Source organism: Euleptes europaea, chromosome 7 (assembly GCF_029931775.1).
Source record: "Euleptes europaea isolate rEulEur1 chromosome 7, rEulEur1.hap1, whole genome shotgun sequence".
Taxonomy (NCBI): domain Eukaryota; kingdom Metazoa; phylum Chordata; class Lepidosauria; order Squamata; family Sphaerodactylidae; genus Euleptes; species Euleptes europaea.
Window position 1 is genome coordinate 80647030 of NC_079318.1, and position 63373 is coordinate 80710402.

The 63373-nt window shown below is 47.6% G+C and overlaps 4 protein-coding genes across 4 annotated transcripts in view; 3 read left to right on the forward strand and 1 right to left on the reverse strand.

Moving 5' to 3' along the window:
* Positions 1–7669, forward strand: part of CTSW (cathepsin W) — a 12293-nt gene extending 4624 nt beyond the window's left edge. The window contains exons 5-11 of the mRNA XM_056853777.1: positions 167–263; positions 1264–1344; positions 5141–5260; positions 5606–5670; positions 5841–5931; positions 7159–7235; positions 7559–7669. Of these exons, the coding sequence (XP_056709755.1) occupies positions 167–263; positions 1264–1344; positions 5141–5260; positions 5606–5670; positions 5841–5931; positions 7159–7235; positions 7559–7669 (642 nt within the window). The remainder of the gene's footprint in view (positions 1–166; positions 264–1263; positions 1345–5140; positions 5261–5605; positions 5671–5840; positions 5932–7158; positions 7236–7558) is intronic.
* A 1755-nt stretch (positions 7670–9424) lies between these two features.
* On the reverse strand, positions 9425–32762 carry BBS1 (Bardet-Biedl syndrome 1). The gene is made up of 17 exons (XM_056853432.1): positions 32722–32762; positions 31065–31141; positions 28815–28873; positions 27392–27664; positions 25767–25813; positions 22780–22818; positions 22555–22627; positions 20771–20902; positions 20204–20310; positions 17329–17449; positions 15598–15756; positions 14632–14701; positions 13589–13747; positions 12240–12373; positions 10314–10448; positions 9827–9913; positions 9425–9547 (listed from the first exon to the last, which is right to left on the reverse strand). The coding sequence occupies exons 1-17, from the start codon at positions 32760–32762 to the stop codon at positions 9461–9463; spliced, it is 1800 nt and encodes a 599-aa protein (XP_056709410.1). The 3' UTR covers positions 9425–9460.
* A 3341-nt stretch (positions 32763–36103) lies between these two features.
* Positions 36104–39628, forward strand: ZNRD2 (zinc ribbon domain containing 2). Its single transcript, XM_056853715.1, has 4 exons — positions 36104–36163; positions 36335–36486; positions 38344–38428; positions 39244–39628. Exons 1-4 carry the CDS (start codon positions 36109–36111, stop codon positions 39618–39620), a joined length of 669 nt encoding a protein of 222 aa, XP_056709693.1. The 5' UTR covers positions 36104–36108; the 3' UTR covers positions 39621–39628.
* Positions 39629–44442: 4814 nt separating this feature from the next.
* On the forward strand, positions 44443–49797 carry FAM89B (family with sequence similarity 89 member B). Its single transcript, XM_056853717.1, has 2 exons — positions 44443–44703; positions 49432–49797. The coding sequence occupies exons 1-2, from the start codon at positions 44446–44448 to the stop codon at positions 49714–49716; spliced, it is 543 nt and encodes a 180-aa protein (XP_056709695.1). The 5' UTR covers positions 44443–44445; the 3' UTR covers positions 49717–49797.
* The last annotated feature ends 13576 nt before the right edge of the window (positions 49798–63373 follow it).

The window sequence follows — 63373 nt, forward strand, 5'->3', positions numbered from 1 at the left end:
TTTGATGGACCAAGGGTCTGATTCTGTATAAGGCAGCTTCATGTGTTCAGTATGTAAGATGTGCTTCTATGAATGAATTACCAGTCTTTTCGTTCCCATTCATCAAAGAAGAAAACAATGTTTTGCAACCTCCTTGTGCTTTAATCTTTTTTTCCTCCCTTCCCAGAAGAATTGCGGGTCATGCTGGGCTTTTGCTGCTGTATCCAACATTGAGGCCTTGTGGAACATTCATTTCCATTCGCCGCGAAACCTCTCTGTACAAGGTATGTCGGGTATCAGAAGAAAGGGCTGAGCACTGGAGCTGCCATATGATTGGCTCTAAAATCTGTTTCCAACTGCCAGGGTGCCAGCCTTCATCATAGGAAGGATGAGTGTCCCTAAACGTATGCAAAACCTCTACACTCAGCCATTTGCCATGAGCCTCTGTCATGAAAGCTATGAGTAAACAGAGTTACTCTCCTTTCCACAGATCAGATGGATTTGAGTCCTCGCCAACACCTCTGACTTACAGAATTATCCTGTGATTTTGTGCATCGTTAATCATTGTAACTCATTGCCACAGTATGCAGCAAAAGCAAACTGAATTAGCTAGACAAATTCCAGGAAGGAGGGATGCGAGGGAAGTGTTTTCAGGGCATTAATTTATTTCTACAAGGGATTTTTCCTGCTAGAGAAGGGTGACCTCATTGCCCTCTGCTGCATTTACACACATATACAAAGAATATAGAACAGTATCTATTTCTCTGCTTGGCTCTACGGTTCTATAAAAAGAAAGATTTGCAAATTAGCCTACCTCCTATTTGTTTGAGTGGGATTAGTTATACGTCATTCCTGGTGACAGATAACTGCTGAGGGTTTTAGAGTGGAAATGATTGTATTTGACAAGTTCATTCTTGAAATGGTTACCCTAACTTTTTCCCCCAACAATGAGACTCATAAAAAAAACCCTTCAAAGTGGATTGAATGTTACAAGTTTGAAAACTGAAAATTTCATACACTGAAAATCCACCTGGATTTCAAACGTGTTAAAATGTCGATTCTGCATTAAGCCTGTTTTGTCAATGATCAGTTTCAATGTAGGGTTGTTTCTGCTAACCATTTTTAAAAAGACTCATATTTTTGGGCTAGCCTGGATCAACTTGGCTCAAACTGGGTGGGGTGGGGGGAAGAGAAAGGGACTAAGGTTGATCACTCTTACCCTCATATTTCCCTGGCTAAATGTGAGACCTTTTTAACCTTGCTGATGTTGCTTTCTCTTTCCAGAGGTTGTCGATTGCACGAGATGTGGACATGGCTGTGAGGGGGGTTATGTGTGGGACGCCTTCCAGGTGGTCCTCAATCACAGTATGTTCCCTTGTATTTTGTTTTATTAGATTTGTATCCTGCCTGTTCCTGACTGCTGTCAGGCTCAGGACAACTACCAACAAGGATAAACAATCAATATAAAAATTAGGGTTGCCAACCTCCAGGTGGTAGCTGGAGATCAGTTCCCCTGGAGAAAATGGATGCTTTGGAGGGGTGAAACTCTATGCCAGGGATGGGGAACCTCAAGCCCTGGGGCCAAATGCGGCCCCCGAGGACACTTTTTGTGGCCCTCGGGAGCTCCGGGGCCCTGCTGAGGAGGCGGGGCGCAGGGCGGCCCTCCCCAAGGGTGTTCCAGGGGAGACAGCTTACAGCGGCACTGTGGCGCCCTTTGGACCTCCTCTCGCCGACTGTGAGCTGTTGAGCAGCGAGAGGGAGGGGGGAAAGAGACTGGCGGCTCCCGGCAGCAGAGCATGCATGCGGGAGCTGATTGGGCTTTGGGGGGGCTTTTGTGGACTCTGGGGGGGAGGGCATGGAGACTGGGGCCCAGTCGCACGGGGCTCCCTGCGCCACCATGGGGGGGCGAGGGAGGCGGGGAGGCTGGGGCCCGGTCACGCGGAGCCAGCATACGCAGTGTGTGTGTGGGGGGGGGGGGGCGAGAAGGCTTTTTTCTCTTTTCTTCCTCTTTTTCTGTCACTCTTTCTCCTTTCTCTCCCTCTCTTTCTCCATCTTTTTCTGTCTCTTTCTTTGTCTCCCTCTGTCCTTTTCTTTCTTTCTCCCTCTCTCTCCATTTCTTTCTCCCTTTCTCTCTCTTTCTCCCTCCCTCCCTTTTCTTCTTTCTCTGTTTTCCTTCCTCCCTTGCTGATCGACTGTGGGCTGCGCCCCTCTGGCACCTCGTTTGCTCGGGTCCACCGCTGGCTGCCCTCCCGCCTGGGAGGAGGGGAACGGGGCACCCTTCAGGCCTTCCCTGTGTGGCCTCCCCTGGCGTTGCCAACCTCCAGGTGGTGGCTGGAGACCTGGCAACCCTAGCCTCTCCCCCCACCCGGAGATCTACACCTGGTATGTCCCCTGAATGATGTCATAAATGTGCAAATGGCCCTTGGCAGGAAAAAGGTTCCCCACCCCTGCTGTATGGCATTGTATCCCACTGAGGTCTCTGTACTCCCCAGGCTCCACTCCAAATCCCCAGGAGTTTCCCCAACCTGAAGCTGGCAGTAGGGTTGCCAACCTCTAGGTGGCGTACTGATATATGGTAGTGAAATCCCTAAGGAAATTACCGTATTTTTCGCTCCATAAGACGCACTTTTTCCCCCTCTCCAATCTCTGCCCTCCTCAGGCTCCACCCCCAAAATCTCCAGGTATTTCTCAGCCTGGAGCTTGCAACCCTAATAAAATATAATATAAAATTTTAAAACATCATAAACCTATACACTCTGAAATCCAGTAGGTGCCATATCAATAAAGAACTAAATAAATATGGTGCAGTGATGGGAGTAGCTGACCCCTGACACTCTCTCACCCCTACACTGCCTTGGCAACCACATGGCCATTCTGATCTGGAGAAAGTTTTTCCTCAGCCCAAATCTCACGGGTTTATGGAAAAGTAGGGTTGCCAACTTCCAGGTACTAGCTGAAGATCTCCTGCTGTTACAACTGATATCCAGCCGAGTTGTTTTCTGTTGCCCCAGAAAGTCGGACCAGAACCAATGGGTTGAAATTAAATCAAAAGAGTTTCCATATAGACATTAGGAAGAATTTTCTAACAGTTAGAGCGGTTCCTCAGTGGAACAGGCTTCCTTGGGAGGTCGTGAGCTCTCCTTCCCTGGAGGTTTTTAAGCAGAGGCTAGATGGCCATCTGTCAGCAATGCTGATACTATTACCTTAGGCAGATCATGAGAGGGAGGGCATCTTGGCCATCTTCTGGACATGGAGGTCACTGGGGGTGTGTGGGGGAGGTAATTGTAATGTCCTGCATTGTGCAGAGGGTTGGACGAGATGACCCTGGTGGTCCTTTCCAACTCTGTGATTCTTTGATTCTATGATAGAGATCAGTTTACCTGGAGAAAATTGCTACTTTGGCAATTGGACTCTATGGCATTGAAGAAGAAGAAGAGTTAGTTTTTATATGCCGATTTTCTCTACCACTTAAGGGAGACTCAAACCTGCTTACAATGGACTAGATAACCCTGGTGGTGATGTGCCTGCGTTATTGTATTAATTCCCAATGACAAATAGGAGGTTGAAAGTTTAAAGCAGTTGTTTATTAGGCCTAAACTGCCCAGAGCGCAGGACAATTTACACACCTGAACAAAGGATTGCAAAAACCTTTATCACTTCTGGTCAGGGGCGTTACTATTGTGTAGATTCAATGCACGTTGGGTGTCTACTCCAATATCTCATTAGAATAGCCTATAGATATCGCCCGAGGCTGTCTCTAAGCAAGCACTTGGTCTTGTGATCCACATTCCTAACAGTGAAGGTAAGACACTGTTTTTCTCTACTGGGGAAAGCTCATACCAGGCAAGTATGTAATCTGTTGGCTTTCTATAGTTGTGGATGCCAACGTTCCCAAAGCTTCCATGTGTGTGCAAAATATATATGTGTTTGATGCTATGCTCTATACCTGAGCGTAGCACCTCATAAACCTACATGTAAAAGAATATATGTTTTTCCCATAAATGAAGTTTATAGGCATTTCAGTGGTCCCTTCCAACTCTGATTCTATTATTCCCTTTCCCTCCCCTCCCCACAACAAACACCCTGTGAGGTGGGTAAGGCTGAGAGAGTGTGACTTGCCCAAGGTCACCCAGCCGGCTTCATGTGGAGGAGTGGGGAAACAAATCCAGTTCACCAGATCAGACTCCACCACTCCAAACCACCACTCTTAACCACTACACCACGTTGACTCTTCCTTCCCCAAGGGAAGTCCCTCCCCTCCCCAAACCCTACCCTCTTCAGGCTCCGCCTCAAAAACCTCCTGCCAGTGGTGAAGAGGGACCTGGCAACCCTATGAAAAAGGGACCCTTTGCACTGGTAGGCTTCCAGCCCCTTCTGGAATCTGGTCACCCACTCGTTAGGCCTCTTCATCCACTGGTGGTGTCCTGCTTCATGATTAGGGAGGCCTCGGGGCAGACAGCACATCACAAGCCTATTAAGCAGGGAAGAGGAGAAGGCCAGGGCGAGCTGATCCCAAGACTTTGTACTGCCTGCCAATTAGATTGTCCAGTACACTTCTAGGCTAGGGTTGCCAACCTCCAGGTACTAGCTGGAGATCTCCCACTATTACAACTGATCTCCAGCCGATAGAGATCAGTTCCCCTGGAGAAAATGGCCACTTTGGCAATTGGAACTCTATGGCATTGAAGTCCCTCCCCTCTCCAAACCCCACCCTCCTCAGGCTCCACCCCCAAAATGTCCAGGTATTTCCCAACCTGGAGTTGGCAACCCTATTCTAGGCCCCACCTGTGGATGCACTTTGACTAAGGTCTCCAAGCCCAGCCCTTGAGAACAAGAGACTTGTGGTTCAAATACCAGAGGCCCCTTGTTAGGGAAACCTCCCAGCCCTAGCTGTAACAATATATCAGGCAATAATATATTAGCAACAGTATATCTCAAGTGAACAAGATTTGTTTTTGTGTAAACTGAATTTTGTTATCCTCTATGGGTGTGTTATTAGTGTTGCACTTGGACCAAGAAGACCTGAATTCAAATGCTTGGTTGGTTGTCAAAGTTGCACAGTTGGGGGGCTTGAGTCTATCCTATTGTGGATACAAGCCCTGATAAATGGGATGAAGAAAGAACTCTTTCCCCACCTGCTAGCCCATGTTTTTTTCCCCAGGTGGACTGACAAAAGATGAACGCTACCCTTACGTGGACAAACAGCAGCGGTGCAGAAAGGACCGAGGAAAACCAGTTGCCTGGATCCAGGATTATGAATTCCTGCCCAGGGATGAGAAGTGTAAGGATTTCTGCATTGGAATATGTACACTTGCAGACAAACTCTGTAACCCAAAATGTAACTTCTGGCACTTTGAACTTTGTCTGTCTGCACTGTTCCCCCCTGGCTTCAAACAATGCATTGGCCACACAGAGACTAGTCGAGGTGACTTGGCAATGGGGGAAAGCCATTTGGCACATGTTCAGAGGTATTAATTATCATAATTTCACATGTGCCAAGACTGGGACTTGACATGGGGGCAGAGATCACATTCTGGGGCAGGAACAAGGCTCAGAATTAAGGTCTGGCCTCCCCTCTCTGTATCCCAGCGCTAACCTGGACATCTTTTTCCTTGTTGTTCCCCAGATGTAGCCCATGTTGTTGCTTCCAGAGGTCCAGTAACAGCTGTCCTCAATGCCAGATCACTTCAGGTAGGTAGGTATGTGATGGAGGACAGAAACCTGCCACTTCATCTCCTCTTCCACACTCTCCTTGGCCTATGCCCCCTCCGGGACAGAAAACTGCCCCTCCCTCCAGAACTCCTCCTATTCCTTCCTAATAAGTACCCACTGTAGTTTGTGTTCTCCCTCTTTTCCACCAGCACTACCAAAAAGGCATTATACGGAGACCTTCTCAGGCTTGCAGCCCCAAACAAGTGAACCATGCTGTGCTCATTGTGGGCTATGGTGAAGGTGAGGCTTTCATTGATGGATCTGGGGCAAGGCAGGGCAAATGCCATCCATCAGCAGTGGACACAGGGGCCTAAGGCCCAGGGCAGTGCTTTTAGCACTGAGTGAGGAGTGGGAAAGAAGGACGGGAGCCTCTCCAGGCTTAGGGCTGACCACCGGGTTGGGAAATAACTGGATGTTTTTCTAGTGGAGCCTGAGGAGGGGAGGGTTTGGGGAGGGGAGAGACTTCAATGCCAGAGTCCAATTGCCAAAGCGGCCATTTTCTCCAGGTAAACTGACATCTGTCGGCTGGAGATGAGTTGTAATAGCTGGAGATCTCCAGCTAGTACCTGAAGTTTGGCAACCCTAGGCTGACCTAATCAACTAGGAGGTGTGTTTTAGATGGACGAGACAAAACAGTGGAAGATAATAGATCTTAAGAACTATTGGACATGATAGCTAAGTAGAGCCTTCGTGTTCACTGGCACTTGCAGTTGCGGAGGGACAAAATTGGGGAGGCTGATGCCTAGATACTCTGTACTTATGGAAGCAGCTATCTGACCAGTGTAGAAAATGGAATATTGGACTAGATGACCTTACAGCTTCTGTTTTTATTTCAAGTATCTTTGCTTTGAAGAACCACCCCTTTCCCCCACTGACAAAGTGGCTTACAATCATAAGAAAAAAAATCTTTAAAATACATACATAAGGAACTTAAATATTCTCCCCTCAGAGTAAACAAATGGTAGAAAACAGGAAGGAAAATACAGCTAATCAATAGAAATTGAATTGACTTTGGTTTAAACTAATCTTAACAGCTTGGTTAAAGAAAACAATCTAAATGAACTTCTGAAAGTCTGACAAGCAGGGCAAATCATGCAAGGGAGTGATTTCTACAGTCTGGGCTACTATGAACTGGTGGGACTACTTCTCCGTGTATGACAGCTCTGCTTCTCTGAGTATTGTCTGCTAGGTTAGGGTTAGTAGACCACTGCTAAATTGACAGCTTTTCTTCAGTGACTGCTCCTGCTCTATGGAATAGCTTTTCCCGAAGTTTCCACTGTGCTGAGATTTCAGTGATGTATGCCTGGATTAGGTTAAATTAATAGATCAGTCCAAGACAGGAAGCAGATTAACCTCTAATGCTGATAACTGTCAGTGGGAGCTTTCTGGAGATGTGGTACGACTTAGAAGGACCTCTGGTGTGAGCTAGCAAAGCAAACTAACTTTGTTGTCTACACTTCTGTGCAGTTAAATCAAGGCGTGGATCCTGGTCTGGACCATACTGGATCATTCAGAACTCGTGGGGAGAGTCCTGGGGAGAAAAGGTGTGCTGACCTCCAACTACTTATTCATCAGGAGAGCACAAGGAGAAAGAGTTGGGAGCTGGGAGAGCTCTCTGCCAGGAGGATGGGCCCATTCCCTCGAGTTCTGAGGGACTGATGAAGATATTGGGGAACCACTCCCTCCTTCCAAATGTGACACGGGGGGTGGGGAGGAGGACAGAAAGAGGAGTAATGTGCAGGCTGAAAAATGTGGGCTGGTGGCACAGCAGAGGATTTGCAAGCCAAGGGGATTTGGCCTGATACTCAGTTTCAAACCAGACACCCCCTTAGCACGTTTTAATCCACGGTTTTCTCTTCCCACCTAGGGGTATTTTCGGCTGCACCGGGGAACCAACACTTGCGGCATTGCCAAGTACCCAGTGACTGCAATTATCGAGAATGCTGGGATGAGATCGCCTGCCTCCTGCCCTCCTTAATGGCAGAACTGTGTAAGAAAAGGGGGGGGGTGAAGGAACGTCTCTGGTTCTGCAGGCTACAGATATAGCTTCTCTACCAGCAGGCATGTTACTGAGAAGTCACGCCCCACACTCTCATTTCCTAACCACAATGTCCACAACAGCACCACAAATCTGATTGTTTTTAATAAAATTAGTATTGAGATGTTAATAGACTCTGCATTTTTTGCTGCAACAATCACAGCCGTTCTTTGCAAAGCCAATCCAAGAATTATCCCAGCATGTTCAGCGCAGCATGTTTTAACTTCAGGAGAATCAGCGTTGCCAGATATAGAAAGAACAATTTGTCCCCACCCCACCCCCAGGTATCAAGCCAGATACGTGCAAAACCAGCATGTCTTGACAGTAGAACCTTAGCACCACCTCATGAAGAGTGGTTAAAACTGTGGGTGGGGATAGGACTTGCTTATTCACACCTCTGTGTTCATCAAAAGGTGTCAAAAAGAACTGACTCGAAAAAGTAAAACGGCAGACTGCCCACCCATCAACAGGAAGGGGCCCTCGTATAGCTGCGCCCCCTCCCTCAACGGAACAGAACCAGAGCGGTTCAAAGCGGTGAAGGTGCTGATGCCACAATGCAGCATGCGACATCCGTACACAGAGGGAGGAGAGAGAAGATCTCAGCTGCAGGGCCAGCGTCAGCATACCTTGAGGTGGGGCAGCCGCAAAGGCCTATGTCTTCCAGTGGGGCCCACTGCCACCCCTCCCAGCCCACTCAGCTGCTTGTCATGAGGCCTCCCACCACCCACACTTCCAGCTACGTGCACTGCCCAGCACAGCATGAGTGCATTAGGAGCGATGGAAAATGAACACTTGCGGGTGGGGAGGGGGGGAAGGATGGATGGGTAGGCAGGCATTGGGGGAGCAGAACGCAGGCAGGTGGGCAGGGAGGGCACATCAGGCAGAGGAGGGAGGTGCAGCCACTCTCTGCCCAGGCCCCCCTGAAACCTGGAACTGACCCTGCTAAGCTGTGTCCCATGCGATCAGAAGGCAAGCTGACAGTGGGGCTTCTCCTGGCCTGGGACTCGGCCTTAACCTTCACTGGGTGTCAGGGCAGAGCATGCGATAATGCGGCAACAGCAAGGACGGCAACGGCAGTTTATCCTCCCCCTTCTCCGGGACTCACAGGTCACCTGCTTGTACACCTGGAATTAGAAGGAAGGGCTTCTGGGATAGAATTTTTTAAGGGGTGATCAAAGACCAGTTGGGAGTTGGTAGAGCGCGTTCTTTGCATGTCCAAGGCCCAGGCTTAAGTCTCGGCCTGTTCAGTTAAAAGGGTCTGTACCAGGCAAGCCTTCTGTTTGAGTGGCTGCCAGTCAGAGGAGACAAGACTAGGTTGGATGAGCCAACCAAGTGACTCAGTGTGGTGGCTTCGCAGGTTCCTGTTTACACACATTTCCTGTGGGCTGGTAACTCAGCCTCAAACACCTCCACGGACTGCCTGCGGATACAGAGAGCCAATTCAAGGAACAATATATGATTGACTGGGCGACTCAGAACGTTGGCCTCCTTGTCAAAGGGACCTCCAAGCCTGGGAAGGAAGTTGCATATTCAGAGATGGACCTCCCTGGTGGCATCTTCCTAGCAGGAAGGAATTTCATTCACCACAGCGAAGGATGGGTGCCTCCTTGTCCTGGGACCAGCAGTGCCTCTTAAAGGGCCCCATCCCAGAACAGATGGAGGTAAAGGTACATCCACTCCAGAAAGGAGCCTACAGGCTACTGTTCTCCCTTTCACCATCCCCCTGGCTGTTCACGCAGCTGCCAGTCCTTCACTGACGGGCATATTGATGTGCGCCATCAGCAACGGGGCGCTCTCTCCCTCCTGCAGCACAAACACCTGCAATGCAAAGGGAGACAGCATAGGTGAGGCGGCAATGCCTTTTTTTTAAAAAGCCAACCGGGATATTAGGGATACGGCCACCTGGAAGGCAGGATGCCAACACTGCAGCCAACTTGGAGTTGGGAGATGGTGGACATAGTCCCTGGTCTGGAAGCAAGGCTCTTCTTCTGGGATAAGGATTTGCTTCTAATAGGAGAATCTGAGCATTCCATCGAGGGTCGGGGGGGGAGGGAGGAAGTAAAAAGGCAGAAAAAAAATCAGAGAATGGGCACCAACCTTAATAATATCAGAGATCCCTTTGTCACTTAGGCACTCCACAAAGGTTTCCAGGGGGTAATTGAGCCCAGGGACCAACATAGGAGCCTGAAGAGAGGAAGAAAGTAAAGAGTTTCCAGTGCAGCAGGCAGAAGTGGATTGGTGGAATAAAAATATATCTGCAGAGTGTAGGGAAAAGGGTGGCAATACGGAGACCATGCCCAAAGAGAAAACCCTTCACAGCATTGGAAGGGGATAATCCCCCATGGGCACGAACCTCAAAAAAGCAGCAGTACAGTGTCACAGCGATTGCTGCAGAAAAGAGCAAGAGTCCAGTAGTACCTAAAAGACTAACAAAATTTCCGGCAGCGTATGAGCGGTGGCTATATTCAAAGTTGGTCGTTGATGCCTCAGACATATTTTAATAGAAGTATTATGAACTGCAGAATTGCATAAGGAAAACCACAGGGGCGGGGGGGGGAAGAGGAGAAAGTTGGGGCAGAGTTACCTTGAAGAAGGGACGTGCCATGGAGTAGAGGCCTTCGTCGTACAGGAAGCTGATGAGAAGGTTGATGGCCGGGTGGGTGGCCGAAGTCGTCTGGAGGTGAAGGGTCAGCTTGAAGGTGGGGCCAATGCCCTGGACCTGAACAGGAGGAGGAGTGCGTGAGGGGGGGGGGAATGCAGAGACTGAGCAACCGAGGGCCAAACTAGACATGACGGTGTCCTTGTGGTCAACTTCTTTGGAGGTTTTTAAGCAGAGGCTAGACGGCCATCTGACAGCAAGGTTGATTCTGTGAACTTAGACAGATCGTGAGAGGGAGGGCAGGAAGGGTTGTGTCAGTGTTTGGCTCTTGTGGCCCCTTCTTACATGCCCAGGGAAATGCCGATTGCCACTTTGGGGCCAAGAAGCAATTTTCCTCAAGGGCAGATTGGCCAGGGATCCTGGAGGGTTTTTTTTAGCCATCTTAGAATCATAGAATCATAGTATTGGAAGGGACCACCAGGGTCATCTAGCCCAACCCCCTGAACAATGCAGGAAATTCACAACTACCTCTCCCCCAGTGACCCCTACTCCATGCCCAGAAGATGGCCAAGATGCCCTCCCTCTCATCATCTGCCTAAGGTCATAGAATCAGCATTGCTGACAGATGGCCATCTAACCTCTGCTTAAAAACCTCCAGGGAAGGAGAGCTTGCCACCTCCTGAGGAAGCCTGTTCCACTGAGGAACCGCTCTAACTGTTAGAAAATTCTTCCTAATGTGTAGACAGATACTCTTTTGATTTAATTTCAACCCGTTGGTTCTGGTCCGACCTTTTGAGGAAACAGAAAACAACTCGGCACCACCCTCTATATGACAGCCCTTCAAGTACTTGAAGATGGTTACTATATCCCCTCTCAGTCTTCTCCTCTTCAGGCTAAACATACTTCTGGGCATGGAGTAGGGGTCACTCACTGGGGATGTGAGGGGGGAGGTAGTTGTGAATTTCCTCCATTGTGCAGGGGGTTGGACTAGATGACCCTGGTGCCCCTTCCCACTTTGTGATTCTATGAGGATGTCGCTGCCATTTAAAAATGCCACTAGGGCCCATCTTCACCATGTGTGTGTGTGTGGAGTAGCCATTTTGTCACTTGATAAAAGTGGGTGGTGGGTGGGGAGGAAACAAGAGCATCCATCAGGATCATACCCTTGCAACCTTTTAAAATGACTTTAAAATGGCAGTGGTATCCTCGTGACAGCTACAAGGATGCCACATCTAGTTTGGCCTTAAGACCACAGACAGAGTAGTGGGGGAAGGCATACTGGCAAAGCCTCAATGAACCTCATCAGGAGGAAGGGCTTCTGATGTTCTGATGCTCTGAACATCTGCTACAACCCCCAAAACTGAATCCACAGTTGGAATATGAAATCAGCCAGGGGAGTCAACCCCCTCACCCCCAAATAGCTCTGATACACATATATTGTAAAATCAGTCTCTCCTACTCTTTGCAGCAATGCCCTGATTTTCATTGGTTTGCCCCCAATTTTTTCCTTTGCAAGCATGCCTGATGACTTCTAGAGACCATGTCAGTTCCTACTGTATTAAACAGGGAAGCTACTCTCTTTTCTACAGAGCGGCACTGCTGAAAAGAATTGTGCCTTCCTCCCAACCGTTCCTAGTCCATAGAACAAATCTTCCAAGTTCATCAAGCCTCAAGGAACAGACAGGCCTCCTCCTACAACCTCCCTATACATCCGAAATTGTATTTAGGGGTGGTACTGAGAAGACTCAGAAACCCCTTTGCACCCACCCCCAGACACACCAACACCTAAGGTTCCACGGAGAGAATGACTCATTGCTCGTTTTTCAGGGCATCCACCCTTCACATGACAGTAAGTCTCCAACAACCCCTCATCCCACTGTGGGCCACGACCTTTGTGCACCTCCTCCTCACCACGGCATTCATCTTGAGTGGCTCCTGCAGCGTCTCCGTGATGGGGGTCAGGCTGGACTCCAGGGCCCGGGCATAGGTGCGTGCTGCCAGCAGGCGGATGCGGTTCAGCTCCATCTGAAACACCTGATACATGGCTGGGCAGGGAGGGAAAGAGGCTGGTAAGAAGCTCCTTTCCGCCCACTCAATTTTTTATTTACTTAGTTTATATCACACTCTTGTCCCCAATGGGGACCCAAAGTGGCTTACAACATTCTCCCCTCCTTCATTTTATCCCCACATTCTCCCTTCATTTTATCCCCACCATCCTGTGAGGTAGGTTAAGGCTGAGAGTCTGTGACTGGCCCAAGGTCACCCGGCATGCTTCCATAGCACAGTGGGGATCAGAACCTGTGTCTTCAAGATCTCTGTATGACACTCTAACCACTACACCACTCTCGCAGTCAAGGTCTCTGTGCGTGGCGGATCAGGTGTCAAGTGTTTTACACCGGCACTTTGAGAATGGACACGTGGGCCTGCCTTCAGCTGCTGACATCTTTCCAGATTTGTAAGTGACGCAGAGGTGGGTGATGGCAAACCACCTCCAAACTGTCTCTTGTTCTTGAAAACCCAACAAGGTTGCCATAAGTCAGCTGTGACTTGACAGCAAAAAAGAAACAGTTACCGTGGCGGTGGTGGCTTGCCGCTAAGAGTGCAGCCATCTGGGAAGGTGTCCACATCAAGCAACCCTCGCTAAGTTTGGGGAGGGGCTGTGGCTCAGTGGTAGAGCATCTGCTTGGCATGCAGAAGGTCCCAGGTTCAATCCCTGGCATCTCCCGTTAAAGGGACTAGGCAGGTAGGGGATGGGACAGACCTCAGCCTGACACCCTGGAGAGCCACTGCCGGTCTGAGAAGACAATGCTGACTTTGATGGACCTTGATGGTCTGATTCAGTATAAGGCAGCTTCATGTGTTCAAGTTCAGAGCGCTTTCAATCACATGTTTTCAGGAGGCCACGCTGGCCTGGCTGAGGTGCCAAAGCATTGCAGAGATACTTCAAGCAAATGGTTTCCTACAGAGTTTGTATTCTTCACATAGATCTGGTTCTCCCCTTTAGCAAGCTTCTCACCTCAGCGACCAAATGGACTATAAAAACGTGCTCTGGTTTGTTTGTTTTTTAAAGAACCGTTGAGATGTCCAGGATTCTGTGGCAGATGGACTTGGATGCGGGATCAAAGGAAAACGTGGGGGAGCCTTCCTTTGATGCAGAGAGAGAGGCCGCTGGGGCCCAGCTAGGAGGTTGTGCACCTAAGCCCTCAGGTGGGCCATCAAGGGTCCCAAGGCAGACAGAGCCACTGCCCCCAGCTACTCACCCACACTGCATTCCCGCTCCCTCAGTGTCTGGTCCACATACAGTTTTGTCTTCTTGGGCACATTCAGCTTGATGCTCTGGGCAACGGGGGGCCCTACAGGTGCATCGCCCCCATCAAACACGGCAGTCCGCTTTAAGATCTTGATGATCAAACCCCCACCTAGGAGACGGGGTTAAAGGCAGGGTAAGTAGTCCTGCAGGGTATGAAGTCCCCCTCTAATGCCACACCATTTTGCAGACGGTTTTTTAAAAAATTACCCCTGAAGTGTTTATTAGGCTGACTTTTCATCGACAAGCATCAGCTCCCAAGGAGGGTAATAACGAACCGCAAGAGCAGCAGCAATGCGGTGAATGCAAACAAGGAGAAAAGAGTTGGGAAGACGCTAGCTTAAAAATGCATGGGAAAATTAATTAAGCAGCAACCAATCCATAAAACAGCACCCAGTTGCCCAGTAAGGCAACCAACAAGGTCACAGACTAAAACAATATTGTATATGCAGCAGATGAACCCACTCTCAAAATCCTAATGGTCAAAGAAGAAAACTGTCCAAGGTCTTCCAGAATAAACCAGGGGTGCAGCAACTTCCAGAAAACCACGCATGAGCGAGGTATGGCAAGTTTTCTGGCACTGGTGAACTTTCTGATTCCATTCCTGTCTTTTCAAATGTACATCCACAAGGGCAAGAGGTTTTGCACCCTTTTTAAAAAATTAAGAAAGGAAAACGCGATAGCCTTCACTACCGATTTAAGCCACCCTACAAAAGGGAGAAACGTCTTCCTGTGAAGAAGGGATCTTGTGAAGAAGGGATCTTGACAACTTCTGCACTGGGGCCAAGAGGTCCTTGGATGCTGCAACCAGACTGCGGACTTCCTTGACTACCTGTGAATATACCTGTAGTATACCTGTGAATATGAGATGCTGGAGGCAAACAGAATGTAGGCCAATGTGGGGTTATGACATCATCAGCATCTGGCTGTCCACCGTTGGAGACAGAATGCTGGGCTAGATGGGCTGATCTAGCAAGTCATGCCTTCTGCTCTTACCTTTGGTTGTCATGACAAGGGTGTTATCCTCCCGGCCATAGCGCCCAAAGCAGATACCGATGACCACATCCTGGCAGCAGGAAACAGAAGAGAATTTTTTTGTGGGTGGAGGTAGAGGCCACATTTCCTCCTCTCCCCCAATTCCTAGCTCCTCTGCTGAAGTTCTCCTCTTTGCCCCACTTTTCTCTGACTCCTTGTTCTAATAAGCACGCTGCCTCCATTATACTTTCTTCTGCACTGCCCCCCCCCCACTATTCCCACTCTCTTCAGCATGGACAGGCTCATCTCTCACTAGGCCTACATTGTGTCCCCCCCCACCATTGCCCCTGTTCCCTGGGGCTCCTCTCCAAGAGCTGAGAATGATTGGGAGTGTGCAGTGGCTCTTAGGGATGGCGATCTCCCACTATTGCAACTGATCTCCATCCAATAGAGACCAGTTCACCTGGAGAAAATTGTCACTTTGGCCATTGTACTCTATGGCATTGAAACCCCTCCCCTCTCCAAACCCTGCCCTCCTAAGGCTCCGCCCCCAAAATCTCCAGGTATTTCCCAACCCGGAGCTGGCAACCCTAGTGGCTCTTGAACTGGCTGCTCACAGGGATGACAGGCAGGGGACACCACCAATCCCCTGGGAAATGAGGGGATTCAGGCTGATCAGCCCCACCATAGCTGGTCAGATGATACTCCACCCAGTTTCTGTGCCAATGCAGCTATAAGAGCAGCTCCATGCTAACTAAGGTCTATCCTCAGCTTAACAGGAGACACTTTCTCCTGCTCTAACTCCCTAAGCAGCATCCTTTCCACAGCAAGGAGTAAGATACTGGAGCCCAGGATCTGAGGAACACACACACAAGCTTTAGACTAGAACTCGCCACCAGCTCCACATAACTGGGAAAGAAGCCAGTTCCTCCCACCACCTCCCATTACAATCCAAACGTCTGCTCCACGTGATCCATCGCATCCCACCTGCGTCCGGATGATGCTCACGAGGCTCTTGTCCTGGTAAATGTGCACCTCCATGTTGGCCAAAGCCACCAGTGCAGCCTGGAAACCCCGGGTTTTCTGGTCCATCAGACTCACAGTCATCGGTGTGGCCGGCAGTGAGATCATCCAGAGTTTCTTTCCCTGTCATGAGAATATCCTGCTAAGAACATACAGGCATGGCTGCTTTGATCTGCTCCTTAGTCCCTTCTAGTTAAGGACCAACATTCCTTTCAACCCATATTGTTCTCTTTACAGCAGTTAGGAGCAGCAACAGCACCACCTGCAGGTGGAAGAAGAAATATCTGACCCAAAAGAAGGGAAGACCGAAATAATCCAGGAGAGAAAAACTCAAAACATAGTTCGCACAGCACCACTGCATCTCCCATTATAATTAAAAAAACAACTTGTATTTAATATGACATCATACAGATTGGATGTTTACACATTAATTGTAACGATATTAATGTGAAAATATTCACAGCACACCAGTTTCCAGGTAATATTTTCATATTCATCCTTACCTCAGTTTATCAATTAAAGAGACCGCCGTTAGGATATTCTACCTTTACAGCAATGTTTTTAATGAACAAATCAAGCTGAACAGCCTGTTTGAAAGACTGGAAAAAGAAAAGCACACTGTGCTTACCCATTATTGAACTAATGTTCGACTCCCTTGGAATTCTCCCGTAGAATTTTTTTCTTTAAATAGTACTGTGTGATTGTCTTCTTAAAGCACTACTGGAATTTTATGTTTTCTTGGAAGTAAAGATTTTACAGTGAAATTGTTAAGCTGATTCCTCCAGAAAGTTTTATATGAAGCAGGATGTACCTAGAAACCCATCATGTATGTATCTGGACATCTGGCAATACTGGGGTCAATGTATTCACCCCTTTGCATATGGCAATATTAAAAAGGTAAAGGTCCCCTGTGCAAGTACCGGGTCATTCCTGACCCATGGGGTGACGTCACATCCCGACGTTTCCTAGGCAAACTTTGTTTTATGGGGTGGTTTGCCAGTGCCTTCCCCAGTCATCCTCCCTTTACCCCCAGCAAGCTGGGTCCTCATTTTACCAACCTCGGAAGGATGGAAGGCTGAGTCAACCTTGAGCCGGCTACCTGAAACCAACTTCCGTTGGGATCAAACTCAGGTCGTGAGCAGAACTTGGACTGAAGTACTGCAGCTTACCACTCTATGCCACAGGGCTCCTAATGGCAATATTACATGCAAGTTATTTTATTACTAATGGGAGAAGTGATTGTATTGTGTGAGATGCAAGTTGGCCATGTTTCCTTCTGGAAAAAAGAAAGGGAGGGGCTGTGGCTCAGTGGTAGAGCATCTGCTTGGCATGCAGAAGGTCCCAGGTTCAATCCCTGGCATCTCCAGTTAAAAGGGACGAGGCAAGTAGGTGATGTGAAAGACCTCTGCCTGAGACCCTGGAGAGCCGCTGCCGGTCTGAGTAGACAGTCCTGACTTGAATGGAGCAAGGGTCTGATTCAGTATAAGGCAGCTTCATGTGTTCAAAGGCTTCCACAGTGGGTATTTTCAGCCCTGCCTGGTTACCTCTAATGCTCCTTGAAATGAGGCCGCCTTCTGCAGACTGGAGCTAGAGTCAAACCCAAGTGGATATACTCCTTGCAACTTGGGTGAGGCAAACTGACTTAAGCATTCCACCCCGACAATGCATCTCTTGCACACCCCAGCCCCCTCCAACCTTCTGTGTGTATCCTTGCAGCGTCTGGTCCGAACAGGCAGCCACAATGTTCTTTTGGACCCGTACCAACCCCACAGGCAGAGAGCTCAGTTCAATGCAGTACTTGGGCCTCTTGGAGTCTCTGCGCAGAAGACAAAGTAGGATGGGTCAGCTCTGGGACTTCTGCAAGAACCCTCATGGACATTCTGACACACACATACACCCCGTCCCACTAAAAAGCGATCCTGGGGGAGAGCTGGTCAAAGACATCTTGTTGCCTCAGCTGGAAAATCCAAAATGGCTTCCGATCCCAATGAACACAGTGCACAACCCACCGGGATGCACTCTTGATATGCTTCTTAAGAGACAGCAGGAGAGGTGCAGTGGTTAGACTGTCAGACTAGATATGAGAGACCAAGGGTTGAATCCCCTCTCGGCCATGAAAGCACACTCACACACTCTCAACCTAACCTATCTCTCTGGGTGGTTGTGATGATAAAATGGAGAAGAAGAGGATGTTGTAAGCTGCTTTGGGCTCAGTTGGGGGAAAAGCAGAGTATAAATAAATACATGCTTTGAAATGAACAGGATCCATACAACAGTGCTACTGCAAAGAAGACTGTTCTGGTAGACTATGGCCTGTGTGTTGACTTGGTCTGTCTTATGTTTAAAAGCAGCTGCTTAAAATGGTCACCTCCCATTGCCTTAGCAAGGCAGTCTGGGCTCCAATGGCAGGCTTAAAAAGGTCTTCGGGCATTTGCTGTTCTTTGAAGGCCGCTGGACACAGACTGCTTTCCCTACACAGAAAGCACTGCCATCTTTTTAAAAAGTGCACCATGGAGATAGTTTGTCGATGTGAACTGTGCACTTTTCTGTACTGTTGTGACACCCTCTGAGTTTCCTCAGCGAAAGAGTCTTGTAGGCCTTGCCTTGGGTTGTGTGCAGAATAACAGGAGGCAAACTGGTGGAAGAATAGATAGACCCAGCCTAACTGAATTATAGTTAACTGATAGCCGGCTTGCAAGAGGCATGATAAATCCAGGGAAATGCTTCCCAGGAACAACTGAAATCCAGAGAGAAACCAACTCAGTCATGCATTACCAGTTCTTAGGCCATTGTTTAGGCTATTTAAAGTCAACATAACTGCCTTTAGACGCCCAGCTCGGTTGTCTTGCCCCATTCCTTCCAAACGAAGAATCTTCAGCAACATTAGCCTTTAATAAATTAAGTAATAAACTACTTTGCCCTGTGCCTAACTCCTGGTGAGAACACCAAGATCTCCTCCACCTCTGCCCTGCCCCAGCCTTCCTTTCTTTCTTTGAAGGAATTCCTGGACCCCCAGGTACACCACCACATCCCCAACAGACTGGAAGGCTTACCTTTGACTTCCATCAACCACCACTCCCTCCTGAGAAAATGAAATATTTTCTCGACCTATTATCATCTTGCTCCTATATCTGAGCTACAATGATTCCCCTCTATTTGTATGTACTGAGCAACTGGTTCTCAGCTCTCTTGCTGCCTCAGCTCTGCTGCACGTGGCTGTTCCCACTTGGACCTCCCTTTTGATTACTCCTGAGAACTCTTGCTCAGTCCACCCACCCACCCCACCCCTGGCTCTGGCCAAGCCTCCACTCCTGCACAAACCAGGAAGTCTGTTGGATTATCAGATACTTGGAATCCAGATGTCACCCCAGACACTTTCCCCATGCAGAAACAGGCAGGTAGTATACAGTGCAACCCTAGGCAGAGTTACACCCTTCGAAATCGATTTAAGTAACTGAGTTTAGAAGGGCGTGAACTGTGTTCAGGGCTGCATTGATAACAATCTACTTTCCCTGATACGATCTCCTCCTCTTCCCCACCCCCTCACCAAACCCTTCTCTTGAGTGTACATGTTGCACAAAGCGTATGTGGGCACTGAGATATTCCACATTTATTGTGGGCTGTGCGGTACTGGATGCTATATGCATGCCTCACATTATGAAGGCACACGTGTATTTTGTTATCTTGCTCAATAAAACTACCCCAGTTTTTCTACTCTGCTCAGATCTTGGGTTTTTGTTTTTTAACTTCAAGAATGCTCTGGATCCTCATCACTTCGTCACAGATCCCTAAAACACAGTGTGGAGGTCTGCATTCAGATCTGAACCTCTAGTTGGGTGTTCAGATCTAAGTCTGCAGCGCCTGCCTAAGACAAGTAGAAGGGACACTGGAGGAAAGGTTTCTTTCTTACTCTTGGCTGTTTGTGTGAACTCCATGGCCCAGTTTGGGGGGGGGGGCTCATTCACAGAGAACATGCGTCTAATATGCATGAATACAGACCATACAATAACAGGGATCTTCATGCAGTTGGAAGTCACAGCTAAGTGAGGCCAAACAATGGTAGTGGAGAGGCACTTTGCACTGATAGGCACCCTTTTTATTGCTAACATTCCAGGGCCGTGCTTTGTCACCAGAAATTGGTGAGGGGCCGTGGCTCAGCGGTAGGGCATCTGCTTGATATGCAGAAGGTCCCAGGTTCAATCCCTGGCATCTCCAGTTAAAGGGATGAGGCAAGTAGGTGATGTGAAAGACCTCTGCCTGAGACCCTGGAGAGCCGCTGCCGGTCTGAGTAGACAATACTGACTTTGATGGACCAAGGGTCTGATTCAGTATAAGGCAGCTTCATGTGTGTTCTAGAACCAAGCAGAACTAAACTACAGAAGAAGGGCTGGACGAGGGAAGTTTGCTTCCAAAATGCCAGCTGGCGTCAGGAAGGGAAAAAACCCAACAGTGGCATGTATTGGGGGAAACTTGAACAAGATGCAGAACATACAAGCCACCATGTATTGTGGTGTGTTCCCACCCACGCACTAGCTTTCCTTTGGCTGAAGGGCACCCAACAGTCACCCACCTGCGGAAGATGTAAACGCATCCATTACGGCAAGCCACTGTCAGGCGGTATTCCACGTCAAACTGGCCCATGATATCCAAGAAAGCTGGCACGCTTGGCAGAGCCATCTGCCGTGGAAAATAAAGATGCCAGTGGTAAGGCTGGACACCCGAGCATGGTGCCTGGGTTGGGAATGGGGTTCATCAGGCTGTCTGAGGCTTCACACATTAGTAACTGGAGTCTCCCCCCTCCCCTCATGGCACGAAGAAAGGGCTGTGCTCACCTTCCCCCACTCCCCATCACCTCAGGCATCAGAAATTTCACAGATGCTGCCCACAGGCTTCAAGGGCATCTTTGTAGCCATAAGGGGGTAAAGCCTGTTTTTAAACAGACACTTTCTAGATGCTGGAAAGGGTGTCTGACAGCTAACTGTGCAGAATATGAGAACTGTGAAGAATACTAGAATGAGTGACTATCATGTCAGTCCCGAACAATAACTGAAATTTCTCTCTCTCTTTGGATCAAGCTGGGATCGGCAGAGGGACATGCAAGCTTCTGAACTGCAAAGGACTCTTCTCCAGGCCTCACCCTTGCCAGGACAGTGAAAGCCTCAGGGTCCAAGACTAGGATTTCATTGCTCTCTGTCCCAATCACCAGGCAGCTGATGGCATCCTCATCGGCCATGTTCTTCTTCATAGTAGACATGCAAGTGATCACTGTCTGAAAGAGGGAAGGGGAGTCCTTTAGTACCAAAATGAATGAGGACGAGTACTGAGAACCTGGCATAAAGTTTTCAGTACATCCCCCTCTAACCAGCTGGATGGGACTTTTTGTCATTAGTAAGAGACTTTTTGTCATTAGTAAGATTAACAACGAACGGGAGAAGAAGCTTAATCAAGCACACAATGTTTTAAGCAGGTAGATATTTTCTGACCACCCTCACTGAAGCGAAAAGATTGAACCAGCTTAAGCCCAACTCTGCAATGAACTAATAATATTGGCCTGCCTTGCAGGGGTGTTGGTTAGTTTTATTTTATTTTAAATTATATTTCACTTCACCAGAGCAATTTGAAGCAGTTTTACAACAAACCAGATAAAATTAGCATAAGAACACCATTCACAATAACAACAAATGAACTTACACAACCCTATTGCCATATTCAACAGAAAATTCAACACCTACCCTAAAACAGTGCCACTCAAATTCCGTTTGAAAAAGAACAGTTTTACAGGCTCTCAAAAATGACCTCTCTGGAAGGTTGTTGGAGCCATGCTGGAGAAGAACCAAGACTTCCCTGAACCAAACCGTATCTGGAGAACGTTTTAAACTGAAATGTTTGGGAGATAAGAAATTATCTAGGGGTACAAATAAATAGAGACGATAAAGGTGTGTTTCACTTGTCTCAAACAGAGAAAATAAAGCAGTTGATGGAAAGGTTTAGCATGGTTGATGCTAATGCAGCTGACACCCCGATGGTCACAGGTTATTTGTGTGATGAGTCACAGGAACAAGAAGAGTGTGACAAATCTCTGTATCAGTCCCTGATAGGAAGTTTGTTATATCTTGCTTGTTGGACTCACCCTGACATATATCAGGCGGTGCATTGCCTGAGCAGGAAAAATATGTCACCAAAGCAGAGTGACTGGAAGGCAGCTAAGTGAGTACTCAGATACCTGAAGGGATCTATGAATAAGCAGCTATGCCTGAATGCATGTAATGGGGAACTGACTGCCTATGCAGACGCTTCGTGGGCAGATCAGGGGAGCGCCAAATCAACTACCGGTTATGTGGTATGATGGTGTTATCCTGGACTGACTGCCAATCCGCTGGCTTCCGCGTCAGGCACCAGGAGAGATCTGTGGGTTGATCTGAGATGGTGAGCAAGTGTATACGCACGGAGAGGTGGTCCCTCAACCATGTGGGATCCAGAAGGCTTTAGCTCTTTGTATGGGTTGCCAACATGGCGCAGTGGTTAATAGTGGTGGACTCTAATCTGGAGAACCAGGTTCGATTCCCCTCTCCTCCATGTGAAGTCTGCTGGGTGATCTTGGGCCAGTCACAGTTCTCTCAGAACTCTCTCGGCCTACACAGGCAGGCAATGACAAACCACAGATCCAAATGTCTCTTGCCTTGAAAACTCTATGGGGTCACCATACGTCAGCTGTGACTTCATGGCGCTTTCCACCACCATGGGTTGCTTTGGTAACTTCAGTGAAGCACTTTGGCCACGCTGCAAGTGCCACAGGAATGCTATCGCACTCCTTTTGGCCCTAAAGATGGCCTTTGGGCTCCCTTCACCCAGGAGCATTTCAGAGAAGCACCTGAAATTGTGAAGTTTGGGGAAGCCCCACCGGACTGGAGGAGTCCCTACCTGGCGCTTGATTGGCTGCATCTTGTACTGGTTCACAAATGAGGTCATCTCAGTGGAGTCGAGGGCCAGGAACCTACAGAAACAGAGGGGAAAGGGATAAGGCAGGGCAGAGGAGGACCCCTGCTTCCAGAGAGAGCCACCCTCTCAGGGGGAAAGGGGTTGAAAGCAAGCCCACTGCCCACTATCCAAAGCAGGGGATTTAGGGCTCCGGGCCAAAGAACTCACCTCATGGACCGAACAGACAAGGGAATGTCCGCTTTTTCTCTGCCAGAGAAGACATAACACATCAGGTAAGTCAGAAAAGAAACACAGAGGTGGGCATGACACCCCTCTCTCATTAACTGTCACCATCTTCTGCCAGCAGTGATAGACTTTTTTTGTTTCATCTGGCATTCCCTCAGTGACCCCTCTTTCCTACCCTACGTTTTATTTGTTCTGTTTATTTGGTTTTTGTCGTGTTTTTAGTATGTATGCTTTTAATTTATTAGCAGTCTTGGGAGCCCTGAAGAGAGCAGAAAGGCAGGGTATAAGTTTTGTAAATAAATAATAAAAAGCCTTCGCTTAAGCCATGGACTTATTGGCAGGCCTCAAACAAACCAGTTCTCTCTTAATTCCAGATGTGTTCCGTGGGAACCTTCAAGGCTTACTGAAGCTTACTGGGTGAACCTGGGCCAGTCACCCTCTCTTTTAGCCTAAGCTGCATCGCAGGATTGTTGTGAGGATATAATGTAGGAGGGGAGACCTCCTACATGTCTAAAGAATAAGAAGTTGCAGAGAAGTAATATATATATAAATATATATTTTCAAAAATACAAACTATCTCTTGTCTACATAAATTACCAAGACAAATAAGGAATGATCAACAAAATATCTCAATATACATAAAACATCAAAACAAATCAGAAGTAGGAATATAACAAAAGCCATGCTGGATCAGACCAATGACCATTACGTCCAGCAGCCTGCTCACACAGTGGCCAACCAGGTGCCTCTAGGAAGCCCACAAACAAGACAACTGCAGCAGCATTGTCCTGTCTGTGTTCCACAGCACCTAATAGGCATGCTCCTTTGACACTGGAGAGAATAGGTATGCATCATGACTAACATCCATTTTGACTAGCTGCCATGGCTAGCCCTATCCTCCATGAACATGTCCACTCCCATCTAACAGCCTTCCACGTTGGCAGCCATCACCACATCCTGGGGCAGGGAGTTTGACAATTTAACTATGGGTTGTGTGAAGAAATACTTCATTTTGTCTCTTTTGAATGCATGACCAGATGCGTTTTGACAATGTCTTCCTCAGTGGTCATCAAATTTAGACAATATACCACAATGAAACATGACTAAGATACAAGAAATATGTATTGAGTAAAGAGCCAGGGTTGCTCTGCATACCAATATGCAAACCTCATCCTGGAAGCAATGTCAAAATAACAAATGGTCTCAACAGGGGAGGAAATCTTATTATAACACCCAGTCCCAGCTCCAAAAACACACCATTGCATTCTTTTCTTGCCAGATAACAAGTGTCATAACAAGGGAAGACCTATGTCTACCAGGCACCCTGAGCTCCTTGGAAGAAGGGTGGGACAGAAATTCAAAAGATGAATAGACTTCTATTCCAATTTTGAAAAGACAGAAATGCAGGCTACCTCTGAACATGTGCGGAACATGTCTCTTATCAAGGAGCAAACAGAGCGATATTTGTGCTGCTGGGATGAAGGCAAGTCTTAAACTTGGCTATCAGACTTGGGCATTCATGCAGGTTTATCTAGTAGATACTAGTCACCCATTGTGTGTGTATAAAGTGCTGTCAAGTCGCAGCCGACTTATGGCCACCCCTTATGGGGTTTTCAAGGCAAGAGACTAACAGAGGTGGTTTGCCTGTGCCTTCCTCTGCATAGCAACCCTGGTATTCCTTGGTGGTCTCCTATCCAAATATTTACCAGGGTCTGACCCTGCTTAGCTTCCGAGATCAGATGAGATCGGGCTATACCATGCTGCCTTCCCTCCCAGTCATCCATTAGCCCCTCCATTTCTCATAGTGTGGAAGTATCCCTTTCCATTCCATGTCTAAGATCACAATCTCACACTTGACATCAGTCCTTGTTCCAGCTTCACAATCTCTTTGAACTCTAGTAGGCATATCCCTGAAAAAGAAGCAGGGAGGGGAGCCAACCCTTTCACCACCTGGCCTGCAAGTATGAGAACGGTGGCTCAGGAGTAACACGCTGCACATTTAACAAGCAAACATGCTTGGGGGAGAAGCCAAGTCCAAATATGGAAACCAGAGGACGGCGGCCATTTCAGATTAACTCAGAGGGATGATCCTGTGTTAGCGGCATTAGCCTGCGCTTTCAGCCTTCACCTCACCTGACTGCTTTCTGAAAGGCATGTTCACTGGCCTCTTACCCTGCAATCCTAAGCAGAGTTACATTTTATAAGACCCATAAAATAAACGGGTTTAGAAGGATGCAACTCCGCTTTAGGACGGCATTGTTAATCCCTTCCGCACAAGGTCGATTCCCTGTTCTACCCTCCTTGCTATTGAGAATGCACAGATATTTGCAGTGGCGACGGTGCTCCTGCACAAAGATTTACTACTCCACGCTCGCCATTTCTCCTTACCTGCCATGGGCAGGCTTTTTCCTTTTCCCCTCCCCTTTGTCATTATTGCAATATACCAATAACCAATTATTTATATAAACATTTCTATCCCACCATATCCCTTCAAAATCAAGGTGGCGAGTTTTAAAAAATAATGGCTAAAAGTGGGCTGGTAGGGGCAGGGAGGGAATAACAGGCAGGAGAGGAAATGGTGTCGGACATGTTGCAAGATGTGGGTGTGGAAGTGCAGAAATCCGTACTTTCCCTTCCACACCTGTCCAGCCCACTGAGGGTATGAACTTCCAGGAAAGGTAATACAGGCTTGGGGGGCGGGGGCGGGACTGCTGTTCAGGCAGGGAAAACTGGAAGGTTGGCAGAAGCATGACGATGTCGTGCGGAAGCTAAAAATTAAATCAGATGGAAAGATAAATAAATCAGCTGCCATTGGGGGGGGGAAGGCAGGAACATGTAGCAAGAGCTTCATGTGTAAGGAACCTTCATCAATATTTATCCACATCTCTAATCTGCTTTTTAGGATTTTGGAGTTTCTATTCTACAGCTCCCAGGCTTCAAAAGGGACACTGGGATTCTGAGCTTCTCACCGGATCATCTCCAGCATCTCTTTCAGTGTCAGAGGGTCGATCTTGTCCTACGAGGAGAGAACAAGAACACTCAGCTGCTGCCTACAGTAGGGCCAGCACACTCCAAAGAGAACTCTGAAAAACCAGGGGGGCCCAGGCTCCACTCAGCATCTATCCCCTCTCATGGCTAGAGGTTCAGACCATTATGGGCATCTCCAAGCTGGGGGTGGGGGCTAGCCTTGGGATCCAGCCATGAGCTGTCTTACACAAGCATGTGTTGAGAGCACATGACGCTCAAGCGGTGTTCAGTTTAAGTTGACATGGACCACTGGGAATGTCACTAAAGCGGTGCTAAACTTCCTAAAGCATTGATTTGCAAGCTGTTCAATGGAGCCCAGAGATTCCTCAGAAAACTATGGCGGCACCTTGATGGGAAGATCAGAAATGGCTGATAAGGGTCCTTCAAAGAAGCCCTGCCTGCCACTGGCAAATCTCCCCCTGTAGGACATTAGATATCTGCCAGGTGTACCCTCAATCCATATGGGATAATGTCTAGACATAAAATGCATTAAATAAATAAATATAAAACAAGCAAACAAATAAATAAACATGTCAATAAAATTTCATGACAACTCAGAGAAGTCATTGCGGAAAGGTTATCCTGTAGGTAGAAAGTTTTAAAACTATGGTCCTAAAGGAACAGTGGGCAGAAGTGTAATAAGCATTCAGTTCCATGGGGAGCAAGTCTTACAACAGGAACATGCAATAGGACCCACTGAAGGAGCCCAGAAAACCACACCATCATCCTTCCTTGTTCTTCATCTTACTGTTTATCACCTTGAATCTCTGGAAAGACGGTTAATAATAGATAAAATCCTCTCTTTAGGATCCAGCCCAGAGCTCTGCAGCTCCAAAGGGGAACCCAGTGATCATAGGAGCCCCAAATTAAGGCAAGAGATGCTCCACCCTCACCCAACCCCCAGACGTAAGGATTGGCCAGGAGAATAATGGGGTGGAGCCAGAACACAGATAAAAGGCAGTTTTGGGAAGACAGGAGAAGGAACTGTCCCCATTCCCACACACCTGATTTAGCACAAGCTTGCAGGGGTCAGGCACAGCAAGTAAGCAAAACTACAGATAGAAATTTGAGACCCTTCCTATTGGGCCATAGCCTCACGAGCCAGTGAGGACATCTTGCAGCCCCAAGGTGGTCCAGAGAAGAGCTAGTTCCCCCCTCCAGCCAGTGTGGTGTAGTGGTTAAGAGCGGTGGATTGGAGCGGCGGATGCTAATCTGGTGAACCGGGTTGGTTTCCCCACTCCTACACATGAAGCCAGCTGGGTAACCTTGGGCTAGTCACAGTTCTCTCTGAACTCTCTCAACCCCACCTACCTCACAGGGTGTCTGTTCTCGGAAGGGGAAGGGAAGATGATTGCAAGCCGGCTTGATTCTTCCTTAAGTGTTAGAGAAAGCTGGCATATAAAAACCAACTCTTCTTCTCCCCAGAGTCAAATATAACACAGCACATGACATCTGAAAGCCTCATTAGAAGAAGGGTGGGGCTAGTCTGTGCCTAAAGACCATGCTCCAAAGAGCTCCCGGCCACTGGGCAGCCTCCATGACAAGAGCCTACCTGTCCTTGTCTTACCTCCTTAGCCTGCTCCCAGACATCCTTCTCCAAGTGGTTGACTTCCATGGGGGGCAGTGTAAACTTGAAATAGGGACGGAGATTCTTGTACACATAGACGAAGGGCCCAGAGGCCACGGCCACAGCAGGCGTGCGTGGTTCATGCTGCTCCATCAGGAAAGCAGCTACACTACTGGGCAGGTCCGGCAGGGCGTTCTCGCTCAGCAGATCCGTGCCCCGGTACACCTTCAGCTTCATGTCATGCCAGGCAGTGCCTAGGTCACCCACCACAAGCTGGTGAAGGGGGAAAAAAAGAGGCAGGGACCCGTCTGAATTATCAGAGAGTATACGTTCAAAATTTCTTAATGCTTTGAGTCTGTATACTACACTTTACGTCAGAGATGTGTAATCTGCCTCCCAATTAATTTCTTACCCTCGTAAAGTAGCTTTGGGCCCCCCAACTTTGATCAGAGCTAAGAAGAATAATTCTACCTCCATCCCCACACCCACTAGTAGCCCTAAAAGGGAAAAGACAGACACTCACATGCTGCCTTTTCCTTACTGGGGGGAAATCACAGCAGGAGGAGGGTGAGATTTCTATCCAGAAGATAGTTCAGGGAAAGGGGAAAATTCCCTCTCTCCCTATGTGTGTGTGTTAAGTGCCGTCAAGTCGCTTCCAACTCATGGTGACCCTATGAATGAAAGTCCTCCAAAATGTCCTATCTTTGACAGCCTTGCTCAGATCTTGCAAATTGAAGGCTGGGGCTTCCTTTATTGAGTCAATCCATCTCTTGTTGGGTCTTCCTCTTTTCCTGCTGCCCTCAGCTTTTCCTAGCATGACTGTCTTTTCCAGTGAGTCTTGTCGTCTCAAGACGTGACCAAAATATGATAGCCACAGTTTAGTCATTTTAGCTTCTAGGGTCAGTTCAGGCTTGATTTGATCTATAACCCACTGATTAGTTTTTTTGGCAGTCCATGGAATCCGTAACACTCTCCTCCAACACCACATTTCAAAGGAATCTATTTTCTTCAAATCAGCTTTCTTCACCGTCCAGCTTTCACACCCATACACCCTATACCACATCCATAATTCCAACCGGGATCTCTGGGGCTGCTTTTAAAGGAAAAATAGACCAAGGGATCTGATAATGGCTCTCCCACATAAAGCTCTGTTCAGTTTCAATATAAAGTAGGTGGTCAATCTAGAAACAAACACATAAAACAAGGAGGACTAGGGACATGCACTCAAAATCTACTGGGGAAAATTGTACGCATGCATTAATACGTGCATGGTAATGAACAGGCCTGGCCAGGAAGCCCAATTAGAGAAGTGAAGTTGGGATAGAGAAATGCCATACTGGACAGAGGTTTAGGGGTGCAATAGGAAAGGAAATGTATGGAAACCGAGCTGAGAAAGGTTTGTGGGTCCAATCAGCCCTCTTACCTTATAGTCCCCATCACCATACAGGTCAACCAGAGCTGGAATAGAAGACCCTGTGTCAGCTCATTCAACAAGAGACCCAGGAAGGCAACTAGTCTTCTCAGCGCATTGGCTAGCAAGCCAGCTCTAGCTGGCAAAACATGTGATGCTGTCATTTAGGAATTTGAAATAACATTCTGAGCTCAAATCAGGGAGAGAACCGTGACTCAGTGGTACAGCCTGTACTTGGCAAGGGGCTGTGGCTCAGTGGTAGAGCCTCTGCTTGGCATGCAGAAGGTCCCAGGTTCACTCCCCAGTATCTCCAGTTAAAGGGACTAGGCAAGTAGGTGATGGGAAAGACCTCTCTCTGCCTGAGACCCTGGAGAGCCTCTTCCAGTCTGAGTAGACAATACTGACTCTGATGGAGCAAGTATAAGGCAGCTTCATGTGTTCAACCCTTCTGGGATTTGCAACTCCAGAGTATTCCTTCTAGGGAATATAGTCCTGTGCTACAAACATTCACTTTTGCCATCTCCTGGCCAGCAAAGATTAAGAGAGGCATTCTAAGAAATGTGGCATCAGAACTAGAAAAGCAGCTACACTCCAGCTGGAAGGAAGCCAAGACAGCAGGTCTTCTCTTGCGATATCCTCAGCTGGGATTAGAGACCTCGGGGAAAGCCATTCCATTGGCTGCCATCATCCTGCTGGTTTGAGCCACCTGCCTTGCCAGTATTAAGGACATGAACCTGTTACCAGTGGCTGGCCGAAGCTTTGTGACATGTGTGGCAACAGCAAAGAGAAAGGCACCTCTGAACATGTGAAGAGGGGGTTTCCCTCACCACTGAGAAGCCACATATAATCCCTGTACATCTGAGATTGGAGGAAGGGTTAATAACTACCTGCTCTTCACCATCCCAGTTCTACTAAAGGCCAGGATCTGAATTTCCCACCATTCAATCACAGGCAAACATTACCGAGGAGCTCCTCATACTGAGGAGTTTGCCATAAATCAGACATTGCTAACAAATGGCATGAATTAACATGGTGCTTTAAAGCAAGAGCAAAATAGATTGATTCCTGCCCCAGAGGGGTTTACAGGGGCTGGGGAAGATGGGCTAGGCAGCAATCATGTAGCCATCAGCTGTTAATTTTATCTGTCTAATCACATTTGTACCTTGCCTTTCTTCCTGGGATGTCAGGGCAATATAAATTAGCATAATTTATCCTCTGAACAGCCCTGAGAGGATAAACTGAGTACGTGCGATGGCCCACAGTCACTGATGGATCTTTGTAGACGATGAAGGATCCAATCCCAGGTTTCCACATCCCAGTCTAAAATTCTTTCCACAAGGCACGTGGCTTTCTAACTGTGTTCTGGGAAACCCCAGAAGATAACCAGAGCTTTCTCAAAGAGAAGATGGCGGCAGTTTTCCTGAAAGAATGGCAATTCTTTCATCATAGCTGATCTTTCCCACCAAGACGAAGCAAGAGTAGTTTTCACCATGTCCTAGGATGCCCTTTAATTTAATGTATGATGATGGCCAAGCTCATGTGAAACTGAGCACGTCCTTAATATGGCCCAGAATTCTCTTTGTGCAGGGGTTCTCTTGGTAGTCATGTCAGTGCTGAAAGGAGACCCTAAAGGCAGAAAATATGAAATCCCCTGCAGGCCATCACATTGGTTTTTCACCCAAAAAGGTAAAGGCAAAGGTCCCCTGTGCAAGCACCGGGTCATTCCTGACCCATGGGGTGACGTCACATCCCAATGTTTCCAAGGCAGACTTTGTTTGCGGGGTGGTTTGCCAGTGCCTTCCCCAGTCATCTTCCCTTTACCTCCAGCAAGCTGGGTACTCATTTCACCGATCTCGGAAGGATGGAAGGCTGAGTCAACCTTGAGCCGGCTACCTGAAACCGACTTCCGTCGGGATCGAACTTAGGTCGTGAGCAGAGCTTTTGACTGCAGTACTGCAGCTTAACACTCTGCGCCCAAAGGGATGTAAAAATACATAGTACAGTGCAGGGGATGCTACTAATTGAACAATTTTTCTCCCAGCTCTCTTAGCCACCAAATTTTCATTGTTTATACTCTGACAGAACAAAGCACATCTTTGCCTCTTGCAAACCTGGTTACAAGCCCAGAGAGAACTAACATCTTTTCAAAATGCCACCGGCACCCCGGCTGCAATCACTAGAGGTTTTTACTTCCCCTCCTCCCCCTCAATACAGGAGACACCCCCTTGTTAGGGAAGAGACTTAATAGAGGTTCAGACTTACTGACACAGGAGGAAAAGGTGTACAGGTTGGCCACTGGGTCATAGTGGGCATCCAGCCATTTGGAGTTGGCTTGAGTACTAGAAGACGTGGTAGAGGTGGGGAAAAGGTTTAAGGAGAAAGTACACAGAAGAGTATCTTTGAGACCTTGCAAGAACCTTCAGAAGCAAATCCCCAGGGGTCTTAAGTCCAACCTCCCCCATCATAACCAAAAAGCCCTTCTCAGCTTTGCTAGAGTAGTAAATCCAACATCCCAAAGTCTGATCACGACAATGACACCTGGCTCTCCAAGAACCCAGGTATCCTGACTCCAAGTGGCCACACAGCATCCACATTCATCCTATTCCCTTTATGAGCACGGGAGTTCTAAAACTAAGCTGCACTCCTCTCATCTTGGGATTCTTACAAGTGAACTTAGTGCTCTTGGATTCTATTGCCTTCTGTCACCTTGCTGTTGTACTTTGGGAAAATGCAACATTAGAAGAGGAGATATACGTTTCATAGGGATGTAAGATAAACATATTTTACCCACCTACTGTGTGTTTGGAATGGCATTGTTATTAATTATTTATAAAACACCTAAAAGTGCTAGGGACTATACAAACATTAAAAATATTTGTTTCCTGTCTACAGGCTTACTATGCAAAGGTGAAAAATGACATTATGGAGAAAGATAGATCCATGGAATGCAAATCTTTCTTCAATGCTTTACATCTTCCCTGCAGAGAATACTGGCATAGCTATGCCAGACTGGCACATGGTAACGTACGAATTTACTCTTTGAATGCAGAAGAGTCAGAAGCATTGCTACCATGCAGGTGCTTTGGGGTGCCTCTGGAACGGTTTCATATTGCCCATGCTACTACGATGGCGAGGTGGCCACTTTACAGGCACTAAGCAATTCACAACTTCCCTTCAGGCAGAAATAGAACTAGGGTTGCCAAATACCTGGAGGGAAAAAAACATGTTCTGACACTTCATTACAGGGTTAATGGGATGTTATTTAACAAGTGATGTTATTGACCTGCATGCCATAAAAAGCTTCCGCTGCCCATTTCTACACATTAAGCCTTTATTAAAGGACAGAACGTTTTTCTCCCAGGTGCTATTTCCACAGCCCAAATAATGCACTTTCAGTCCACTTTCACTGCACCTTAACGGATCGTTTGCAAGTGGGTTTTGCCAGTTCACACGGTAAAAATCCACCTTCAAAGTGCATTGAAAGCGCATTATTTGGGCTGTGTAAACAGCACCACTAGTCTGTCGGCAACTCTCAGTGGAACGGATAACGCTCTCAAATTATCAAATCTACCACTGGGGAAAGCAGCATCTGTCGAACTTCTGCCCGTCACAATGCAGAATTTAAAGGAGTAAGCCCTACGGATGTAGGCAGGGGTGGGGATAAGGAGAGCAGCAACAAAAGGCTCAGTCTGCTGGGCTGAATCCTAAAAGACACCTCCATCCTTTCCCCCTTAACGGACCCAGGAATCCTCGCTCCAAGCCTCCTGTGCTGGTCTCAAGCCCTCCTCCTAGGAATCCCGGCTCAAGTTCTGGAAAAGAGGAGGGCCAGACCTCCCAAGAGAAAGGGAGGGGGGCCGTTTTGCCCCCTCGAGTACTTGTCCTCCTGGGCATGATACCCAGTGGCCACCCAGCCCTTTACCTTTCGCGGCTGCTGCTACCCGAAGAGGAGGCGGTCGCCATGTCAAAGCCACGGCTGAGCTGGAAATCTGTTGCTATGGCAACTCCGTGACTGCGAATGGGTGCGCCGAGAAACGGGTCCCCCTGGAACGGTGGCGTGCTACGCTCTCAAGCGCTCCTGTGCGAAAGGAGCTGCCGTTCAGAAACCCCTTTCCCTCATTATTGTCTGCTACATCAATTTTAAAAATTCGCACGCCTGAGATGGAAGCTTAATGTTCAGCTGCCCTTGCTGATAGTGTACGCAAAATCCTTCTAAATTTGTAATTCCTTAAACCAAAGCTGTACATGGCAGTGACCTTTTATACAGTAGCCTGTGGCAATGGGTTCCGGAGGTTTATTAATAGAGGATAGGGTTGCCAACCTTCAGGTACTAGCTGGAGATCTGCTATTATCTCCAGCTGATAGAGATCAGTTCACCTGGAGAAAATGGCTGCTTTGGCAATTGGACTCTATGGCATTTAAGCCCCTCCCCAAACACCACCCTCTCAGGCTACGCCCTAAAAACCTCCTGCCAGTGGTGAAGAGGGACCTGGCAACCCTAATAGAGGATTATTAATATCATTTGGTTTCCATTGTAAACCTATCTGTCCACCTCATTGGGTGATTGAGGGGGGCTTAAAGTCTGAAAGACAATACATAACCCCTATCAAGTCCTGTCTTTTTCCCCAAACCCCAGCCTGTATTTTATCATTTTGGCCAGTTGACAGAAAACTGGAAACCTAGACAAGCTATTTTTGCTGTAAGCGCTCAGGTGGGTGCTACTATCACACATGGCCGTATGCTTAAAAGGTTTCATGTGGGGGCAGAGTGCCTTTGTAGCATGGTGTACAGAACTTTGGCAGTAACTGGCACCATTTTACTAGTGATGTTCTTGAAAGTGCAAATGTGTTTGTTGTAGTGCATGCAAAATAGCCAGTACAACCCCTGCCTAAAGCACATACTAATCCGCTCCCCCTCATTTAAGTGACTGCTTTGCATCTTGCCATGACTCATGCTGCATAGCACCTGCTCATCCTCTACCTCCATCAATCAAGCGAAGATAACAGCCATCAGGGACTAAGACAATACACACAAAACACTGTAAAGTCCCCATGGGGCTACAGATCTAGGACTGCTAACTCCTGCTTGGGAAATACCTGGTGATTTGGGGGTGAAGCCTGTGAAGGGTGGGGTTTGGGAAGGGAGGGATCTCAAGAGGGTCTCATGCCATAGAGGAGTGGTGGCGAACCTATGGCACGCATGCCAGAAGGGGCACTCAGAGCCCTCTCTGTGGGCACGCGCACCATCGCCCCAGGAAACATCCATCACGGGTTACTAGCCCTAATGGGTATGTGCTACCTCCTTATTATAGATGTGGGCCACTGTGAGATACAGGAGCTGGACTAGATAGGTCCAACGCATGTACAGCGGAGGTGAATCAAAGGTAGGAAATGCACTCAGATGCCTTTTTCAAAGCAGGCCAAAAGGTCTGCAAATTCAAAAGGAACCCCAGCTGAGGATCACTGCCGTAGATTGTTGATTCAGGGAATATCCATTTCTTTAATGTTAACTAATAGTGTTAGCTATTTTTTGTATAGGGATAGATTTGTTATTGTGTTTTTCTTTTAAGACAAAAGATGTTAATGTATGAGTTGTTTTTTTCTAAACTAAAACCTCCGTATTCAGGTTAAATTGCCGTGTTGGCACTTTGCGATAAATAAGTGGGTTTTGGGTTGCAGTTTGGGCACTCGGTCTCTAAAAGGTTCACCATCACTGCCATAGAGTCTACCCTCCAAAGCAGCCATTTTCTCCAGGGGAACTGATCTACATAGTCTGGAGATCAGTTGTAATTCCAGGAGATCTCCAGGCCCCAGCTGGAGGTCGGTAACTCTAATTATAGAATCATAGAGTTGGGGCCATACAGGCCATAGTCCAACCCCCTGCTCAGTGCAGGATCAGCCTACAGCACCCATGACAAGTGTTTACCAGCCTCTGTTTAAAGATGGCCAGTGAGGGGGAGATCACCACCTCCCTAGGTAGCTGATTCCACTGTTGAACAACTCTTACTGTAAAACCCCCCCCCCCAATATCCAGCCAGTACCTTTCTGCCTGCAATTTAAACCCATTATTGCGAGTCCTATCCTCTGCTGCCAACAGGAACAGCTCCCTACCCTCCTCTAAGTGACAGCCCTTCAGGTACTTAAAGAAAGCAGTCATGTCTCCCCTCAACCTCCTCTTCTCCAGACTAAACACCCCCAACTCCCTCAGCCTTTCCCCTCATAGGGCTTGATCTCCAGGCCCCTGAACATCCTTGTTGCTCTCCTCTGCACCCATGAGATTCTGTCCACATCCTTTTTGAAGTGAGGCCTCCAGAACTGCACATAATACTCCAGGTGTGGCCTGACCAATGCAGTGTATGGCAGAACTATGACACATTGTGATTTGGATGTTATGCCTCTATTGATACACTCCAAGATCGCATTATCCTTTTTGGTCGTTGCATCACACTGGCCGCTCATATTTAACCTATGGTCCACCCGTACCCCAAGATTTTGTTCACACACACTTCTACCTAGAAGTGTATTCCCCCATCCAGTATGCACGTTCCTCATTTTTGTTACAGTTATCACACAGACCAGCCCTTTCCCTTCTCCTTCAGGGTCAGAATGCTCCATGAGGCAGCCACCAAATATGTTGTTTTGATCTAGTCCTCTACCAGCCGATCTATCAAAGGACAGGAAGGAAGGATGCCAGCCGCCTCCAAGCCACGTGATGTTTGTCATGCTTCTAGGATTGCAAACTCCAGCTCGGGAAATCCCCGGAGATTTGAGGGTGATAACGAGAGAGCAAAGGGAAGGAAGGGAGCTCAGTGGGGATGGGATATCACTCTAGGACTTCCATTTCTCTGGGAGTGTATCATATATGATCTTTTTTGTCAAGTAAAAATACTTTAAAAACAAATCTTGTTATTCTTAAAGATGCCCCTGGACTCCAGTTTAATTTGTAACGGACTCCGTTGGAAATGGGTGTGCTAATTAAAACAAGAAATTTAGAAACCCTCACACTCCCCCGCCCATTCAAAATGAGAAGAGGCGGGGCACGAACTCCTTTCTGCAGGCATGGGGTAAGATTGAAGCCTTGGGGGGGGGGGTTTGAACCATCAAGCCCAACATCCCGTTTCCAACCATTTCTAATCAGTAGGTTGCCGCCACGTTTCCCGGCTTCTTGACGAAGAAAACAAAAGAGCGGCATCAGAAGGAACCAGGAAGTCCTGTCTATGACTGGTCTAGTTCGACTCTATGGTTGAGGGCCATAGAGATTAAAGGCCGCTGGGGGCGGGGATCGCGCCAGAGACGGCCAGGGAGAAGGCATGGCCAAGGCCGGAAGCTGCGGCGGCGGAGAAAACATGGCTCTGAACGGGACAGGTAGGTGCGGGAGGGGGCGTCACCATGGCAACCGCGGCTGTTGGGGCCTGGTGAGAGGCGAGCCTGGCGCTTGGGCCGGTTCCCCTGGGCGAGCGGGGAGGTTTGAAGGCAGCGGGGCCTTGGCTTTTCTCCATCGCCGCCGCCCACCCCTTCCTCCGTGTCCCGACCCAGGCAACGACGACGCGGACTGGGAGCCTCCGTCCGAGGCGGAGCTCAAGGTGATCCAGGCCCGGCGTGAGAGACAGGACAAGATCAGCAAGCTTATGAGCCAGTACCTGCTCAAGGGCTACCGCATGCTGGGCGACTGCTGTGAGGACTGCGGGGTAAGGCAGCTAGGGTGCCCCCTGGGCATGTGCAGAGTGGTGAGGAGCACGCGTGCTGAGGGCGGAAGCGTCTTCTGAGGGCCTGCGGAGGGGCACCGCTCCAGGTCCCTTTTCCTCCCAGGCGGCCAGGCCAGCCTACATAGCTGGAATATCCCTTTCAGGTTGTCCAGTACAACCCCTGCAGCTACAGCATCCCTGACAGATGGCTCTCCAGCCTCTCCTTAAAGACTTCCATGGAATGAGAGTTTGTCTGCTCCCCAAGCGGCATTTTTCATTGTTGAACAGCTGTCAGCCATGGGCCTTCCTTCTTCCATGTAGGAATAAGAGCAGCATTAGGAATAGGTTGGGCCAGAGGTGTGACTGGTCTAAAGTCACTGGCTCTGTAGCAGTGTGGGCACTAAATCCAGATTTCCCCTGTCACTCTAACCACCAAACTATTCTGGCTTGCATATGTTCCTAATCCTTCCTATACAGATGGTTTCATTCTGAAACACACCAATTTCCCACAGATGTCACGAGGTCCTCTTACTTCCAGGCATCAGTGCCTGTTGCCTCATTGAAGGACATTCTTTGGCTTCAAAGACACTGATACCTGGAAGTAAGAGGACCTTGTGAGGTCTGTGGGAACCTTGTGGTGTGAATCACAGAGGGGGTGGGGACTGGAGCCTGTTGGAAGTTATAGGAGGGAGGGGCTGTGGCTCAGTGACAGATCATCTGTCAGTAGGCAGGAGGTCCCAGGTTCAATCTCCAGTATCTCCAGTTAAGGCAATCAGGTAATAGTGATGGGAAAGACCGCTTCATAAGATGATGTGACCTAAGGTGATGGGGAAGACCTGTACCTGAGACCCTGGAGAGCTGCTGCCAGTCTGAGTAGACAATACTTCTCTTGATCGATAAAATGTCTGATTCAGTATTAATGTGTTCAACATGAGTGTTCAAAGTCTTTATCTGGTGTTCTGGGACTTCACAGCACTGGTAGGAAACAGCTGTTAAATCCATACAATATAAAGGCTGAGGCTTTTCTCTGCAAGCCCTGGGAAAAAAGGACTCCAAGCCATACTCGTGGAGAAGAGGGGCAAAGTAGCCCTGGAAATCCCTCTGGTAGGCAATACTGTGCAGGGCCAACTTACGGTGACCCCAGCAAGGGGCTTTCAAGGGAAGTAAGAAGCAGAGGTTGTTTGCTATTGCCTTCCTCTGCAGAGTCTTCCTTGGTGGTCTCCCAAATACCGACCCTGCTTAGCTTCCCAGATCTTATGAGATTGGCCAAACCATGCTACCTTCCTCCTTCCCCTTGCATTAAGAATGCAGTATTACACTGAATCGTTTTTCAGTGTTCCTTAATGTGGGGGAGGCTGGTGAGGTAAAGAAGGAATATGTCAGTCATTTTCAAGGAGACTGGAGTTTCTGCATGCCATTTGTGACTTTCACATATGGTATGGTACAGCCCCTTTTCTTGAAGAGGGCTGCCCCTGAAAGTATTGAGGAATGGAGTCCTTTTGCAAGAAGGGGTAACTCATTGGTATCCAGTAAGCATAAAATGTTGACATTTCCCAGGGAGTTAAAGATTATGTATCTGACAGGGTAGCCCATGCCCTGGGTGAGTGGCACGAAAGGATTTCACGCACACATTTCGAAGTGCAGGGGGTCTCTTGCCTTTTTCATTATCCCTTGACATCCTTTGACAACTTTTGTTAATTCAGCATGCAGCCTGTTCACCGGGGTGTGCAATAAGATGTTGTCTTGCAAGTTGTTATCTACGCTTGACATTGTCATCCAGGGTGCAGTTAGCTTGTTAAATTTGTTTCACATGTGTTGTGTTCCTTCGGTAAACTCTGACAAACTGCTGTGTCCCTCCAGACAATTTTGCTGCAAGACAAACAGAAGAAATTATACTGCGTTGCCTGCCAAGAACTTACTTCTGATGTCGACAAAGACAATCCAGGTATGTCCATGGGAGCTCAGAGAGCTTGTTGCTGTTCCAGTTTAATGGCTACTTCCTCAGTCAATTGACTGGGAAGAATTGGAGTCCTCAGTCAGAAAGTGGGATTTCTCTCCCTCCCCTCTATTGGAGTGGAACAGGGACTGCTACATTGGAAGTTGGTTCACTATTCCGACTCAACTTCTGGGATCTTGAATGCAAGTTTAAAGCCCATTGTTGCTACAAAAAAGCAGCTATTGTTCCCATATTCATGTTCTGATGCTTTGTCAACTGCAACTGAGCCTGCATTCATCGTTGCATTTCATGGGATATGCCTTTGCAAGCATGTGAAAATTTTATTGTATATAGCCATTGGCCATCACAATTTGCTAAAACAAATAAATAAAGTACAAATACAATAGATTAGCAAGTAAAATATTAAATAATGAGATATACTAAAACATTTCAATTTAAAAGAAAAGTAGCTGCTTATTCCGATACCGCGTTAGACATTTTCTTTGCTGCAAGAGGAAACAAAAAGACTCTGTATGATGCATATGCATCAATATCTAATAACAGAAATATAATTTACTCTGCATCCGAATGTGTACTAATACCAGATAATATTCCTGACAAAAATTTAGCGCTGGGGCTTGCATACAATGGACAAAAAAACTTTCACTTGAAAAAGGCAGATAAATTATGGCTGGATCCTCCAGTACTACTGCCTTTCTGGTTTCCCATTGGGATGCTTGCAAGAGACAGGCTGGTAATACAAGCAGAGGATGGGGGAGCAAGACCCTCGGGATCATGCCTGTGCTCTTTCTCTCCCACTCTAGCCCTGAATGCCCAAGCTGCTCTGTCACAGGTGCGTGAACGCCAGCTGGCCTCCAATCCAGAAGACGTCGCTTCGCCGGAGTACTTCTCCTCCCTGGCGACTCCCCGTCACGTGCCGCGCCCGGAACACTGTGAAGGGGCAGCCTCAGGACTCAGAGCATCTGCCCTCGCTCCAGCACTCCCAGCGCCTGTTGCAGTGCCTCCCTTGCCACCCCCCACCAGCACCCTGGCTGCAGTAGAGGAAGCCATCTTGCAGAAGATCAGTTGGGCGGGCCAGGAGCTCCAGCAGAGCACCTCCATCGAGATGAGCATACAGCTGTGCTCCCTTATCCGCTCCTGTGCGGAGTCCCTAAAGGGCATCAAGGAACTGCAGCAGTGAGACAGCTCGGTCTTAGGGCACAAAGGGAAGAGAGGCCATGCCTGTAACACCAAGGCGGGGAGGGGGTCCCTTTTAGAAACGATAGTCTGGGCAGTTCAGATAAAACGGCACTTCTGACTCAGATTAAAACTCATGCTGTTTTGCCTCATTCTGGTTGTCTTGGAGCTTTTGGTAGTTCATTGGGGATTTAGGATCATAGAATTACAAAGTTGGAAGGGTCCTCAAGTCCATCAGACCAACCCCCTGCATGATCCCTGACAAATGGTCTTCCAGCCTCTGCTTAAAAACCCCCAAGGAGGGAGAACCCACCATATCCCTGAGCAACCAATTCCACCACTGAACTGCTGTTACTGTTTAAAAGTTTTTCCTAATATCTTTGGGTGGGTAGGAGAGTGGGTGTGTTGGGCCTTTCTGCAATAAACTGTACAGTGCAGGCTTCCACAGTATGTGACCCCCCCACACACACACCAAAGCCTATTGTAGCCCCACTAGCCATGTTTGGTGTCCCCCTCTCAGGAACTCAGAGAACTTCCTGCTAGGGACTGCAAGGAGGGGGCACCTGGGGGCCCAAAGGCATGGCTGTTGGGCTGTGTTTGGCTTTTGGGGGACAAAAGTTACTTCACTGTTCCTGTGCCACATAAGGGTCAAAATTGTGTATAAGAAACACACAACTTTAGAACCTTAAGAGCCAAATTATGAGAAATTTGAGAATACCAACTTAAATATTTTTTTTAATACAATTGTACGGAATTTCTGGATGCAGGAATGTGAAGGCAGGGCTGTTACACTAAAACCTGACATGTAAGGAAACAGGTCAATTGAGCACATGAAGCTGCTTTATACTGAATCACACCGTCGGTCCATCAAAGTAAGTATTGTCTGTTCAGCAGCTGCTCTCCAGGTTCTCAGGCTGAGGTCTTTCATATCACCTACAACCTGATCCTTACTGGAGATGCCAGGGACTGAACCTGGGAAATTCAGCATGTCAAGCAGATACTCTGCCACTGAGCCACAGCCCCTTCCCAATGCCATACCTACAATATTTTCTAGGTCTCACTTTTCTGAGTCTGTTTCAGGATTTACAGGGTAGTTTCAACTATTTTTTCCACTTTTTAGTGATAAAATGTTTCCTGTCTTTACCCTTCCTCACCTCACTTGGAAAAAACAAACACACACTTGAGGCAAGACCATACCCATCCCATCAGCTAGGTGTGTAAGGTTTTTGCCAGCTCACCAGCGGACAAGAAGGATGAGAGCTCAAAGACCATCTGGCATCCTTCCAGATCTGCAGTCTGTTAGCAAATCTGTGCTGGATTTCTCTCTCCGGCAAAGCTTGTTTTCAAGTGTAGCTTCTGCATGGTGCTTAACAGAGGTGACCTGGGGTGAGAATGGTGTGTGTTAAGTGCTGTCAGGTTGCTTCAGGCTCCTGGCGACCCTATGAACCAGTGTCCTCCAAGACATCCTATTGTTAACAACCTTGCTCAGGTCTTGCAAAGTGACGGTTGTGGCTTCCTTAATACCATCTTCCAGCACTGTATCTTTTTTTGTTTTGTATTGTCTCATCATAGGGTTTTTGTGGTAAAGGTTGGTCAGAAGTGGTTTACCATTGCCGCCTTCTGCGCCATACTAACCAGGTTAGCTGAAGTGGCACTGCTGTTGTCTACAAAAGATCCTCCATCAGTGTCACCTTCCAGTACTGTCCGGTAGCTACCCTTCAGGGATTCCTCCACCACCACTGGAACTGTTTTCTTCTACTGATGTGGCCAGTGATCCCTGAAGGGGGCGGACACATTTTAGTCTGGTGTTTCAGCTGTGACTATTCCGCCTTGAGTGACTGCTAGGAGTTCAGCCTCTTGACAGAGTCTAGACCCCTTATGGTATTGCTCTCAGCTTCGCTGACATACACAAGCCCCCTCACCACATCAAAGTGTGTCCAAAAGGGGGGTGAGAATGGTAGTGCCTCATTATATCCAACACAAGGGGTACCTAAGCCTACTGAAGTAAGTCTGCCTTGGCATACCTCACCATGCAGAAGCTCAGGCTACACAAGCATGCAGGTGCAAAATAGGCTTATGTCTTGTCAAAACGGCTGCAACGAGAGCAGGCTCGTGCTAGAGGGCTGGTGCCATTTTACGGTCAAGGACACCTGGATAGCCTTGAACTTGAAGCCCTGGGGAAGGAACAGCTGCACAGTTTGGTTTTGAGCCTTTTAGCCACATGGTTGGAGAGCAGCCTGCCCCCAGATGGCTGATTGTAGGGTGCCATGAATAGACAGCAAGTTGTCAGGAATTTAGTTACAGCTGATTGCTTGGAAACAGCAAGGAATGCTCAGCTGAAGTTTCTTCAATAAGAGCTGATGTGCTCCTTCACCGGGCCTTTACCTGCTGTGGTGAAGCCTGAGAACAGTGCTCCCAGCAGGTGTGGGAAAATAAAAGTTTCATTCTGGAGGGAGAGATGTAGACAACTGCATTTAGTTGTAGTAGAAACAGCCCAGGGGTGCTGTGGAGACTTCACACTGTTGCACTGTGGAATCTGAAGGGGGGAATGAACAATTTGACGGCTGGTAGAGCGGCTTGTTTTTGCTGTGTACCTGTACAGTTGTAAGTAAAATGGGTGTTGCAAAGAAGCCTACAGCATCATCCTGACCAAATACTTAACAAGCCACTGTGATGTAGAGGTTAAAATGTTAAGACTAGGAGTGGAAAGACCCAAGTTCAAATCCCCACTCTGCCCCTGGGTGACCGTGGACCAATTCCTTTCTCCGCCTAAGTTTCCTCACAAAGTTGTTGTATGGCTAAAACTGGAGAAGGGTAGAGCCATATGTGCTCTGTCCTGAGCTCCCTGAAAGGCAAGATCAAAACATAATAAGATTGTTAATAGGCCGAGTTACCCTCTGGTAACTCTGGTTTTTCTGTCTCACACTTCACAATGTCTGGAGTCACCACAGGGTAAGCACCATGGAGAGTTGCACCAAATGAAACCTGCTGTCTGAATTCATTCCTAGGGGTTGTTGCTGGATTGAGTCCTGGGTGAAAGCCCGGTTACTATTCTACACTCTCATTCTTCTTGGCTCCCCAAATCTATCGCACGAGGTGGCTACTTCTCTGTATGTGACTACTTCATATTTCAAACCACCACCATATTTCAAGCCACCCCTACCCCCATTCTTGGCTCTGAGAATCACGAAGGGGGCACCTGGATATTGGAAATTACCCCCCCCCCCACACACACACACCACTGAAATATCTGTCTTGCTCCACCAGCTGCTATTGTTACAATGTGACCAATAGGATCGATTCCTCAGTGGAACAGGCTTCCTCGGGAGGTGGTAAGTGCTCCTTCCCTGGAGGTTTTTAAGCAGAGACTAGATGGCCATCTGTCAGCAATGCAGATTCTATGAACTTAGGCGGTTCATGAGAGGGAGGGCATCTTGGCCATCTTCTGGGCATGGAGTAGGGGGTCACTGGGTATGTGTGTGGGTAGTTGTGAAATTCCTGCATTGGGCAGGGGGTTGGACTAGATGACCCTGGTGGCCCCTTCCAACTCTATGATTCTATGATCAAAGTGTGCCTGGCTGAATGGAACTGAGTGCCCAAGCCTGGTCTCTTTCGTACTTCGTGTGTGTATGGTATGTCAGTCTCTCATGATGACCCCCCCTTTGGCTTCCCATGCCGGCCAGTCCTTTGGCAGGGATGTGTTTTGCTCAGGCCTGGAGACACACTCTTTTGCCTTCACTTGTGCCAAGGCCAGGTGGCAGTGAGCCGCACCTGCTTCTAAATCCGTCCAAGCAGCCCTCCGATTCTTCCCATGCCCATGCCGATCCCTCTGGGGGCTTATTGCTTTTGGCCAAGGAAAGTCACTCTCCAGACCCAGGTCTGAGTCCAGCTGAACGTGCCGTTGAACTCAAATCTACCTCTTCTACTGCAGTGGGTCGCCGTGTTCGTCTGTCCGCAGTAGTAGAAAAGGGCAAGAGTCCAGCAGCACCTTCACAGCTCTGAAGAAGTGAGCGGTGGCTCACGAAAGCTCATCTTCTACTGCAGACCAACTACTCTGTGAAACTATAGACTCAGAGACGCTAGTCTGCGTGAAGCACGGCTCGGTACGATGAGGTCTTGGCGCAAAGCGCTCTGCACGTGCTCCGGGGGACGCTCCCCTCTCGGCCCGGGGTCTAGAAAAGATAGCTCCCGCCCTGGCCAGGCCGGGCCCTCCTGCCGGCTGCGGCTGCGTCGCCCCTTTAAGCCGCGTCCTTGCGCGCTCCGGGGAGGCGAAGGCAGGCAGGGGCGCTGCGGGTGTGGCCGCCGCGATTGCAGCAGCAGCAGCGCGAACAAAGGCGAGGGGCGTCCGGTGGGCCGGCTCGGACCCCGCCTCGGTCCTCCGGCCCTGCCCCCGGGCCGCTTTTCGGCCTGGCTCCCCTCCACCCCCGGCGCAAGGGCGCGCCGAGCAGGACGCGCCGCCGACGGGGCTGAGCCGGCAGCCCGGCCGCTTCCGAGCGCGCGCCGGCCTGGGAAGGTCAGGCAGGCGGCCGAGCGGGGGAGCCGCGCGCTTCGGCCCCGGAGCCTGTCCTCCGAGCCCCGGGGGGGAAGAGGCCGGAGGGGTCCTCCGGGGACCCGCCAAGGGTCGCCGAGGACGCGCCGCCTGCGCAGGGACCGGGGGGTCCAGCGTGGCGCGCCGGCAGACAAGCCGGCCCAAGCCCCGGACCCTCTCCGACCCTGCCTCGCAGCGGCTCCGTAGATGGCCCGGGCCGGGCGGCCCTCGCGGCCCCTCCGTGCTGCTGCTCCGCTGCCTTGAGCGCCGCGGGCTGCGCGCCCCCCGCCTGCGGGCCGTCATGAACTGCCTGCAGGCCTCCCAGGACAGCCTCGGGGGGGACGTGTGCGCCATCGAGGGGCTCCCGCCGCTGCCCAAGGGCCTCAGCGGCATCCTCAACTCGAGCGGGGGCTCCTGGCGGGAGATCGAGAAAGTGTACAGCAAGAAGACGCGCATCCAGGACGACCTGAGCAAGTCCCAGGCCGCGTCGGAGAAGCGGCTGCTCCGGAGCAAGCCGGCCAACCTCGACTCGGCCCTGGCTGTGCTGCGCAAGGAGATGGTGAGGAAACCCCGCTTCCCCCCCCCCGTCCCCTTCTCCCCCGCTCCTCATCCCATCAGTTGGCCCGCAAAACCAGGGAGGCAAGGGTAGGAAAGCAGAAGGAACCACGTGGGTGCCCATCTTGTACCTGAAGGTCTTGCAGAGATGGTGCACTGCAGGCAGCCTTCCCAAGGGTTGCCCTGGTTTTGAACACCACGCTCTGGGCTGCAAGGATCATTTCCCAGCCTGGTGTTGCTGTTGGGAGGTCAGGCTGGGACTGGAGATCCGGGTTGTAAACCCTACTATGAAATGAAACCGTGCTGTGTGACCTTGAGCCAGTCACTCTCTCGCCCTAATCCACCTCGCGGGGTGGTTGTTTTGGGAATAAAATGGAGAAAGGGAGAATGATGTTGTAACCTGTTTTGGGTCCTCTTTGGGAGGAAAGCAGGATATAAATATCTGAATAATATCTAAATAAATCATGCAATTGCACTGCATAATTTTTGTTCTTAGGTGCAGAGTTCAGCGTTCTCATGGATTTGCAAAAAAAAAAAAAAAAAACACCCACACACACACACACACACCAAAAAAACCAAACCCCTCTGTGCCTAGGTAGAACCTTCCTGGGACCAAACAAAGCAGAGTACATTTATGCAAAATAAGCCACATAGATGTACACACATTTGCAAAGGCACATAATGTGCACAGGTCACAGTCAAGCTTTTCTCATGCCAAAAATTATACTTTATACTTTACAAAAACTGGCGATGGTGTGTACATCCCCTGGATAGTACATTTTTGACCCATAACAAATATCTTGGAATGAGAGATGCAGGTAATGTGCTGTGAACAGAGAGATGCTTCCTGGAGAACTGTACAAGATGTAGGAGACTCTGTGAAAGTTCTGCTAGGCAGTAGACTGTCCCAGGGGATTATGAAGTTGGGAACATCTAAATCTAGAATGGGGATGTTCCAAACTGAGGACAACACCTAGTGATCAAGAAGAAAACCGGATGGCTGGCAGTGTACTATATTGTATTATATATTTCCTTTCAAAATCCAATTGTAATAACTAGGTCATGATAAGTTACACTGTTGTGTTCACACAAATTCATATAGTATACATGCCTTTTTTTGGTCATGATTGTGAGCCAAAGGAACTCTGGGAGTTGTAGTTCACTGAAGGGAAAGGCTGTCTTGTCCCCTCATAGCACCATATTTCTCAGAGATGAAATGCATTTCTCAACATTTGAGCAAGCCTTAGAGCTAAACTGTACTGGGTGCTGTGGATCCATGATCAGTCCTCCGATGTATGACTGAGCTTACAAACAGTCGAGAACATGCTGAGTTGTTGTAAATGATTATATGGACTTTTTTTTTTAACAGTCAGAGTTCAGCATGCTGGGCCCCCCCCCCATTTATTTTAAAAGAGGAGACTGCAGCATGTGCTCAATTCTTCCACTGAAACCAGTGGAGCTCCAAAGTGCTTAATTTTGGGTGGAACGATTTGATCAGCCTTGCAGCAAGTCTACGAGCCTTTCTACAGTTATATACGTGAAGTTTTTTTTAACACCATTTTGAAAACTTTGTCAAATCTCAGAAAATGCATAGTTTTAAAACCCAAGTGTTCTGGGATTACAGGATTAAAAAAAAAACATTCTTATGGGTTGCTTTGCTCTGCATTGGCTTCCATTGTGCAGGACTGTTTTGGAGAGCATCTGATTGACGTTGTCCTCTATTTGTCCCGTTTCTGTGTTTTCCCCTGCTTTGCTATTACCTTCCCCAAACCTGGTTTGACACTATCTTTTTGGAAAGATCATAGTCAAAGTGCCTTTGGACGTCATGTGGATAGGAAGGGCCATTTTTTTAGGCCCCTCCCATATTTAGGGTTGCCAATTTTAAAATTGTTATGCTAGCTTTCCTTTTAAAAGAGGCTTAATGGGATGTTGTTTACCAGGTGATGTTATTTACTTCCATGCCATAAACAGCTGCATGCCTTAAGCCTCTCTTAAAGGGGCAGGATGTTTTTCCTTCAGGCCACTTGGCAAGGAAGCTTGACTCTCGAAAGCTTGTACCCCAAAAATCTTGTTGGTCTCTAAGGCACTACTGGACTCAAATCTAGATATAGGATCTTAACCGTGGAGAGGGGCATCGCTGGATTTTTCTAGGGATTCAAGCATTGTATTCAGTGTGGTGTGAAACACCAGTTTCAATTTTGCTTGTAGCTGATGGTGCAGAAACAAAATGCCTCCAGCAGCACAAAAGGGTCATAGTGTGGAAGCAGCCTGAATTAGCATTCATTTTACAGCTTTCCTTCTGACTTGTCACCCTCAAGGCAGAAGACGCTCCTTCCAACCAGCAAAGCACAAATAATCTACAGGCAGAGGCCCTTTCACCATTGATGAGTTTCATTTAGGGTTGACAAAAATACAGACAGCAGAACCCTTTGCAGGAGTCTTCTGCCACCAGAATGGCTCCTCGGCTGACAATTTGATCAAGGGCCTGTTTCTAGTCACCAGTGGTGTAATTTCCTGTGCTAATACAGATGTGATGAATTTTTGTTGGGAGACTTATTTTGCGATGACATGTGGCTCTTAAGCAAGTAGGGGAAAACACTTCATGAGATATGGAGCAGCGGCCAGAGGTCCTGAGATTGGATCTTGGAGTTTAAGATCCTCATAGATGTGTTGTGTGGCCTTGGGAAACACTCTCTTTCTGTGTGTTTTTTTTTGTATGTAGAATTGGGCTGATTGTAACAGCAAAACCAACAGACACAATAAACCCCGTTGTAAATCGAAAGCATCATGTGAATAGCTTCCTTATATTTGAGTCTGCACTGGGGCATCTGAAGGACATTGTCAGCCACAAAAAAAGGATGTGTGAAGCGTTTCTCCAGCAGGGGGCAGCAGAGAGACACAGCATCGTTTTCCAAAAAGACAGCGCCGCTTCTCTAGCAAGGGGGCATTTGGCCAAACCCATTTTAAGCCTGCAAGCACCAAGCAACTGCGCAGAGGGGAAACAACCCAAGGAGTCTTGTGGCACCTTGAGGACAGACACGTTTATTCTGGTCTGAGTTGTCCAGCCTCCTGACCGCTGCTGAAAAGTCCACTCACACGCTGCCCTTCAGGGTCGTTTGTGCCCAAACTAGACCAGAGAGCTTTACCTTGCAAAGAGCTGAGGCCTGGTTCACGCACGCAGGAGAATGTGGTTACAATGCTGAGAAGGTAGAGTGGATTGTACAGACTGCAGAGGGAAGATCACATTTTGGAATGTTCTGCTATGTTAACATTTTCCCCTGTGAATAAAAAATCAACACCACATGCAAATAGGGCGTAGCTAGAACCTTTTTCTGGGATGTGCCTGCTTGCTACTAGCATGCATTTTTGCAAAATTATGTGAGCATTCAAAGGTAGAACTGAAATAGTGCGATATATTTTTCTGCTCCTGGCTCTGCCACATCACACATGAACACATGACGCTGCCTTCTACTGAACCAGACCCTCGGTCCATCCAAGTCAGTACTGTCTACTCAGACCGGTGGCAGCCCTCCAGGGTCTCAGGCAGGGGTCTTTCACATCACCTACCTGCCTAGTCCCTTTAACTGGAGATGCCGGGGATTGAACCTGGGACCTTCTTAATGCCAAGTGGACACTTTACCACTGTCTCTTGCATGTATGAACCAGGCCCGGGATGTCCAGACTGTGCTGAAGGTGGCAGGTTTCATATTAAACGGTCTTAATTGTTCCGTGATCCTTGAAGAGCGTGTGAACTCTGCCACTTTTCACACAGCGCATGGAGGTGAGGGGATCACCTCCCCGGCTCCTTTGCCTGGGTGTTTATTGTTTAGCACACCTTTAGCATGAAGACCTGGGGTAGGAACACTGTGTTGTAGTTAAAGTGGGCCCAACTGAAGCTTGAGGGGGGAGGATGGGACTCCAGGGGAATAGCCACAGGGAGCATCTTTTTATGTGCCCTGCCTGCCCTCAACTTGGCACTGCAGATGTCTGAGTAAATGGCCTCAAGTCAGTTGCTCTGAGAAATTGTAGTTTCTGTTGCTTCAAAGACCATAGGAATAGATTTGTTGGATCAAGTCAAAGGTCCACCCAGCTTTTTACTTTCCTGCTGGGCAATCCACAAAGAAAGACATGAGAAAAAGTTGCTTGTCCCCTGCTTCCTGAGAGTTGGAGGAATACTTGGGGCAATGGGCATTCTGCAATTCCACAGAAGTACAGAATTTGTCACTGGGCCTCTCAGTTCTTATTTAAGCAGGGGAAACGTCTAGCACTCATTTATCTTATGTTGACTATAAGTGCATTCCCAGTTCAAGCGGGGTACCAGTAAGATCCAACACAATTGGCTAGGGAGCGCCCAAAGATGCAGCCTCCCTAGCCGATCTCCTCAGAATCCTCTGCAACACACAGGAGCTTTTGTAGCACCCAAGCCAGTGTAGAAACAGTTCTCTGAAAACCTTTGCTATGTTATGTCTGGGGGACTTTATCCAGCAGCAGCTGCAGCTGGTTTTTGGGACCCGTGGTGTTGGTGCTTTAAGGTGCAGAGGGGACAAGCAGTTGAGGGGTGCTGGCTTGAATTATCCTTGTCACTGTGGGGTCTGGGGGAGGTAGTTGTGAATTTCCTGCATTGTGCAGGGGTTTGGACTAGATGACCCTGGTGGTCCCTTCCAACTCTGTGATTCTATGAGGGAGGTGGTGGTTGTATAACTCAGTCTTTTTGCTCTTGTGCCTTTGGCAGGTGGGGCTCCGGCAACTGGACATGTCCCTTTTGTGTCAGCTGTGGTCCTTGTACGAGTCGATTCAGGAGTACAAAGGTCTCTTTCAGGATATGTCATCCTCACTGCACTCTGAAGGCAGTCTGGCTGCTGAAAACGGCTTCTCTGATGAGGAGGAAGACTTCGAGGTGGATCCATCTAGCCCAGATGGGCATAAGGAGAATGCCTTGGGTCAGCGACTCCGTCTTCTGCAGCCCCAGAACTCTCGGGACCAGTGGCTGCAGGACTCCTTCCATATCACCATCTGAGGTGGCCTCTGCCACGGAATTGCCTTTCCCTGTGACTTGGTAGAAAATCTGACAGTACATTAGGAATCTTTTTTGTAGGGTTGGGGAATGAGACCCATTGACACAGGCAGTTTGTGGCTGGTTTGGGAACTGTCCATGAACATGCTGTACGGTTTGCACGTAACCGGCTGTAGTTTAGTGTTTTATTACCACTGGATGGACCCAGTGGGATTTAATTGGTTTTTCTTCTGTGAGAACCAGCATGGTGTAGTGGTTAAGAGCAGCTGACTGTAATCTGGTGAATCTGGTTGGTTTCCCCACTCCTCCACATGAAGCCCGCTGGGTGACCTTGGGCCAGTCACAGTTCTCTCAGAACTCTTTCAGCCCCACCTACCTCACAAGGTGCCTGTTGTGGGGAGGGGAAGGGAAGGTGATTGTAAGCCGCTTTGAGACTCCTTAAAGGTAGAGAAAAGCGGGGTATAAAAGCTAACTCTTCTTTTTCTTCTGAGAGAAAGTGAGAGACTTTTCTGTGTGGACAGTTCAGGAGTCCAGTATGACTCCTCCTGTTCTCCAGGGCAGAGATAAATGCCTGCAGCACCAATAGAATAGGGCAAGGAAAACAACAGCTATAGACGGGGTCCTGACTAACATAGTGTTGTGAGAACACTACCAGACAGAAGTTCTTTGTTTTATAAACATTTATTGGGTGGGGAAAAATAGGTGCAGATGTGCATGAACCTCTCCCGTTAACTGGGGAATTAATATATTTGAGGAAACAGTTGTGGCCTGTCTGGCCATGACTGTGGCTCCCTGCTTGTTTACGAGGAATGGATCTCACGGGCTCCATCTTCTCACAGATTGCCCTGATTCCTGCAGGTCCTTCTACTGATGCGATTTCAGGCTGGAGCAGCTCAAAATTCCTCTCTACCAGCCCTGATTAGCTTGCTGCCCGGTTGTTCCCCCAACCCGCTCCCTCAATTTTGGAGGGGCTGAGCTCAATTTCCCCTTTCCTTCTCTCCTATCCCTTCTGCTGGAAGCATCCAGGAACAGTGTACTGGGTAGGACTTGCTGTGCACGAAGCTTATTTGCTAGATTTTTCTAGGCAGAGTTGCATTGGCTGGATTAATTATTAGTGCCTCGGCCATGTTACCCAAAACTGGCCTCTTTTAAAATATTTAATTATACATAAACTTTTTTTCCCCAAGCCTAGAAATATGAGGTTTGGGATTAGGAGAGGGAATCCCTTCTTCTCCCTCCCATTTGTAACTGGGTACAAACCTTAAATGGCTAATTTAATATATTGGTTGTGATGGGGCATTTTGCCAGTAGGAATCTAGGGAATAAAATGCCTCAGCCTTTTAACAAACCAAGGTCTGGTTGTGCTTCATTTCCAGGTGCAAGGATAATGTTATTCTGAAGGGAGATTACCGTAAGTCCGTCTAATGGGAGATTTAAAGCAGGTAAAGTGGAGCTGTCTAGATTGGCAAAGGTTTGAGTATCACAAGAATGCTCCATTGGGAATTCACTCTTCTCATCCACAGCCCAGGATCACTTGACATCTCCATAATCTCCCACATCTGAACACCTCGGGAGAAGAACAAAAGAGCTGGCTGCTTTCATCTATCACAAATTCATTTTCTCCTTCCCTCTGGCAAAGCAACACCAATGATCCCCCCATCCACAGAAGATGTAGGATCCCTCCCAAATGTCTCTTCTCCACCTTCTGTGCTCTGCTGAGGCCTGTCCGCCAGCGTGGTGTAGTGGTTAAGAGTGGTGGGTAGGAGCGGTGGACTCTGATCTGGAGAACCGGGTTTGATTCCCCACTCCTCCACATGAGCGGCAGGCACTAATCCGGTGAACTGGATTGGTTTCACCACCCCTACACATGAAGCCAGCTGGGTGACCTTGGGCTAGTCACAGCTCTCTTAGAGCTTTCTCAGCTCCCCCTACCTCACAGGGTGTCTGTTGTGGGGAAGGGAAGGTGATTGTAAACTGGTTTGATTCTTCCTTAAGTGGTAGAGAAAGTTGGCATATAAAAAACAACTCTTCTTCTCCCTTCCTCACTTTCTGCTCAAAGTTGAAATGGAAACTATCCACTCTGATATCTCTACCTGCCTCTCCCACCCTTTCCCTCTTCCTTCCAGGCTGTCTTCTTCCCAAACCCCTTTCTATCTATCTCCTCACACACACTTGGAGAGTTGGCTATGTGGTTTACCTCATCCAATTCTTCCCCAATGTCTGGCTGCCATTAATCAGCCTATCTCTCTCTCTCCTCTGGCTCCTTTTCTGTGGCACTCACGCTACCTTCCCCCATTCTCAAAAAGCCCTCCCTAGACCCTCTCTGACTACCCCCCCCCCCAGTTTATAGGCTGCCTTTCTCACTGAAATTCAAAGTTGATTCCTGACTAAATAATATACGGCCTTCAGTTTGGGTTCACTACAAGGATAGTTAGCAAGTTCCCTGCTCAGAACTCAATTCCCAGGCCTGCGTAGGTCCATTCTGGTTCAGAGCCATGGTGCTTGAGGAAAAACAGCTTTACCCCGCACACTGCACACCATTTTCCACCCCAAATGGCCTTGGGGTGCACTATATGACTTTCACGTACTGCATCAGCACACATGGCACCCCACAGGAAGGCAAATAACAGCCCTCATTAGCTGTCTGAGGTGGAGACAATGTCATGGTGTGTGTGTGGGGAAGCGGAAGCCCCTTCTCAGGCACTGAGAGCCTTGTCTACATGGGTCCCAAGCCTGTGGGTATTACGTTCCCAGGGGGAACTCACATGTGCTTGTGGGCTCCCTAGATGGGGGAGGTGGAGTTAGGTCCTTAGCTTCTCCTTCCTATAGAAACTAAGGGCTGAACTACAGACAATGACTTCTTTCAGGGTTCTCCCTAAGCCTGGTTTAGGCCGGGGAGAGCGGGATAATAAATATAACAAATGTAGGTGCTTGATTGCTTTTTGAGGAGAACTGGCATAAATGGGGGGGGAGAGAAACTATAATCCTTTCTACCCTCTGTTGTTTTCTCGCACTGGAATAAGCTACCCCAGAACTGTGGGTAGTCATTGTCAAGGAAATGCATATTTCCCCCCACCCCCAGGGAGGACAGAAATAGTTTGGGGGGGCGGGGTCTTCGTAGTGAAAAAACAGTACAGGAGGAAAGGGTTAACATTTTCCCCCTCCACCCCTGCCCAGTCTTGGAGACTTCATTTGCAAAGGAAGAAATGAAAAACAACCACAAGAGAAAACGTCTCGAACTGTTAAGCATTAAGGAGCTCTGGCTCTAATCAAGCTGTTCTTCCACCACCCCCTGGGTGACCAGGATTCTTCCTTCTCAAGTTAGGCAGCCATTGTTCTGAGCTTCCTGTTTGCAAGGCTGCCAGATTCTGTCTGGTTTTCAGATTCCCCCAACAATAGGGCTTCCCCGGGGTTCCTGCTTCCTCCAATTCTTGATGCAACCAAAATACCAGCGACTTCCTCTCCTCCACCACTCCGTCAGTTCTACATATACACACACACACCTCCCTGGCCAAGAAAGCTGAGATTGCTTTCATTTGTCTATAACATGAAAGCTGGTTGTAGAGGAAGGAAAGATCAGAGTCTCAAAGAGTCTAGACAAAACAACCCTCTTCAAACTTATGTTCACAGGAGTTACAGGAAACTTTGGCCATTGGATTTGCTGCTCTCTAGATGCACATGTTCCCCATCTGAATTCTCAAAACTCAAAAATAAATCCCCGAGCAGAATTTTAAGAATCTGGATGGGGAAAATGTGCATCTGGAGAGTGGCAAATCCAAGCCAAAACCTCCCATGCATAAATGGTGTTGTGTTGGAATGAACACATGACTCTCAAACCTACCTGCACAAGAGTTTTTGTGCATCTATGCCAGTTGTCTAGACATTAGCGGCAGGCTCCTAAAACGTAGAAATATTTTCCTAGCTCTCTGTCCACCTACGCCACCACGAGACAGCTTGTTGGTAACAGCTTTCCACCTGACCAATGACATTTCTCTGGGCCTGATCTAATTTGTTTACATTTGGTAACTGGAATATTCTTTTAAACTAGGAGTTGCAAAACAGCTGCCGGCGCTACCACTGATGTCAGAAACGGCTGGGCCCCCAATCGCAGGCCACGGGGGGCCTTCACCCTGGTTGCACAGGGCAGGGCCCCACTTCAGGAAAATTCTGAAGGGCCATCCAGACTTCAGAATCTCGTCTGATCTCGTTTCTAGACTAGCTAATCTTCCAAAGTTTATTATTTAAAAAACCAGTGGGGAAAAGATCAGCAGGCATACACACACAAATACACAAACACACGCAGGGCGGGGGATTGTTAAATGTGAGGATAAAGAGCCACAAAATACAAAAGATTATCTGTGACCTTTCTATGCAAAACCATTGACTACAGCAGTCATCAGATGATGGCTGTGATTTTAGCTGTCCTGAGCCGGGTCTGGCCAGGGGAGGGTGGGGTAAAAATAAATTATTATTGTTGTTGTTATTATAACACAGCCTACCTGGCTCCTTTAAGCCATTTAACACCCCCGTTTTGTCTGCTCTGACTGGCAGAGCCCTCTACCAGAGAACAAGGCAGGGACCTGGGGCCATCCACATGCAAAGCGTGTGATCTAACTGCTGAACTATAGCGCTTCAAGAGGGGGGAGGGGGGAAAACAACCAGCAAGACTTGAAGCAAGCCAGCACATGTGGCTATTGTCCACCACATGACTTTTTATGATACTCAGCAGCCTGTAAACAGGAAGGTCCCTTTGTGCGCTCAAAAGAGAGACAAGGCTATTCTGGAGAGCATCCCTTCACAACATACATGATGTGCATTCTGCACTTGGATTCTTTCTACCCAAATGGCCCATCCTGAAAAGTTGGCAGGAACCCTGTGGGCCCGTTCCGGGACGGCTTCTGTCAGGTCAGGATAATAAAGACAGTGGTTTGCACTTAAGCAGTCTAGCAGAGCCATCCTAAGCAAGAGTTACACCTAGGGCTGACAACCTCCAGGCAGTGGCAGGAGATCTCCTGCTATTACAACTGATCTCCAGCCGATAGAGATCCGTTCACCTGGAGAAAACAGCCGCTTTGGCAATTGGACTTGATGGCATTGAAGTCCCTCCCCTCCCCAAACCCCACCCTCCTCAGGCTCCGCCCCAGAAACCTCCCACCGGTGGTGAAGAGGGACCTGGCAACCCTAGTTACACCCTTTCTAATTACTTCAATTGACTTAGAGTTAACTCTGTTTGGGATGGCGGTGTTAGGCTCGTATTTAGCTTTTCAGTAGCAATCTGCTACTGGGAAGCGGTGAACTGTGACAGTTATGAGGTTCATCTCAGGTACAGCACAACGATGAGCAAAAAATCTTTGCTTTCACTTTACCTTTCAACATATGCATATGCTAACTTAAACAAATATTAAAATACCATTTGTGAATAATTATTATAAGGTAAAGATTGCTTTTACAAGAGTCGAATATATTGCTTAGCCCCAGCAGTAGGTGTACAAGGCAAGGATCTTTGTTAATGAAGCTGGGTACCCAAGGTTGGGTAGAAAGAAAATATATATGTGTGTGTGTGTGTGTGTAAAGTGCCTTCAAGTTGCAGCTGACTTATGGTGACCCCTTTTGAGTTTTTCATGGCAAGAGACTAATGGAAGTGGTTTGCCAGTGCCTTCCTCTGCATAGCAACCCTGGACTTCATTGGTGGTCTCCCATCCAAATACTAACCAGGGCCAACCCTGCTTAGCTTCTGAGATCTGACAAGATCAGGCTAGCCTGGGCCATCCAGGTCAGGGCATATGTGTGTGTGTGTGTGTGTGTGTGTGTGTGTGTGTGTGTGTGTGTGTGTATAAATACTAAAAATATAATTTATTAGAAGCACTAAGTAAAGGTTGAAAATATCTAAAAACATTAAAATAGCACAATGGCATTTCCTAGGGTTGATCTCTGTAACCACATACCAAACGTGTTTTGGCCTACTGGGCCTTCATCAGTGGTTAATTAAAACACGTTAAGTCTGCACACATTTACAGAAATAAATAAATAAATACATATACAAACAGTTCAAACCCAACCATGCATGTGTATAGGTTATAAAATCTATTACCAGTTACTCAAACATCTGGTCAGATTGGTTCTAGTTGTAATACTGGTTAGTATATGTCTCTCATATACTATGTGTTCAGGTATCAACCTAGTAGTAGAGCAGTCCCACAAAATTATCTATACATCCTACAAAATTATCTATACTCAGATATTCTCAAATAAATCCAATAAAGATACATGTACGGTTTAACACATTTTTGCTACTATGCCTTCCTTTCTGTCATGGACTCCTTGCACCTCGGCTGAACTTGCCCATGATTACTCCTTGGATCTACTGATATAAACCCTAACTCTCTGATTTACTTCAAGGCTAAAATTGTCTGTGCCCCCTTTAGTATTTGTATTTAAGTATTTACTGAAACCAGCCGTGCTGAGTGTCTGGCCTACAGAGATGCCCTCTATTATGGTGGCAGTCAGGACTGGCAACTGCTCCCCAATAGTCTTTGCAAGCTCTGAGAGGCTCCCTAGTAGGTTTGGAATGCAATTTCTGGAGCAGGGGTAGGAGTGCTGAGAACAGGGAGGTGGCACCACCACAAAATGGCTGCCACTGAACGCTGGTGCCAATCTCAAAATGTTGGTAGGCTGCAAGCCAAATATCCTCCTAAGATGGAAGTACCTGATTCTGAATGCTCTCTGCAGACACAAACATGATACCTCCTGGGCTCTTCAAATAGGGTTGCCAACCTCCGGGTGGCGGCTGGAGATGTCCTGCTCTTACAACTGATCTCCAGCCAACAGAGATCAGTTCCCCTGGAGAAAAGGGCCGCTTTGGCCATTGGACTCTATGGCATCGAAGTCCCTCCCCTCTCCAAACCCCTCCCTCCTTAGGCTTCACCCCCAAAATCTCCAGGTATTTCTCAACCAGGAGCTGGCAACCCTATCTTCAAAGTGCCTTCTATTCCAGTGAAGCAGAAGAAAACCAGGACTGGCTCTTGGCTTTGGGGAAGAAACAAACAACAAAGAAACATCAGGAAACCCACCACTGGGCACCACATTGAGGATCACTGCCATGAGCCCTCGGCAGAAGTGAAACCCAAGTCCAGAGCAACCTCCCATGCACAGACTTATGCTGTGCAGCCTTTTCTTGCAAACCGACAAGCAACTCCACGCCCTCCCCTTGGCAGCCGAACTGTTCTTTGCCCTTAGGAAGTTACTCCGTCGGCTTCACCCAGTTGCACCTTCCTTCGCTAAAACCCTTTGTTTCGTTCTTGTCTAGCTTCAGCAGAAAAACACAGTGTCTCCAGCTCCCCTTCACCACTTGGGTAAAAGCCGTCTGAAAGTATTGCCCCCGGGGACAACCGAGCTCTTCTGCTGAGTCAGTGAGAGCAGTTGGCAGTAGCCAGGCTGAGTCACAGGGAGGCCCTGTTTACCCTGGGTGGGGCACGCAGGAGAGGGCTGTTCTCCAAGTGGATCTCCCTTCAAAGCTCTCGCATAAATTGTGTGACCTTGGTTTTCATTCTAGCTCTCAACCACCAGCTCTTACCTCTGCACAGGTTGAACACTGTGGTATCGAGGGTTGCCAACCACCAGGTGGCGGCTGGAGATTTCCTGCAATTACAACTGATCTCCAGCCGATAGAGATCAGTTCACCTGGAGAAAATGGCCACTTTGGCCATTAGACTCTATGGCCTTGAAGTGCCTCCCCTCCCCAAACCCTGCCCTCCTTAGGCTCTGCCCCAAATACCTCCCACTGGTGGCAGAGAGGGACCTGGCAACCCTAGTGGTATCCACTTTCTCTACTCACCTCTAGGAGGGCATCCAGCATGTTTCTCAGAGCAAGCTAGCGTACACATTATTGCCCCTTGTGCAATGATGTGGTACGTGGGGGAATAGTGTGCCACATATAGGGTTGCCAACCTCCAGGGGGCGGTTGGAGATCTTGGATTACAACTGATCTCCAAGCAACAGAGACCAGTTCGCCTGGAGAAAATGGCCACTTTAGAAAGTGGACTCTATGGCATTATAACCCATTGAAGTCCCTACCCTATCCTGACCCCACCTTCTGTCGACAGAATTTAACATTACAAAAGGTACAAGACAAGGCTGTCCTCTTTCTCCACTTCTATTCGACTTATCAATGGAGGTCCTTTCAAATTACATAAGAAACGACCCAAAAATTAAAGGTTTAACAATAGAAAATGAAGAACACAAAATCAAAAGCTATGCAGACGACGTTGTCCTAATTTGCCAAAACCCTGAACAAACACTTCCACATGTTTACAATCACCTCATTGAATATGCAAAATATTCCGGTTATAAACTTAACAAAACGAAGACGAAAATTTTGACTTTCAGCTTAACAACAGATGAAGATAAGCATATTGAAGATATCATCGGAAGTCGAATTACCAAAGAATCCGTGAAATATTTGGGTGTCAACATATCCCCACAAAATAATACACTTATAAGGTCAAATTACTTGAAAATTTGGGGAGAAATAGAAAAAGATTTGAGCTTATAGTCAAAAATGAACATCTCATGGATAGGAAGGATATCGACAATAAAGATGAATGTGCTTCCCAGACTAAATTTTTTATTTCAATTTTTGCCGATTGACATCCCCGATAGGACACTAGAAAACTGGCAAAAACAAGTCAACCGATTTGTTTGGAATGGAAAAAAAACGAGAGTTAGATTCAAAGTCCTTCAAGACGAAAAGAAAAGAGGAGGGCTGGCATTGCCTAATCTTAAATTATACTACCATGCTGCCTGTTTAACTTGGATAACAGAATGGATAAAACATCCCAAAAGCCGACATGTTAATTTAGAGCGGGCGGATTTGGGACAAGGTTTCCATAAAGTTTTGTGGGATTCAAAAACCAAAATTCAAAAAAACAAAGTATTAGAAGATTGTGATGTTAAAACAGCGTTATTGAAAGTGTGGAAAAGATACAAAAAGAGAATAAGCCCTTCTCTGCCATCCATAATGTCTCCAACCGAAGCTTATCACGACAATGTTAAACTGAAACCGGGTGTCCACTTCACTTACAATGATATGATAGAATCTACGGGAGAAATTAAGACTATGATAAAACTTCAAGAAAAATTTCAAAAGCTGAACTGGTTAACTTATCTACAATTGAGGTCCAATCTGCAAAAAGACTGTCTATACCCTCAACCATTTCGCGAATTAACAGAATTTGAGCAGTTTATATTTAAAAATGATTCACACGTATTAGGGAAAATTGATAAGCTCCTCCTGAAATACGATACAGAAGAAGAACAAGTGAAAACAAATATGATAAAGTGGATGCAAAATTTTGGAGAAATGATCAATATGGACATATGGGAAAAACTTTGCACTACTGAATTGAAATATACTGTCTGTCAAGAAGTGAAAGAAAATTGGTATAAATTTTTTTACAGATGGTATCTGACTCCAAATATGCTTTCCCAGATGACAATTCCAGGGAAAAAAGGTGCATGTTGGAAATGTCAAGTGACAGACGGTTCTTACTTTCATGTCTGGTGGACATGTCCAAAATTACAACTATACTGGAAAAGAATTCATCGAGAATTACAGTTGATGTTAGATATGAAGTTTACACTTCAAATTTTATCTACTCAGTTTAGTGCCGCCAAACTTACCTTCGAAATCACATGACGTTTTCAAATATGCTACAACAGCTGCCAGAACAGTGTTAGCAAGAACCTGGAAACAAACTCATATACCTGAAATTGACGCCTGGAAAGAAAAACTTTTGGAATATGCAAGTATGGCCAAAATGACTTTTGAATTAAATCCTAAACCTAGTGAACCTATTGAGCAATTTAAGGAGAAGTGGGCGTCTTTTTATACTTACATAAAAGGTAGCTAATACCTTAATCAACTGCTAAGTAGAATATAAATTTTTAAAGACTAGAAATCAATCAGACTCAAGCTTAACAAATTAAAGATACTCTGTAATTATGTTTTATTCAGAAATATTTTATAATACTGTATTGTTTTTACAAAAATAACGTTTACCCCTTCCCTTTTTCCCCCCCTTTCTGTACCCTCCAATTATATAAATAAAACAATTAAAAAAAAAACCCATTGAAGTCCCTACCCTATCCTGACCCCACCCTCCTCAGGCTCCACCCCCAAAATCTCCAGGTATTTCCCAACCTGGAGTTGACAACCCTAGCCACATATGCTATGGGCTTGGAAGAAAAGAAACCAAACAGGACAGAAGACATCTGGGTAACTGCGTCTGGCATTAAGACAATGCAAGCCTTGGAAGATTTACATGGCATTCTTGGGTGAAAAAGGTCACACCCTGTACCATCGGGTTAAGCTTTTACATCTTAATTTTAAAAAAAGTACCCCCTTCATACACATTCCACATGCTTGGAAAATAGGTAACATTAAAATAACAAATAAAAGCAGCAGCAAAAACAGAATAAAAACTGGGAACAAGTTAACACCATCAGATTATAATTGGGAAGATTTTCAAACCTCTTAAAAAAAAGACTTTAAAACAATCAAGAGAAACTTGCTAAAACAGGGCTCCCCAATCTTGTTGAAGAGGCAGTGGGTACCACAACAAAATGGCTGTAATGAGGGGACCAGTCACAAAATGGCTGCCATGGGGCTGGGTCCAGTTAAAAAAAAATCTGAGGAAGTTCTGAGCCAAGTGTCCTGCTGTGATGGAGGCAGCTGTATCCAAATAGATGCTCCCTGCAAAGATGATACCTTATGGGCTCTTCAAAAGCATCTCCTACTCGAACGAAGTGGAAGAAAATCAGGATTGAGCCTTTGCTTTGGGTGGGGAGGAAGCAAACGGCCACCAGAAAACTCATTAGCAGGCACCAAGTTTGGGAAAGACACTTTTCACTAGAAAAGACAGTCATGCTAGGAAAAGTTGAGGGCAGCAGGAAAAGAGGAAGACCCAACAAGAGATGGATTGACTCAATAAAGGAAGCCACAGCCCTCAATTTGCAAGATCTGAGCAAGGCTGTCAAAGATAGGACATTTTGGAGGACTTTGATTCATAAGGTCGCCATGAGTCGGAAGTGACTTGACGGCACTTAACTCACACACACGTTGGGAGGGGGAGGTCATTGTTCGAAAACAATGTGACAACTGATTGCCTCTGACAGAACTTCTGATGATGATCTTCTTCAATGGACTAGATGCTCCTTCAAGTAGTTTGATCCTAGCCCATGAAGAGCTTTGTAGGTAACCACCACCATTTTAAATTGTGACCAGAAGTGAAACACAGAGATTGTAGAATTATGAAGATATAACTAGTATCTAGTACCTGCTAGTAGTGTAACAGCTGCATTCTGAACAGTCTTCAAAAGCAGACCCACATAGGTTGTATTGCAGTAGCCCAACCAGAATATAATCAGAGCAAGCATAATTGTGACCAAATGTGTGTCTTCCTTCATTCAGAATGGTGTCCTACCCTGTGCTGTAGACTTGAAGTGGCTACTAGCCATTTCCAATGTACATTGAGAATTATATCAATTTCTAAACCCCCAACGGCTCACAGCAGGTCACAGTACAAAGCAAGCAAGCAAAAGAAGCAGCGTATAAATTATTTTGGTTCTACATAATAGAGGAAAATCACTACAGTGCCGGCACAGTACAGAGACCACGTATATTGACTAAGGAGACCTGGGTTCAAACCTCTCCTCAGCCATAAAGCTCACTGTGGGGTGAACAACTGTGACTGAGACCACCCTACCTCACAGGATTGTGGTTAAAAACAGCAAGGTAAATCCTGAATTCCTTGAATGGAATGTAAATATAAGGACTGATAATATTTGCCTACTTGTTAAAAACCAATCAAAAGGGGAAAGTTTGTATATCCAGAAAGTCTCTTAACTGTAGTAAACCTCATGGGAAAGTTCTATCGAATGCTAGGGAAAACATAGTAACTTCTCTGGAGTTTATGCAAATACAGCTTCCAAAATGGGAGACTCCTGGGGGTTCAAGTCTACCTAGAAGCCACATCGTGCCCTCATAAGTAAGCAAAGACCTCAGCACTCTGCAGAGGCACCCACATTTTTCATTCCCACAATCATGGCCTAAGGTCTGGCTCCTTAAATAATTCATAAATTTTGGAGAAATGTTCTGTTCTTCCACATACAACGGATATCATTTTCTTGGACCCTCCCATCTGGCTTTCGGGAATCTCGATCACTTGGTTGCTAAATTTGGGGCGATGAATTTCCATGATGGACACATCCACCCAGGATGACGCTGGAACCTGTTTGGGATCAGTTTACAGGGTGCTTTATTTATACCTCTGAGCTGGACGTCAAGTATGCGAGAGGGGAAGGGGAAAGGGTGAGGATTCAGAGACCTCAGATCAGGCTCACAAGGACAAGAAGGCCTGAGACTGGGGGGCAATTTTCAAGGGTCTGAAAGGATGCTGAAGGAGTACTCAGCAGTCTCATTTCAGAGCAGCAGATCTTACCCCAAGGCCACCTTTTCACACAAATGACTGTTGAAGCAGAAGATAAAGGACAGAATACCCCACTCCCCCATAAGCCACTTTCAACAAACAGTTGTGGGTGGTGGAGGTTCTTTTGAGTGGTTGCGTACATTGGGAACCTTGATGGAGGTCATATTGTTGTGGAACAGTTGTCCCTGTGGTGGAGCAGAATGCCCAGTTATGGTTCCCAATGGGTCTTAAGGTGTCAGGACTTCAGTACCTCGTTGCATATCAGTAATAGTAAACTTCACTCCAGACTGTGCAGCAAGTTAAAAGTTTTATTAAGAAAGCAAAATGAGTTCAGTAGGTCCATACAAACTTAAAGTCAGAATACAGATGGGGGAAAATACAGGTCATCTTTATAGGGGACACACACTAGAATTGATTACACGTAATGGCTTTGAAATGCAAAACATCAGGGTTCTTTCAAGCTTCTAGACATGCCAGGGTTCTGGCAGAATTGACACCTTGAGAACAGTTAGCAGATTTACAATAGGAAGGCTTGCTTTGAAGTGGAAGTATTAGTGCCTCTGGCCTTCGCACCTTCCTCCCAAACTGAAGAGACTTTCCCACGAGACCGGGAGGGGGGGAAGAACACGGAGCTTGCTTATCTGGGGCCCGACTGGGTGCCCTCGCTGACATAAGGCCCCTGGTATCCAGTATAAAGGAGGGTGGGAAAGGCCTATCTAGCCTTCAGGGCCCTCTGGGATAAAACCAGAGCAATGCAGTAGGTTATAGAGTTGAGAATTGGATTCAGATCCTCGTTCACCTTCGGCCAATCGCTGCTGTTTCTCCCTCATGAAGTTGGTGTTGAGGACAATATAGAAGGAAGAACTCTGTACGCTTCCTCTGAGGAAGGTTGGGATAAAAATGTGATATAATACTTATTCCCTGCTCTTAGATGGCAGGGAGAGGAACTCAAGAGTGGAAATGTCCAAAGTGGTGTAGTGGTTAAGAGCAGTGGTGGACTCTAATCTGGAGAACCGGGTTTGATTCCCCACTCCTCCACATGAAGCCAGTTGGGTAACCTTGGGCTAGTCACAGCTCTCTTAGAGCTCTCTCAGCCCCACCTACCTCACAGGGTGTCTGTTGTGGGGAAGGGAAGCGAAGGGGATTGTAAGCCGGTTTGATTCTCCCTTAAGTGA

Coding starts and splice junctions, on each gene's coding strand:
- BBS1 (XM_056853432.1), bottom strand. CDS start 32,762: ATGGCGACCGCCTCCTCTTCGGGTAGCAGCAGCCGCGAAAG. Junction 22,819..25,766: donor GAGATGCTGGAGATGATCCG/GTGAGAAGCTCA, acceptor CTTCTCTGGCAG/AGAAAAAGCGGACATTCCCT. Junction 13,748..14,631: donor CCTTGTCATGACAACCAAAG/GTAAGAGCAGAA, acceptor CCCGTCTCCTAG/GTGGGGGTTTGATCATCAAG.
- ZNRD2 (XM_056853715.1), top strand. CDS start 36,109: ATGGCCAAGGCCGGAAGCTGCGGCGGCGGAGAAAACATGGCTCTGAAC. Junction 36,487..38,343: donor ACTGCTGTGAGGACTGCGGG/GTAAGGCAGCTA, acceptor GTGTCCCTCCAG/ACAATTTTGCTGCAAGACAA. Junction 38,429..39,243: donor TGTCGACAAAGACAATCCAG/GTATGTCCATGG, acceptor CTCCCACTCTAG/CCCTGAATGCCCAAGCTGCT.
- FAM89B (XM_056853717.1), top strand. CDS start 44,446: ATGAACTGCCTGCAGGCCTCCCAGGACAGCCTCGGGGGGGACGTGTGC. Junction 44,704..49,431: donor CTGTGCTGCGCAAGGAGATG/GTGAGGAAACCC, acceptor TGCCTTTGGCAG/GTGGGGCTCCGGCAACTGGA.